The sequence below is a fragment of the Coenobita brevimanus genome, chromosome 39 (assembly GCF_032717465.1).
Source record: "Coenobita brevimanus isolate Jiangsu-jjx chromosome 39, ASM3271746v2, whole genome shotgun sequence".
In the NCBI taxonomy this organism is placed as follows: domain Eukaryota; kingdom Metazoa; phylum Arthropoda; class Malacostraca; order Decapoda; family Coenobitidae; genus Coenobita; species Coenobita brevimanus.
Genome location: NC_136992.1, coordinates 15,651,294 through 15,723,382, shown reverse-complemented (window position 1 = coordinate 15,723,382; position 72,089 = coordinate 15,651,294). Strand labels below are relative to the sequence as shown.

Here is a 72,089-nt window from a genome sequence, read left to right as displayed (position 1 = left end):
TTGTTTGTCTGCTTGTCTGTCTGTCTGTCTGTCTGTCTGTCTGTCTGTCTGTCTGTCTCTTAACAACATTACGCGAAAACTACGGATGCGATTTTGACGAAAATTACAGGGATGATGGGCTATGACCTTCTGATCATCTGATTAAATTCTGAGTCAAACTGGGCCAAGGCCTAGGCTGTAGGCCCAAAGAATGTTTTTTAAAAACCATTTTTACGCCATACCTCCTTTCAAATTCGTCATATCAACATGAAACCAAAACCTTAAGGTCTATCTATCTATCTATAGCCCGACGCCCTTATCCCGCAAAGGGTGGCCGCAGACAAAACGCCTCCAAGTCGCTCTGTCACCCTCCATTTGACAACCCTCCCCCCAACTCACCCCCCCCTCTCTCATATACCTCTCAACTCCATCCCTCCACATCATCCTCGGTCTGCCCCTCCCTCTCCCTCCCTCCACCTCACATACATACACCCTCTTAGTCAGTCTTTCATTCTCCATTCTCTCCATATGTCCGAACCACCTCAGTGTATTTCTCCTAATCTTCTCAACTACATCCACATCCACCCCACAACGTTCCTTCACTTCTTCATTCGTCAACCTAAAGGTGCACCTTTCAAATGTACATCCTATATCATGTCTCATTACATCACGGGCGTCACCCTCTAATTAGCGGTATAGCGGTATTGGGGGTCAGTGTCAGGTGGGTCGGGCCTAAAATTTCAGTTGGGCATAAAATCGTCAATCGTCACCCGATTTACTCCAGATTTGATATGTGACATCTTCGACTAGATATCCTGTTGTGTTTATACGTCAGCACTAAAATGACTGCTGGGGACAGGTTTGCTGTGCCTTGGCACCGCTTCTTCTTCAGATTAATATGACTTTCGAAATGGAATGGTAGGATACAGCCTTAACTAACCCCTTCAGTAGCAGTTGCCTGTCCTAAGCTGAGTAAATCATCTGCTGTTGGCATGAGTAAGCTACAAAAAAAAAAAATCCCACATTCGAGTAGTTAACCAATGGTCGTAGTGGAAGGAATGATTCTTTATCCGTAAGGATAAGACCGCACTCGCTCGAAACATGTAATCGACAGAACGAAACGAAGCATCGGTTTAAAACTGCTGCAATTCTATACTCATTTTACTCCAACCTGGCCTAGATCTGCCATCTCTCCATCTTGAATGGTGAGTTATAACAATAGATTAGCGCTAGAATATGATGCTAATCACGGAGACCTGCTAAGGAAAGAATGTAGGGCAGTAATATTGTCTTATTCTCTCACTGGTCTACATGGAATAAGCTGCAAAAACAAGAAATTGTGGGTCAAGTTAAGGTGAAGAGAATACAGTCTGAACTTTGGTCGGATCCTTGAGCCTCGTTTTCTCTTGTCGATCACATGTTTCGAGCAAAAGTGGCCGCAAGGTTTTGCCCCGAACCCCTACGCTCCTGATCAGTAAATGACGGACTGGACGAGTGGCTGAGAGTGGCGATAGATGAGGCAATGAAGTGTTGGACGAGAGATAGATGAGACAATGCTGGACTGGAAGGGACGTAGATAACGCAATACAGGAGAGAGAGAGAGAGAGAGAGAGAGAGAGAGAGAGAGAGATGCAATTAAGGGCTGGAAGGCACATAGATAAACCCATACAGGACAGGATGAGAGATGTGAGGCACTGTAGGATTGGACGAGAGATAGATAGAGCAATACAGGACTAGAGATGTAGAGATAGATGAGGCAATACGGGACAGGACGAGAGAGGCCAATGGTCGATAGCTAAAACAAATAGAGGAGAGAAAGATATAGAAAGAATTCACTCCGGGGAGGGTCAAAGACGGGGCATAACTACAGTATTTCATTCTCACACACAATTGTTATCCGTTCCATCCGATGTTGTACAGTGTTGCTAGTTACAGACAATATTATTAAGCCTTGGAGAAACTTTCCTATCTTGGGACATGAGGTATATTTTCATTTACCACTATACTGCAAGAGTTTTACCCAAAGGTGAAAATTATGGATTGTAAATAGAATGAATAAATAAATAAAAAGTTTCATCTAATTGAAGACGTTAATATATGACTGTAATTAACCCATTTAAACGGTTCAGACAAACGTGATATAAAGTCTAATTTTCTCACATGTTTTTCTTAATATATAAAAGTAATAACTATCGAGTACAAGGAATGAATACTTGTGTCCTTCGCCATAGACTGGGCATGTATTGAACAAAGCGATGTAGCCAGATTAGGCGTGTGTGTGTGTGTGTGTGTGTGTGTGTGTGTGGTAGGGATTCCCACGGGCAAATGACACTCAGATATTTTATAAGAAGAACAAACAGGAGGAGGAGGAGGAGGAGGAAGGGGATAAGATTTATACCAAGTGACTGCACGATGGTCGCCGAAGCAGACATTTAATTTTTGCCAAGTCCCCATTTGTACTGTTGGGTGAACAAGGACAAGGGAAAAACAAACTGTGTCCAAAAGTCTGACCAGCCTGAAGAAGAGGAATTTATTTGGTGTTACGGGAGATATCTTAATGGCGTCACTCTCCTCGGACTGACTTTGCGAAGAAACACACAGTAGCGAGAGTACACAAGAGCCGGGATTTACAAACATAATGCTTTTCGTAAATGTGATGTGCTTCTACAGGGAAGAGTCGTGTGGAATCTTGTCTTGGCTCTGGTTCTTTCTGAAACATTTAAACTTGGTTACGCAAGGTACAATTTCTTAATCATTTTTTTTTTTTTTTTTTTTTTTGCCGCACCAACAGGGACGGCTAAATACAGTTACGTACTGCGTAACACTACCCTTTTGAAGAAGGCGGTCCAAGTGTTATGGGGAGGAGAGTATTTTATCTAAGAAAACAAAATTTAGACAATGGAAGACATCCTCCTGGACCAGGTCTTGGAAAGGGTGGGACTTCCGAGAGCTCCTGCCCAATGTCGTTTTGTCCGGCCAGAGCTTTATTATTATTATTATTTTTGTTATTATGATTATAATTATTATTATTATAATAATAATAATAATAATTATTATTATTATTATTATTATTATTATTATTATTATTATCATCATCATTATTATTATTATCACCTAGGATCATAAAAATTTTTGCAAAGTGAGAAGACCGCCACCTGGACCAGAAATTAGGCAGGCTGAGACTTCTCCACTCGCCATGAAGGGACCAGTCTGGTGGGGATGGAGGACATGACAGTTTTTACTCCAGGGGTCCCAGACAGTACCGGTGTGCATGGCAAATTCTTTTACCTAAAAGAAAGGGAATTTTGCACAGGGCAGGCCATCACTTTGAGTCCTTGACCAAGTTTTAAGAAGGGTGGGTTTCCCAAAAGCCATCCAACAACGAAGGGTGATGGCTTTCTGGGGTCCTAGGTAATGTCGATATGCATGACCATAATTCTTTTTTTTTTTTTCTTGGAAAAAAGATACTTGCACAGAGGTGGTAGACCTCCACCCAGACCAAGTGTTAGGTATGGTGGGACTCTACTGCCTTGAACAGGAGGCAATATATTGCAAAGTGATTGACCCCCACCTGAACCAGGTTTTAGACTGGGTGAGACCCACAAGGACCACCCCGCTCGAGGATAAGTGTCTGGGATCCTGGGCAATGCTGCTATGCATGATCATAGTATTCTCTTCTAGGTAATTGAAATTTTTGGCAGAGGTGACCAGGATTTAGACAGGATGAAAGCAGCAGGGGAAGCACCCCAAATGGAAGGAGGAGTTCATGAACAACATCGGTATGCATGGCCAGTTTCTTTTTCTTTGTACAGTGGTACACCTCACCCGGTCCATGTTTTGGCCAGAGTGGGACCCCGGGGGTCGCCCTCTCCCGTAAATAATTTCTTCACCCCCCCTCCCCAAGAGTAGGATTACTGCAGTGGTGGGTTAAAGCTATCATAGGTATCTTTTCTTTCAAGAACAACAAGGAAAGGAATATACAGATAATTCCCATGTCTCTTGTTTTTCCATATGTTTATTTGTGAATCCGGACCCAGTACCGTTGGCTACGTGTGTGTGGCTGGGATTCCCGGTGGGTCAAACGGTACACACGCATTTCCCAAACGTCATTCCCCAACATACTTCCGTGTTGTATACCACTTCACCACCACACGATAAGGCTTCTCTTCTCAGAATGTGTGCGTTTACTTTATTTAACTCTAACCTAACTAATTCCAAATTTACTTAACTTAGCCTTACCCTAATCGATCAACCTAGCCTAACCTAATCTAACCTCGGCCTTCTCTCTGTGCCTTTATCTCTAACTTTCTAGTCTCTCTACAGCTGCTGTTATAGATGACCACTGTTCTTGTTCTAAAGATATCAGTAGTGGTGTTTCTCGGGTTCTGTCCCCTCTTCAGCTCACTTCCTCCTCTTTTTCATAATCTTCTAAACTACACCTCTAGTCCTATCCACTCATACGCTACTGTACATGGTTCCATTCTTCCCCTTCCCACATCCTTGTCACAGGGTCCATCACAGCAGTTATTTCAACAGTTATGAAAACACTGCCGCACCTACCTGCCTATCACGTCTGACTAGGGTTAAAAAAAAAATAATAATAATAAAATAAGATTTAATGCATCCAACTCTCAATTCTTACACTTGTCATCCCAGCAAAACCTTCCACAAGATTACCGTTTGATAGTGAACGGTGCACAACTCATTGCTTTATAATTTTTCAATATCCTTGGGACAGTTCTCATGAGACCCACCTGTATCATGGAAAAAACATCTTACTTCCCTTGTACAACATGCGTCTTAGAGACTAGGTGTACTAAACAGACTCTGTATGGTCCTTGCCCCTATGCAGTTGCTGGCTTTGAATAGGCATCTTATTCGTCCCAGCGTGAAGTACTGCTCGCATTTATTGGATGCCTCACCACATACAACTCTTCTAAACAGAGTGGAACAGAGATTTTGTCTCGTCACCTCCTATTTTCCCACTGACTCCCTTTAACCTTTTCCTCATCGCCACATTGTTACATCTCTTTCCCTCTACTATCTCTTTTTCAGTGGTCACTGCACTTCTGAAATGTCGGCTTGTACCCATCCCCAGTAATTGCAGGTGCACAGCATCCGTGTGACAACAAAGTCTCACTCTATTTTTTCCAATTCTCCATTGCAATTGCTACCCAACGCTCTCAGTCCTTCTCGTACGCAACTGGTAAACTCTCAAACTTTATGTATTACCTCTACCTGTGACCTCCAGCCTTTTAAATGTAATAAATTCAGATATCTTGAAGGTGAACTAATTGTGGTTTTGGATCTCTTTTGTTCAGTTTTTGCTGGAAAGAGTATTTTATTAGGCCTCCACCTCTTATTTTTATCATTTTTTTTCAAGAAGTATTATTTTGGGGGATTAATTAACAAGGTATAAATATTGAGCTTCGAAGTCGTGTCCAATTTAACGCATAGTGACGCCGATAAGCAGCCCTTGTGGACTTGTGTTAATATTCAGTTAGTCAGCTACACCCTCCTGTGACCACACCTACGTTCTGAATTCCAGAATAAGTTTTTGGCACTAGTGTGATGAGAAACGACAATACAAGTTAATTTACACCAGACACTTGTCCAGTTTTATCAGTAAAGTTAACAGTGTTTATTATTAGAGTCATTTTCATTACAGCATGTTAGCAGAACAATTTTATCATGGCTGATCTAATTACGTGACATTTTCAAGCATTTTGCCGTATATTTTAGTGTTTCAAGTAAAGTAAGGTTAATAATTGTTAAGTTTCGGAATGCAGACGGAATATGAGTACACAACTGAAGAGGCTTGACGTAAAGAGGTACACGACAAGAAAGTGGTAGGTAGAGAGTTAACGTATTATATAATTCAACTCGGTTTTAAAAGGTATTTTTTGGCCTGGAGAGGTTAGATACATCCTTCATTTGTCCTCCCAGAAGCTAAATGAAATCGCCGGGAGATTGCAAAAATCATCTACAAATATACGTTATCGGAATGAATGAGTGAAGGACTATGAGTATGGGCCATATACCTTACCTCTTTAATACTGTCTATGGTACGCTGATTTGTATGTTATTTACGTGAAGTGCGATACTTGAAACACACACACACACACACACACACACACACACACACACACACACGCACACAGGCAACATATACAAGAATATGCACGTGACAGGCAGTGACAAAAAGAAATGTTAGAAAGAGCCCATTCTTGTAATCTACAGGACCAGAAAGCAGTCAAATCTATCCTAACTTAACCTCGGCTCACCTAACCTAACCTAACCCAGCCTAGCCTTAAAGAAAACATTTAAGAGTACAATGATCGTGATAAGAAGCATTTCGGTCATTTTGAACATAATCTTGCGACAAAAATTTTCGATAAAAACCTCTCTTGAACTTTTGTCTAGATATCATGGCGCTTTTTGTTGTCCCATAAAGCCATAGTCGTGTCTGACTTATAAATCTGTTCTCTCGTAATTATCTTCTTGCTTCAGTTATCAGTCATCAGCTGTGGGTTGTCCGGTCAGGCAAAAACTTACCTAATCGCTTTGACGAGTATAATCCAACGGAGATCTGACCCGTTTACAGGGATTACTCACTTGATACGGCTCTCAACACACAGGAAACAGAATACTATACTCCCTCCACATTAACTGGGTATATGATTGCCACATATCTATGTTGAATGTTCATCTGCAATAAGAGATCAACAGCAGAGCATAAAACTAAGCACGAAGAAGTGCCATGGAAAAGATGTGGTGCCAAAGTGCTGTCTTACACTGCCAATGCGCTACAGGAAATTAGCGGCAAAAAAAAAATTAAATCTTGGCCAGATTAAGATGGACGAAAACGTCAGTCGTATAGCAGTAAACAGTATTACTACAAGACGTCCATCTTAACACTTTACGACGACTGTCTGAGTGGCAAAACTAAAATATTAATGGCTGACCATACTAAGGTACATTTTTGGATCTTTTATTAATGATACCCACAAAATCAGTCTCACAAGCTACAAAACTTAACAAAAGAAAAATTATATTAAAAGACATTAGACATTTTTTATGTACTTTTATGAATATTAGGCAATCACACACTGACTAGACAACATACTGGCATGCAGTTTGTTTCTTTGAAAAGGATAGTATCTGAGAGCTGTTCTGTTACTTCTATTTTTTTTAAGCTAATTATTAAAGTTTTCACAAGGAAGAGGAAAATACATAGTACATACAAGAATTCATCTTCTTAAAACGAGATCTGTATAGACACTGGATGAAAACTACAGATAAATTCAAGCACCAAATTATCATAAACTGCATGAAGAAAAATATACCAAGATCATTAAAACTGGACAATGTAGCACAGATTCCGTTAAAAGCTTCATAATTAGTAATAAAAAAAAAAAAGTTGAAAATTAGCATGATGCCGCATTCAAATAAGTATCTTGACTTGTGACCTTGATATTCGGTCGATCTGCACAAAAATTCAATTACAAAATCCCATCCCCTAGCCTGATTCGGACAGGATTATTCATGCCATAACCTCAGACCCCGATGCTTTTACCCTGAATTTTGACCTTAACCATGACCTTAACTTAATGATCATTCTCTTCCAATATCAAATATATCCAGACCGATAAATAATGCACACACAACATTTAATTCAAATCGGATAAGGCGTTCGTGAGAGAGCTGATGTTACGTCATGATTCTGCATCCTGTAATATGGTCTGGAACTGTGACCTGGACTTTTGATCGATCTGAAGCAAAATCGGATATTTGTTTTTTTAAGGACCACTACACAGTACATGAGCCAAGTTTGATCAAAACAGGATCAGGTATTCGTGAGATAATTTGACATGATATATGGAAAAGTCGATCACCTAAGTTACTCCCCTTCCAAAGGGGGAAAATGGAAATATAGAACAAAAATTTGACATGCAGAAATTTATCCTACTATCCATCCATCCATCAACCAATTCTTCTTTCGTTCCATAAGAAGTTAGGGGCCCGGAGCTAGGATATTCATTCCCGATATTTCAGGCGAGGGTGACCGGCCTCGCTCTTCCCTTAGTGGCATTATGTGAGCAATAGACCCCAACCACTCCTCGAATGGAAGCTCTTAAAAGGTCCGATCAGTCTGGAGCGCCTTAACCCACTAACCACGAAGTCCGTTCGGTGATATACCCATCACCCAGCACAGTAAATGGTTTCCAGGTTTAATGGAAAACATTAATTTGGGCTTCCAGCACAAAGAAGTCACCTGAAAGTTGTATTATATCAAATGAGTGGATGATAGGTGCCTCCAGCTACCACAGACACATTCACATAAACTCATACGTGAAAAATGATATGCAATTACATTTTAATATTAACACCTCAGGGATACACATCTTCAGTGAACACAGAGTTACAGAGACTGAGCACTGATAAGAACTTTGTTATGAGCTAAGACAACAGAGTGTTTTATACTGATAACCCAGACACCCCGACCCGCTGCCTTGTCGGTTCAGGAGGCTTACCAGCACCTCTTCCTTACTAGTATATTTCTGCATTTCTCACTTTAATCTTCTAGTGACTGTTATTATTAAAACCAATTTCAGTATTTTTACATTAATAACATACGGGGAAAGAATAAGGTAAAGTATGCAGAATAATGGTTAAGGAAATGGCACTAGAAAGCTTTAACCCCACAAGAATATCAAGGCTGCTCTGCAGGTGTGAGTGTGAACAGATTAAGGACTTCCCAGCACATGAAGTAGGTTGGGTTGAACATTACCTTGTAGGCGGTGTGAACCAACGAATCTAGTGCAGTGTTACATGTTTGCACATTGAGACTGTTCAATAATTGTGTCCAGCAAGAGTATATTTTAACTATTATGCTTTAAATGATGCATAGCTTTTTATATGCATACTAGCAATGCTGTAACCATGCACTTAACATATCATCAGCCACACACATTATATCATCATACCTACCAAGCACTTAACCTAATCTCTTCTACATAACACACACACACACACACACACACACACACACACACACACACACACACACACACACACACACACACACACACACACACACACACACACACACACACACACACACACACACACACACACACACACACACACACACACACACACACACACACACACACACACACACACACACACACACACACACACACATTCGACGTTCTAGAGTTTTCCTCCTTCATTTGTCAGTAACTTTCTATGTGTAACAGCAAGAAATCTATTGTTATTATGGGGATTTTTTCAAAGTTTTGGGAAAAATTTAGGGAGTTGTACTTTTACGAACATGAAAATTACTTGAGGATCAAAATTCTCATCTCGCTGTTGAAAAACCAAAATACATCATTAAATCTTTAAGCAACATCTCATGAAAAAACAACTTTGGATATTTTTGCCTTATCGGTTTATCCACTCCCCCCTCCCAAACTCCAAATTTCCCGCAAGAGGGGATTCCCCCCACCCCCACCCCCACCCCTTTGGAGCCCCTAATCTAAGCAACTTCACATACACTACATTCCCTAAACATAATGTCTTTTGAAGACTCTGGTGCGAGTTCACTTTAATAAATGTGGCGATAACAAAAGCACAAGATATATCTATTTATCTATATATCTATCTATAGCCTGACACCATAATCCCTTAAGGGGTGGCCGTTTGTCTTAGAGTTAGTTGTTTTATGGAAATCATATATAGTAAAAATAGACTTGCTGCAGACTATGAGAAATGTCGCCGATCTTATTATTTTATCTAATTATAACTTTAAATGTAACTGGAAAGCCTCACAAAGCGTATACCCCCGCCAGTGCCAACATTTAATCAATTCTTTCTCGTCCCATGGCCCACCCTTCTACAAAATGTCATTGAAATTCATCGAGAACTTATACTCGTATTGTGTGGGATACACAGGATCCTGATCCGGGTCCGCCCCAAAATTTAAACAGTTCTTTCTTGGCCCATGGCTCACCCTTCCAAAAAATTTCATTTAAAATCATTTAGAACTTTTGGAGATATCGTGTGGACAAACAGACAGACAAAAAGAGTTGCATATATAATCTCCTCCAATTCTGCTAGCGGAGGTAATAAGATAATTACGCTCAAAGTTCATAGATGTAGTGTAACTCTAATATGACTAAGCCTATGGAAATAACTGAGTACAATACAGATTTCACTGTGTAAGATTTTCTGAAGTGATGAGCAGCATGGCTTACATGTAACACTTCCCCATATGTTTATGTTTGGGGTTTCATTTATCTCCATTTGTTTTTCCTTCACATTTGCTACAAGGAGTAAATCATAACTTCACTTGGCATAATGTGTGCAAGTTGCTTGGCGAGTGGTCGAGGCATTGGTTCCGGCTGGACCTCCCATTTCGCCTGATCTGCAAGTTCAGAGTTAAAAGTTAGCTCTATCAGGCTGCTGTGACTTATCTTTCAGCTGAGTAAAATCGTCAAGCGTCAGCTGAAATAAATACTAGCGTCATCCTACCAAGGGAGGGTTTATTAGTGTCCAGACCGTACAATCGAAATGTTGCACGTCATGTTTATTAGCAATATAGTACTCGTTTTATCTTAACACGGATGAGTTTTTTTTTTTTTTTTTTTTTTTCAGCTTACGGCACGTAGCTCATTGTCCAAAAAAGAAAACACTGTAGCTCAACACCCTCTCCACAGCACTTCTTCATGACTAGCACCATATTCTAGCGTTTATATCTTGCTACAACCCAGAAATCAAGGAGAAATGGTATTTTTAGGCCAAGTTAGATTAAAAGGGGTAAGTAACAGGAAGTGTATAAATATTACGTAAACAGCATAATCAGTGGCTGATCCATCACTTAAAAAGGGGAACGATTTTTTTTTTTTTTACCCACTGACATCATGCATTAATAATTTACAGTAATGATATATCATTTGTATAAAATAACACACGTGTTTTACAACCACATTTCACCGTTTCGTTTCCAGGACCAGGTATGAAAATCAATTAGTCCATCCATCCATCCATCATCCAATCCTATGTCCCCCTAAGAGAAGCGTAGGAACCTGGGGCTAGGCAAGTTGGTCCTGACATTTTAGACGAGATTGACCAGCCTCACTCATCCCTGAGTGGCATTACGTGAGCAATAAACCCCAACCACCTCTCGGATATAAACCTAAACAGGCTCAATCCGATTGGAGCACCTTAATTACCCACTAACCACCAGGCGCCATAATTTGGTTATATGGTTACCACTCAGCGTAGTAAATGGTTTCCTGGTGTACAGGAAACCATTTGACTTGTCACTCAATGCAGAGTTACCCATAGGTATAGGGAAGAGGAAAGAATGAAGGAAAGAAAGACAGAAGAGGAAGTCACCCGTAGGCAAAAGAAAGAGAAAGGAGTGAAGAAGAAGAGGAAGGATGGAAGAGAGGAAAAGACAGACACCCAAAGCAGCAGTACATCAAGTGAGTGGATGGTGAGCGCCCCCACTTACCAACATCAGTTAGTCAATATGCAAATTAATAATAACGTAAAAAATGCATCATCAATGGGGTCAAATTCCCATGATAAAGAATATTCAAACATTAAAGATTTTTAGTCAAGAATTCTGTATATTTTATCATCATCATCATCATCGTCATTATCATAATCATCATCAACATCATCATCATCTACAAAACATATTTTTCCAACCTAAGGGTAGAGTGACACAGGGTCGAGCAAACGTGGAAAGAAATGGCACGATAGAGGGAGGACCATCGACAATATGTCCAGTGAAATGGAACAAGAACAGAAACTGAACAGTAGCCATAACTACACCAGCCAGGGCACTGCTGACTGGTTTTGAGTTTTTGTGTGTGTGTTTTTTTTTATTCTTCTTTGAAACTTTTCGTGTGAGATAACCTATGCATGAATTATTTATTATTTTGCAAATGTTGATGCTGTTGATAGGTCTACTTTGTACTCATTTTCCTTGTTACTGGATCCTACCTCATCCCCTCTTTAGATGATGAAGATGATGACGATGATGATTATGAGTTCACATAGTCACTGTAGTTACGCAATGGTTTTTATTTCCTTTCAGTAGGATTATACGAGTCTCTTTTTTGTACCATAAATCACTGTATAAGATTCACCAGTGGATGTATTCAGTGTACCACATACTGTATCATTGTCATGTGGTTGAAGGATCCAAGAAATTCGGGGCGAACTTAGGTGTGAGATGGTTGGTTGCAGGTGCGGGTGTTGGTGTGTATACGAGCGCAGGCAATGATATGTTCAACCATGAGGGTGATGGAGGCGATGGCGTGGCCCAGCAGCAGCAGGTAGAAGGCCCCCTGCAGGTGCTCCACACCAAGCACCTCAGGACCATCACCACCCTGCCCAAACACATAACAAGAAAAATAATGAATTAACAAATGGGACAGTTATTATACCCAAACCTTACCTTTCATATTATCTCCATCAACCCTAATCTTGTAACTCAGTGGAAAGGACAGCACCTGCATCACTAGGTAGCTAATTCCACTCATCCACTACTCCGTTACCAAATCAGATCCTTGTTATCTCCGCAGTAAATTGGAATTTATGAAACCATTAGATCGAGTGTTGTCCTGTCTGTTCAGTTTCAAGACCGTGCTAATATCTCTCATATTTACTCCCTTCATCAGTGTAAACACCTGAATTAAAAGTTCCCTTACTCTACGCCCTTCTAATGAATGCATCATTTGTTTAATCTTTTCAGTCTGTCTTCATATGACAGGTAAGAATTAGGATCAGGGGCGCACACAGGGGTGGGGGCTAAGGGGGCCCCCCGAAATTTCCTTCCTTGTAAGAAACGAAGTAAATAAAAGTGACTTGCATTGGATTTTTTTTTCCTAGCCACAATTTTCATTTTTATGACCCCCTCCCCGAAAAATATTCCTGGGTGCGCCCCTGATTAGGATGGCGCCAGAGCCTTTTGAATGCACTTCCTTGTTGTGGATAGTATTAATATATACATGATTATATCAAGACTTTTTGGCATTATTCAGAAAATTAAAAGAATGGAAAGCATGCTTCCATCCCGAGAGGATAACTTCCACAATGCGCTCAGTACACTCAGATGGTTCTCGGTCATGGAGGCAGTATTCCATGGTAAGTTTTTTTTTTTTTTTTATGAAGGAACCAAGCCTGAAAGCCTGTAATACTGTTCCTTCCAAGAAAAAAATATATATATTACAGCCAAATTGAAGATCCGTTTATTTCGAGATGCCTTGATACAGTGTGTCTGAAAGACTGGAGATCGTAGACAACAAGAAACACAGACAGAGGAAGACAGTTCCACAGTTGACTTGTTACATACTTGAAGGACTGTGAGTATCGTTTAACTCTTGCATCAGAAAGTACGACAGGAAAGGGATGAGAGTACTGTCTGTGGTCCTCCCAATCCACAGCACCACAACCCCACTGACGTTGCACCGTGAGAAGGTCCATTTCAAACAAATGTTGAAAATGCACAACAGGTGGAGAATTTTACCTAGCTTGGAAGCGTGCTGACACATAAACATAACACTGATGCAGAAGTCCTTGCATGAATCAACCAAGCCTCAGTCTCTTCTAGATGTCTCAGATCCAGAGTCTTTGAATACACCAACTTGAAACTGAGACGATGGCATCAGTATATACAGCTGTATGCCTCTCCACCCTCTTTTATGGTGCTGAATCCTGGACGTCCTACCAGCATCACATCAAACAGCTTGAGTTGTTTCACATCCGATGCTTACATCGCATCCTAGGACATAGGACAGTCCCTCACTCACATATTCTCCAGTGACCAAAGTCAGCCTGCATAGAAACCATGCTGGCTAAAAAGCATGTGAGATAGGTTGGACACGTGTTCCGCATGCCAGACCACCCCCTTCCTGTCAGGGTCTGCAGAACGCCACAACCCAGGGGGACAGAAGAAGAGATTCAAAGATCATATAAGGGCAAGTCTGAAGAAATGCAACATCATTTCAAACGATCTTGAAACCAATGCCTCAGATTGAAAATAATGGTGAACTCTCTGCAGCGAAGGAACCACTCACCTCGTAGAACTCCGAACCTGGTCAGAGAAGAATGTAGACAACAAAGGCACAACCAAAAGTGAGTTTTTCCAGCAAAGGCGGACTTGACATGCCGACTGTATGGCAAAGTTTGTGAATCCAGGATTGGTCTGCACAGTCACACACGTTGGCAGAAAGACATCTTTAAGTGTGTGTGTGTGTGTGTGTGTGTGTGTGTGTGTGTGTGTGTGTGTGTGTGTGTGTGTGTGTGTGTGTGTGTGTGTGTGTGTGTGTGCTTGCTCGGTATGTCAAGTGAACATAGATATCTGAGGATTCTGTATCAGTAGTCTGTTTAATCTCCCTTCAGGAATTTCCGTGCCACCACACGTGGCCACTTTAGTCCCGTGATGGACTGGTCGAGGCCCTTTAGAGTAATTTTAGAGAACTGGGTGAATGAAGTCAGGGTGAATGGAGTGAATGCATCGTTAATGAAATTCATAAATGTAGCTATGGTCTTATTCATTGGTTTCAAACAGAGACCTTGCACAGTTTGAAGTGCATCTTCATAGGGAATACAGTTAAATCTGGGCATATGCAGTAGGAGACACATACATGGTGATGGTTCCTCATCAACAAACTGTTGGCCAACAGAAATAATGTATTCGTTAGAAGTACAGTACAGGCCCAGTGTGTCCACTGATTGGTATTATCATGTAGGCCTTGAGATTGACTGGGGTGCAAATGCTTTTCCATAATTTGCTCAGAATTATGAGTACACTAAAAGGATATGCACTAAAAACTAGAGGGTAGACTTAGAATTAAATGTACAACGTGTGCTTTGGCAGCGTTACTGAACAAAACATTGATATAAGGTGAGAAAACAGTGACACACCGGAGCTGACTAATCCCCATGTTTTGGTAGATGTTCAAGGTAATATTCAGAACTGAAGGAGGAATGTTACGTTGTGTTTACTCAGCAGATCCGTCGACTATGGGTGAGCAACTGCCCATATAGGGCTGTCCCACTGTTTCTCGAAGCCGTTTATGTTGTGTCTGTATCTTAATGTGGCATGTGCAATGTTGTGCTCCATTATGTGAGTCTAATCTTCATGCACATAACGTGTCACCTGTGATTCCAACCAATTGGAATCTTAGCTGGTAACTAAGGAGGGCTGGGTGTTGCCCTAGCTAGATGAACTCTGTCATTTCTATTTAGGAACACTTCCGACAGGGACGCTCCACTGGAGATCTTCTCACCTACCTTTCAGACTCCTGGTCATCCTCCTTTCGGGACTTTGGCGAAAGCTTTACCATTGCACTTGACATCTCAAAGGCTTTCGATCGAGTCTGGCATAAATCTTTAATTTCCAAACTGCCCTCTTACGGTTTCTATCCTTCTATCTGTGCCTTCATCTCTAGCTTCCTTTCTGGTCGTTCCATAGCCGCTGTTGTAGACGGCCATCGTTCTTCTCCTAGATCTATTAACAGTGGTGTTCCTCAGGGCTCTGTCCTATCACCAGCTCTCTTCCTTTTATTCATCAATGACCTTCTAAGCTTTACATCTGACCCTATCCACTCATACGCTGATGACTCCACCCATCACCTTTCCATTCGTTTCCCACAACGTCCATCTCAGCAGTTACTTCAACAAACAAGGGATCTGGCTATGGCACACCTAATGTCTGACTTGGCTCGTATCTCTGACTGGGGTAAAAATAATCTGGTTATTTTTAATGCATCAAAGACTCAGTTTTTGCACCTATCAACCCGATAAAATCTTCAACAGGTATACCCACTAGTGTTTAATAATATTCAGCTTAATCCTGCATCATCGTTGAACATGCTTTGGGTTTCATTTACTCGGGACTTATCTTGGAAAGATCATATTACATCTCTTGTAAAATCTGCTTCCAAGACATTAAGTGTGCTAAGCCGACTCCGTTCCTTCTTTACCCCTGCACAATTGTTGACTCTATACAGGGGTCTTATCCGCAATGCGTGGAGTACAACTCTCATGTGTGGGAAGGCTCCCCACATACAGCTCTTCTCACTAGGGTGGAGTCAAAGGCTTTTCGTCTCATTAACTCTCCCCCTCTTACTGACTCCCTTCAACCTCTGTCTCTTCGCCGCACTGTTGCATCTTTATCTCATTTCTATCGCTACTTCAATGGTCACTGTTCTTTTGAACTGTCTGCATGCATTCCTCCACCTCTACGACGGGCCCGTAGCACCCGTCTAGCAGCAAACTCTCATCCCTTTTCTGTCCAACTCTCTAATCCAAGAGTTAACCGTTACTCCCAGTCCTTCATTTATGCAGCAGGTCAACTCTGGAACTGTCTCCCTCTGTCTGTATTTCATGCTTCCTATGATCTCCAGTCTTCCAAACGCAGTGTCCAGGCATCTCGAAATGAATTGATCTTGAATTTGGCTCTCTCTTGTATTTTGTTTTTCTCTTGGAAGGAACAGTTTTGCGGGCTCGTTGCCTTTGGTTCCTTCTTCCTCACATTAAAAAAAAAAAAAGGGAAAGAACAGAGCTCTGTGAAACTCCGTTTGGGAAATGAAATGTTGAAATATATTACGACACAGGATATATACATAAAACAATATCACCACAAACACTAAATGCCCTGGCCAGGCCTGAAAATGCTGACATGACCTTTAAGAATAAAAGCAACCACCTGAAGTAACCTGAATCGACCACTGCCCTAATATGTTCCTGGTTAGGTTATGCAGAGAAACTGAAACCTATCTGTGTTATCATTAATTTTGTCAGAAGGTTATGCCAGGTAACGTATTTACTGGGTGACGGTTTGCAGGCTTACGGTTTGCTGACCAATGGTTATGCCAGCAGACAGTTGGCATCTAACGATTATGCCAGCTAATGGTTTGCTAGTGGAATGCCTTTACTATTCAGGGTCACGATCGACGACGGGCTCTACTGGTTACTCAGAGTTACCAGACATACCAAAACTTGTCGAAAAGCATTGGTAGGTCCAAGCTCATCGAACATATGGGTAGCGACAAGTCTTCTGAAGATTGTGTAAGAGGGTAGATGTGGCAGATGTGTATGGGTGTGTGTTTTTACCAAGAGATTGTATTTACTGTGTGTGTGTGTGAGGGGGGGGGTAGGTATTTGACAATGATGAGTGTTTGATGTGTTGGGTGCCTGTGTTGTGTGTGACTGTGGTAACTTTTGAGTTCCCAGAGATGGTGGTGGTTGTGGAACTTGTGGTTGACGTGCTTGGCGGTTGTGGTGTGTATGGCGGTGGTAGGTGCATGAGTTAATTGTCTCGTTGGTTGCAGTGGTGGTTGTGGTAGTGGTGATGGTGATGGTTGCGGTTGAAGTGCTTGGTGGAAGTAGTGTGTGTTGTTGTAGAAGGTGTATTGGTTACCTGTGTTAAGGTAGGTATTAATTATTCATGATGTTTGTGGCTAGTATGTATAGTGTTATGGTGTCCGCGGTTGTAGTGGGTGTATGGTTTACCTGTGGTGGTAATGGTGATGGTTGTCACGGGTATGTGTGTTGGTTATGGTGTGCGGGGTTGTGGTAGGTCTAATGATTATCTGTAGTGATGATGGTGGTAGGTATTTGGTAATGGTTGCGGTGGTGGTGGTTCTGTATGGAGCGTAAGGTATGCGTGGTTGTGCTAGGTGCATGGGTTATCTATGTTGATGGTACTGTGTATTGATGGTGGTTCTGGTAGATGTATATGGTGATTACAGTGTTTATAGTTGTGACAGGTGTATGGGTACCCGGTGGTGGTGGTGGTGGTGGTGGCAGGTGTATGGGTTACCTGTGGTGGTGGTGGTGGTGGCGGCGTGTGGTGGTGAGGCTGAAGTTTCTTGCGTAGTTCCTTCACGTGTGCGTTGGTTGCCTGCTTCTGCCAGTACTCCACCAGTCCAGCCTCAATTAGTCTCCTCTTCCAGCGTGTCATGATAGCCAGAAACGGTGAGCCCTTCCTGAAATTAACAGATATTCATTTTTTATATTCCGTAAAATATTATTAGACGTGTATGTCAAGTGTATCTGTGATGAAGAAGTACGGAAGCATAAGATGAGGAAGCTTCATAGCATTATGGATAATGCCGGTGGTGCTGTGTGCAAGGGTGATTTTGTGCGGTGTGGTATGTGAGGGTGGTAGTGTGTGTCGTTAGTGAGGAACAGTGGACAGAGCAGCTCCTAGATATGCTTCCGCAACTGTACATACATACCTGTGTGTGTGTGTGTATATATATATATATATATATATATATATATATATATATATATATATATATATATATATATATATATATTGGGGATGAAGTACTTGAAAGGGTACAGCAGGGAGGGAAGGTTGTTGGTTCACTGAAAGCGGTGATGAGAAATAGAGAGATGAGTATGGAAGTTAAGAAGTCGCTGCATGATAGTATTGTGATCCCTACCCTGACGAATGGAAGAGAGGCGTGGACCTTGCTAGAGGGGAACAAGTCAAGACTGAGAGCAGTGGAAATGAGTTACCTGAGAGGAGCATGTGGAGTGACATGGAGGGACAGGTTGGCGAATGAAGAAGTGAAAGAACGTTGTGGGATGGATGTGGATGTGAGTGAGAAAATTAGCAGAAATACACTGAGGTGGTTTGGACAAGTGGAGAGAATGGAGAATGAAAGACTGACTAAGAGGGTGTATGTAAGTGAAGTGGAGGGAGGGAGAGGGTGGGGGAGACCTAGGATGAGGTGGAGTGATGGAGTTGAGAGGTATATGAGGGAGGGGGGAGTGAGTTGGGGGAGGGTAGTCAAATGGTGGGTGCCATTGCGATTTGGAGGCGTTTAGTCTGCGGTCACCCTTTGCGGGATTAGGGCGTCGGGCTCTCTCTCTCTCTCTCTCTCTCTCTCTCTCTCTCTCTGTACATACAGTATATATATGGAACCTCTGTGGTACAGTGGTAGAGTGTGAGTTTCGCACGCTGGTGGACGCGGGTTCGCCTCCCGCCAAAGTTGTAAAAACTTTGGGAAGCGTTCACTGAGCCACTTGCTATTTGGCGGACATAAGGGGTGCTGTGGTTGAACCAGTGTCGCATACTAGTATGCTTGCACCCAATCGGCGTAAAGGGGGCCGATTACACTTGGTTCACAGACTACACACACATCCAAAGCCTCTACAACACTACAATTATACTTACAAGCACTTCTCACCCAACAAACAGTCTCTGCCAGACAGCCTAAGCCACTGGGTAGAGATACATTGGCTGTATCGTCCTTGCTTCAGTAGGGATAGGCCGGTCCTGCAGTAGACCTCAATGCCTGATGATGATGATGATGATTATATATAATATATATATATATATATATATATATATATATATATATATATATATATATATATATATATATATATATATATATATATATATATATATATACTGTATATGTATATTGTATAAGTATATATAATATACAATTGATACCTATATATTATATACTGTATATCTATATATAATAGACAATTCATACAGATCTATATTATATACATAATTTATATAATCTATATATACTATATACAGTATAGTCTTTTTCTTCTCCTTCCGCAGCTTTGCCCATGTTTATGTGGGGTCGCTGTTTCTGACTCGTCGTCTCCATTCTCCATTATGTCCAAATGCATCCCCTGCTATATTCTTTTCCCTCATATCTCGCTGTATACAGTCCATCCACCGTCTCCTCGACCGACCCCTTCTCCGTCTACCCTCTACTTCCATGCCCATCACTCTTCTACCGACACAGTCCTCATTCCTTCTCATTACATGTCCGTTACATTGTAGTCGCCTCTACTGCATTTTCTTTGAGATTTCCACAACCTTAATCGTTCCCCTAATTCTCTCCTTCCTGATCTTATCCAATCTCGTGACCCCGCTCATCCATCTCTGCATCCGCATCTCTGCCACCTCCAGCTTTCTCTCTTGAGACTTCTTTATGGGCCAAGTTTCCGAACCGTATATCATTGCAGGGCTTATCAACGTTTTACTGACTATTCCTTTCACTCCTGCACTGATTTTTCTATTACATAACACTCCTGACATATCCCTCCAGTTTCCCCATCCTGCCTGTATCCTACGATTAATTTTTGCATCCAGTCCGCCGTCAGCTCTTATATTCGAGCCCAAATACCTCAATGTCCCAGCTCTTTTCAACTTTTCTCCTAGCAAACTCATATTTCCCCAATCTTCTTCTCCATTAAAGCATAGATATTCCGTCTTTCTCCTGGTAATTTTAAGTCATCTATTCTCCACTTTCATTCTCCACTCCTCCAACTTCCGTTCTACTCCCTCCCTGGTGGTGACTATCAGCACAATATCATCTGCAAACAACATAACCCATGGAGCCTCTTCAGTGATGCCTCTTCCCAAAAATCCATTAACAAATCAAAGATACAGGGACTCAACGAAGATTCCTGATGTAGCCCAACTATTAGTGGAAACTTCTCTTTCACATCAACACTACTTCTGACCCGAGCTCTCACCCTGTCATACACATCTTTAACCAGTCGCGGATACTTTTCTGAAACGCCCTTCTCCCCCATACATCCCCATACTTCCTACCTTGGCACAGTATCATAAACGCTTTCCAAGTCGACAAATAATCATTTGCACCTTTCTCTGTTTCTCTCGAAATTTTTCCTGGATTTGACGCACTGCAAAGACTGCATCTTTTGTTCCTTTTCCTGGCGTGAATCCGAACTGTTGTTCATCAATCTCCCTTTCCTCTCTTAACCTTTCCTCTGTTATTCTCTCCCATGTTTTCATTGCGTGTGGCATCAGCTTTATACCCCGATAGTTCCCACAATCCTCAGTGTCACCTTTTTCTTATACACTGTAAATATGTACATATGTACTGTGAAGAGAGAGAGGGGGAGAGAGAGAGAGTGAGGGAGAGAGAGAGAGAGAGAGAGAGAGAGATGTCCGAAGGGTCGGAGGTTTGAATCCACCCAAGGGTCACTGGTAGACACCAGGAAGGGCATCGAGTCACAAAGTGCTACGCGCTCCAAAAAACAAGTCCTCTACCCCGGGGGCAAAGCTTTAGCCCTTATCGAAAAAGGGGACACGGCGTAAAACTCCAAGATATATGTGTGTACTTACCTACTTATGATTTACAGGAAATGAGCTACGCTCGTGGGGACCTGTCTCTATTTCTCAGTAAGTCAAATTTTGCTTTGAACTCATTTAAGATTTTAGACTGGACGATCTCTTTGTCCAGGCTATTCTACAGGTATATACATCTGTATGGAAAACTATATTTCTTGATATCCTTCAAGCAACTTGGCTTTTTCAGTTTCATTCCGTGTCCTCATGTTACTCTCCCATCCCATACAAACAGATCTTTTCTGTCACTTTTATCTACTCCCATCATGGCCCTGAACACTGCAATCATGTCGCCCTTCTCTCTCCTTTCTGCTAAGGAAGGCAGATCCAGCTTTTCCGGCCTCTCTCTGTACGATAGATCTGCCAGGCTAGGGACCATCTTGATTGCTGTTCTTTGTATTCTCTCGATCTTGTTTATATCTTTCTTTTTGTGTGGGGATCACACTACTGCCGAATGTTCCAACTTGGTGCGGATCATAGTCACTGTCAATTTTCTCATCATCTTACCCACGTAATGAAATGCTTCTCTTATGTTAGTCAACAGATTATACGTCTCTGTAACTGTCTTGTTAATGTGTTTTTCAGGTGACAAACTATCCTGGACCAGCACTCCCAAATCTTTCTCTTCTCTCGCTTTTGTGATTTGTTCATTACCCATCAAGTAATTCAGTGATGGCCTTTTGGTATTTTTACCCATTTCCAATATTTAACATTTTTTTGCGTTGAATTTCATTTCCCACATCCGGCTCCAATCATGAATCCTGTCCAGGTCCTCCTGCAGCATTTTACAGTTTTCCTCAACTTCTACTTCCCTCAAGATCTTCGCATCATCAGCAAACAGACTTGCATAACTATTCATTCTATCTACCATATCGTTTACGTAAATCAGGAACATTACTGGCCCTGTGGGACTCCACTTGTTACTTTCCTCCATCCAGATATCCTGTCCTTTATTACTGTCCTTATTTGTCTGTCTCTCAAGAAATCTCTCATCCACTCCAGGAGGTTTCCCTTCAGTCCTCCTATGTGCTCCAATTCCCACATTAGTTGCTTGTGGGGTACCCTTGTCACAGGCTTTATCCAAATCTAAATACACACAATCCACCCAACTGTCTCTTTCCTATAGCACGTCAATCGCTCTTGAGCAAAAGCTCAACAAGTTGGAAACACACGACCTTCCACTTCTGAATCCAATCTGACTTTCAGCTAAAATGTTCATCTCCTCCACGTATTTTATCCATCTATCTTTCAGGATTCTCTCGCACAATTTTGCGACCATGCTGGTCTGGGATACTGGTCTATGATTCGGGGGTTCTTCCTTGTTTCCTCCCTTATAAATTGGTACCACAATGGCCCTCTTCCACTCCCGAGGCACTTTCCTTTCTTCCAGAGAACACACAATTAAACCGTGAATCTTATCCGCCAGTTGTTCTCTGCATTCCTTCAGTACCGAATTAGAGATTCCGTCCGGTCCTGGGGCTTTCCTTACATCTTGAGTTTCCAGTAATTTATTCACTTTCTGTGCCTCCATTTTTATATCTTTTATAACTGCATTTCTAGTCACTCCCTCCCCTTCCACAAAATCCCTTTCTTTAGTGAAAACTGATTGGAAACATTTGTTCATTATTTCAGTTTGCATTGCCGCATCTTTATAGACATTTCCTACTACTTTCAGTCTGGTGGTTCCTTCCTTTTTTTTTCGATTTGCCTTTTACGGATCTATAAAGCAAGTTGGGTTCCTTCCTTTTTTTTTTCGATTTGCCATTTACGGATCTATAAAATAATTTGGGTTCTTCCTTACATTTGTCAATTATACCTTTTTCAAAGCTCCTTTCTTCCTCTCTAAGTATTCCTGTATATTCATTTCTAGTTCTTCTATATTCTTCCTGTGTGTGTCTGTGTTCTTACCTAATTGTTCTTACCTAATTTATCTTTACAGGAATGAGTCAAGCTGGTACTGTCCCGTGCATTAAACCATTTTTATCATGCATATCCTTAAATTTATGAATTCTTTTGGCACACACTACTTCATTCGGTAGTGCATTCCACTGATCAATTGCCCTATTTGGGAAACTGAATTTCTTTACGTCTTTATCACCTCTCTTTTTATGCAGTTTTTTGCAATGTCCTCTTGCTGATGCTTCACCATATGATATATATTCATTTATGTTTATTTTCTCCTTCCCTGATATGCATTTATATAGCATAATCATGTCTCTCCTTCTCCTTCTATCCTGTAATGTTACCAGATTCAGTCTTTCCAGTCTTTCTCCATAGCTTAGATCCCTTACGCTTGGTACCCATCTTGTGGCTGCCCTTTGTACTTTTTTCAATCTTATCTATGTGTTCTTTGAGATGAGGATTCCAGACTACTGATGCATACTCCAGGGTTGGTCTGATGAATGATGTTATTATCTTTCTCAGCATATCTTCATTTATATATGTGAATGCTATTCTCATATTAGCAAGCAATTTACACATGTTACGTACCTTCTCACTGATGTAGTCATCTGGAACTGGTCTGTTATTGATAATTACTCCTAGGTCCTTCTCCCTTTCTGATATGTGTAGGGTTGATCTTCCTAACGTATAATCCCAAACTGGTCTTTTCTCACTTCATAACACTTATCCACATTAAATTCAATTGCCATTTATTGCTCCATTCAATTCCTCTTGCAGCTCTTTGCAAGAAATTGTGTTAGTAATTTTCCTTTGAATTTTTGCATCATCCGGAAACATATTTAGATAGCTTCCATTTCCAATGTTACTGTCTATGTCATTTATATATACTAAAAACATAATTGGTGCCAGCACCGAGTCCTGTGGCACTCCACTGGTCACTTCCCTCCATGATGAGTAATTTCCCCTTAATATTCTTCTCATTCCCATTTTCCTGAGAAAATCCTGCATCCAACAGTGAAGATTGCCTTGGATTCCTCCTTGATGGTACAGTTTCCATGAAAGTCTTTGGTGCGGTACTCTGTCAAATGCTTCCTTAAAATCTAAATAGAGTTGTCCACCCATCCTTCTCTTTTCTGTAATGATTCTGTAACTCTATCACAGTAGCTTAACAGATTAGTAACACATGATTTTCCGTTCCTAAAACCGAACTGCCTCTCTGTTATCATACAGTGTCCTTCTAGATGTTTTACCCAAACTCCCCTTATCAGCTTTTCTAGTATCTTACTTACAACACCGGTCAGTGATACTGGTCGGTAGTTGAGAGGCTCCTGTCTATTTCCTTTCTTGAATAGGAACAATGTTTGCTTTCTTCCAAATGTCAGGTAGTTTACCTTGCCCTAAGGATTCCTTAAATAATAAATACAATGGTCTGCTTAGCTCTTCTGCACATTCATGTAGCACCCAACCTGGATTTCCGTCAAGACCATTTGCTTTTCCTTTGTCCAATTTACGTACCTCTTCCTGTACTTCTTTTTCTGATATTTGTATATCTGGTAATACATGTGGGCATGCATATTCCATATCATCTCTCTCAAAATTTGTTTGTTTTTTTTTGTAAAAACTGACTGAAAGTTTTTATTTAGTGCTTCACAAACATCTTTCTCTTGTGTATAAATGATCCCCTCATCCGTAATGGACTGTATTTTATCTTTTACTTTGGTTTTACTTCGGATGTAGCTGTAAAAAAGCTTAGGCTGATCACTACTTTTATTTACAATGTCCTCCTCAAACTGTCTCTGAGCCTCCCTCCTTATCTTTGTATAATCATTTCTTGCCTGTTTATAGTTGTTATATGCTCTCTCACTATTGTGTCCTCTGTACCCATCCCACAGGAAGTTTCTTTTTTCTTTTGCTTTTTTACATTCTGTATTAAACCATTTCTCTATTTTCATTTCTGTTGCTTTGTGTTGTGGGATGTAATTTTGGACTCCTGTTTCATAAAGATCACAGAATTTTCTATACATAATATTTAAATCTTGTCCTCTAAATTCCTTTTCCCAATCTATTTCTAAGAAGTACTTCTTCAGGTCATGATAACTGCCCTTTTTGTAATTTAGACTCTTTTTGTAACTCTCATTGTTGGTAACGTCATATGCAATCCAGAAGGCACAATTTAATACTACAAGGTCGCTTTTGCAGAATGGGGTGTGATTTATTGTCAATTTCATTTTCCTGCCTGGTAAATATAAGATCTAGTACGAATGGATCATTAAATCCTTTTTCTGGTGTTTTTCTTTACATGCTGTGTTAGGAAGAACTGCACAAGATCTAAGAGCTTTTGATCCCAACTGATTTCATGGCTTTTTACATAAAGCCTATTCCAATTTATATCTGAATTGAAGTTTCCAGTTAGTACAAAATTTTCAAATTTCTCTTCCATTCTATGTAATAATGTTCTTAAACTCTGAATTGTACTTTCTGCCAGGCCCTCATATTCGCCTCTTTCCCAGATGCTTGTTTTAGGTGGCATGTATAAACTTACCACAATTAAGTTCCCTTCATCTGTGTTAATTTCCAATGCAATCAGTTCTGCTTGTGAGGGTATATCTAGTTTTATTTCTTTGACTTGCAGATTTTTCTTTGTTACGATTATAGTTCCTCCTCCTTTTCTTAAAATTCTGTCTCTTCTCCATATATTGTATTCCTCTAAGTTTAGGGTATCGTTTGATATATTTGGGGTTAATTTTGTTTTAGTTAGGCAGATAATGTGTGATTCCTTTTCTTTGATATAGTCTTCTATCTCTAATTTAGACACCATTCCATCTACATTTGAGTGTGTGTGTGTGTGTGTGTGTGTGGTACTGTGTCAAAAGCTTTCTTGAAATCTAAATAGATACTGTCCACCCATCCTTCCCTTTCCTGTATTGTGTTTGTTACTTTGTCATAGTAGCTCAACAGATTAGTAACACATGATTTTCCTTTTCTGAAACCAAACTGTCTTTCTGTTATCATACTGTGTTCTTCTAGATGATTTACCCATGCTTTTCTAATAAGTTTAACTAATACCTTGCTTACAACACTGGTCAGTGATACTGGTCGGTAGTTGAGAGGATTTTGTCTATTTTCTTTCTTGAATAAGAAAGTTTCCCTTGACTCAAGGATTTCTTGAAAATTAAAAATAATGGTTTACTTAACTCCTTTGCACATTCTTGTAACACCCAACATGAAATTTCATCAGGACCACTTGCTTTTCCTCTGTCTAATCTTCTTAACTCCTCCTGTATTACTTTTTCTGCTATTTGTATATCTGGTAGTATGTGTGGACATGCATGTCCACATAGTCCCTCTCAAAATTTGTTTCTTCTGTAAAAACTAATTGGAAATTCTTATTTAGTGCTTCGCAAATATCTTTCTCTTGTGTATAAGTGATTCCCTCGTCCGTAATGGATTGTATTATATCTTTTACTTTGGTTTTGCTTCTGATATAGCTGTAAAACAGCTTTGGTTGATCACTACTTTTATTTATTATATCCTCCTCAAACTGTTTTGGGGCTTCTCTCCTTATTCTTGTATAGTCGTTTCTTGCCTGCTTGTAATTATTATACGCCCTTTCACTATTGTGTCATCTGTATCTATTCCACAACAAATCTCTTCTTTCTTTTGATTTTTTTACATTCTGTATTGAACCATTTCTGTATTTTCTTATCTGCTTCTTTGTGCTGTGGGATGTACTTCTGGACGCCTATTTCATAAAATTCACAAAATTTTTTATATACAGCATTTAAATCTTGTCCTCTAAGCTCATTTTCCCAATCAACTTCTAAGAAATACTTCTTTAGGTCTTGATAATTTCCCTTTTTATAGTTTTGGCTCTTTTTGTAACTGTCATTGCTGTTTACTGTGTCATATGCTATCCTGAAGTTATAATTTAGTACTGCATGATCGCCTTTGCCGAGTGGAGGGTGATATATTAAACTGTCAATGTCATTTTCTTGCCTAGTAAATATTAGATCTAGCACTGAAGGTACATCAAGTCCTCTTTTTCTAGTGGTTTCCCTCACATGTTGCATTAAGAAAAACTCTTGTACGAGATCCAGGAGCTTTTGGTCCCAACAGCTTTCTTGGCTATTTATATCTAGAGTATTCCAATTTATATTTGTATTGAAGTCCCCAGTTAGTATAATTCTTTCCGATTTCTATTCCATTTTATGTAGCAAGTTTCTTATACTCTGAATTATACTCTCTGCCAGGTCCTCATATTCGTCTCTTTCCCATGTGTTTGATCTGGGTGGCATGTACAAATTGGCTACAATTACTTTACCTTCAGATGTGTCGATCTCTACTGCAATCAGTTCTACTTGTGATGGTATATCTAGGTTTATTTCCTTGACTTTTAGATTTTTCTTAGTTAATATTATAATTCCTCCTTTTTTTAAATTTCTGTCTCTTCTCCATATATTGTATTCCTCTAAGTTTAGTATGTCATTGGATATCCTTGGTGTTAATTTTGTCTCAGTTAGGCATATTATTTGTGGTTCATTTTCTCTGACATAATCATTCATCTCTAGTAATTTCGATACCATTCCATCCACATTTGAGTACATCAACTTTATCATCTTGTTTATATACTTGTCATGACATGGTTCTACTAACTTCCTCCTTTTTCTTCCATCCTGTTTGTGTACCACTTTCGTACCTGCAATCCTATTACTTTGTAAAAAAATTTCTTCTTCTCCTCTTCTGATCTTCCCTCATTTTTTATTTTTGCTTCCTCCCTTTTCTCTTTCAGTAATTCCAGTTCCTCTTGTGTTAGGCATCTTTTTATCCATACATTTTTGAACTCCTCTTTTTCCATAAGATTCTTTGCATTTTTTAGTATCTCTTCCACGGTGTTTACACTCTGTAAAGTCACCTTTAGAGGTCTTGTCTTGCTTTTCTCGTATTTCCCTAACCTCTTGTGTTCCTCTATGTCTTTACTACAGATTTCCTCTGATACTTCTTTCAGTAAGCTCATTACATTTGCCATCTCCTTTTTGTCTCTAGTGATCTTGTTTTTAATTTCTTCCTCTTCTGTACCAGTGATTACTATTGATTGATTTATTTCTACTGAATCTCTGACTAACTTTGGATTGTTTTGGATTATTCTTTTCACTTCCTTTTTAATGCTTTTTTCCTCCACCCTTGTTTCTAAGTCTTTCTTTACTTTCACCATTTCAGCATACGTGGTTTCTACATCATTTTTGTAGCTTTGCACAGCTTCATTCACCTGTGTTATCTTCTCCTCAATATCACTGCTCTGGTCCATAAGACTGCTTGCTTGTCTAATTGTCTCTGTGTCATTTTTTAACTCTTCCATAACACTCTCGTGATTGACTACTGTACTTCCCATTTCACTCACTTTCTTCCTAAGCGTACTCAATTCCACTGTTAGTTCACTGATGGTTGTGTCTTTCTTATTGGCCTCCCTTCCTAGTTTTTCTATCTCTTCCTTTTGCAAGTGCATTTGCTTCTTTATTTCATCCATTTCATTTTTGAAAGCCATTTCTAGTTTGTGTACACGTTCAACCAGTCTATTGTGAGTCTCCACTTCAACCAGTTCTTGGTAGAAATCATCATTTTGCTTTTTACTTTTATCCCTTTTCTTTTCCAAATTTGTTTTGCTGAAGTATGTATCCATTTTGTAATACTAAATGAACAGAGTATGTACTTACAGATAATGCACAGTTTCCCCGTGTTGCTGTAGTATAAACAAACCCAGCTGACTCAATGCATCGTGGTTCTATGTTCTGTTTGAACCAGTCTTATTTAAACTTATTATTTCTTTTCCTTTTAATAATGACAAATCATTTAGTCTAACCTGGTACAGAGCTTGACTCATTCAAAGATACTTATTTAGGTAATGCCTCTGGCCGTGTTGGTCTGGTATGGAGCGCCGGTAGCGGACGTCTACCTCCGACGATACCCTGTGTGTGTGTGTGTGTGTGTGTATTTTGGAGCCAGGATTCCGGAGGCCTAAAACATGTGTAGATGACTGTGTGCCTCATTTAACTGGGAATACTGTTGAAAATGTTCTCATTTTGTTCATTCTCTTTCATGGTTGCTGGATCCTCACTTACCGCGACGATGATGAGTACTGTGTTATGTATATAATCCAAATAATGAGAAAGTGAGACACTATTGAACAAAGAAGAAGGATTCATCTGTCTTGCAGAAGGTAAGCGACAGTGACGATGAATTTGTCTAGCTAATAGATGGAGGAATCGAGTTTTGTGGTATTTAAAGCATCAAGTTTTCTTTTGCCTCAGTTAGAAGTAAAAGGAAAAGTAAACAGTCGGACGTACCAACGGGTTTTGCCGTGTTTGTTGTTGTAGCTGTTGTGATGGACGCAGTGAGAAAAGGGTGGTGAAGTGAAGATGCATCAGTGTATGTGTGGATAAGGCTTGATGTACAGGTTAGAAGGTCGATGGCGAACAGGAGGAAAAGAGTTGGTAAATGTACAGAACCTTGAGGAATAATAGTATAGGTAGCTTTAATAGAGGATTAACCATCTACAACCGCAGCATAAATTAATGGAAACAAAACCACCTAAATGTACCCGCATTACAATTCCAACACTGCTTTCACCAAGCTACTCTTCTCAGCCTATGTGATCCCTACCTCAGATTACCTAAGCTTACCTAGACCTACCCAACCCTGTCTGAACCTACTCAATCCTACCTGAGCCCACCCATCCCTTCTGTGTGTAACTGGGTAGGTTTAAGTAAGATTGAACAGGTTCAGATAGGGTTAGGTATATCTAGGTAAACTTAGGTAGTTTCAGGTGGGGATCCCAACTTAACCTATCCAACCCTATCCATACCTACGCAATCCTAGCTATATGTACTCCAACGCAGCTACTACTACCTGAATATTGTACAGTACCTACCTGAACCGAGCTTATTTGACCTTACCTGAACCTATTTACACCTGCCTGAACCTTGGACATACCTGAAGCCTCAAGTGATGCCAGTATGAATCTGATACTTGGAAGTTCTGCTCCATCATAAACTTCTGAGTCACCTCCCTGTGCCCACATGGGCCTAACTGAGCCTAACAGGCCTTACCTCAACATTCCAGAATATCATAATCTACTTGAACTACCAGATCTAACCAACACTGCCAAAACCTGTCTGACCTTATCTACCTACATTTGAACGAACCTTGAACCCACCTGAAGCCCCAAGCGTTGCCTCCCTGGATCTGATACTTGGTGGCGCTGACGTGGAAAGGCCAGGTGGCAGAGTCGCCGTACTGGGTCGCCAACGTAATCTCCAGCCTTGTAGATACCGCAATGTAGGAAAATCCACCTTGTAGTACTCGCCTCATACCTGATTCAACGTCTTGCTGCTGTGGGTAGGAAAGGAAAATTATTCTGTACTGTACACTGTCCACATTAACTTGGTCTACAATTGCTACCTCTCCATTTTTAATACTAAGCCATAATAAGAGGTTGATACCTTAGCAGCCTAAAACTGCCACGTTTTCATCAGGATTATTAAACTGTAACAAGAGGCTGACATTTAGATATGGTACTCGTCATAAATACGTGCTATAGAAAGGATGTAAAGCTGTAGCATAATCTTATTCTACCACTGAGCTTCAAGAAATATGCTACCAAAGGACGAAAATCTCTGCCAAGGTACCCCTCTCATAAAATATTAACTGCAATAGACTGGATGGCCCGTACTGGGTAGCTCCTACAAGTGATCAGAATACTACAATAAGTCAAGAATAAGAATGAAGAAGGCTCTTCTGCATTTACCAAACTATCCAGCCGCAACTGTCAGGAAAGAGTGAGAAAGAACACCACACAGTACAGAAAAGCTGACGTGAAAGTTTTAGAAGAAAGACTTAAAGGAAAGCAGATTATTGTAAAACCTTAAAAAAAGGAAAAAAAAAAAAGAGTAATGAAATATTAGCTAGAACCATTTTTTCATCCAACCGTTACCAGGCATATGCCTTCCACTTTCGACTTCAAACTTTAAATGAAAGGGTCACCAGTTACAATCATGGGTATTCCACTCATCCACTGCTCTATCAGACCTCAGCCTACTTTTCTCCTCACTAAATCAGAATTTATCTAGTCTGAAAAAATTAGATCAGCTTCTCTCCTGCCCACTTACTTGAAAATCCTTGCTGATATCTCCCTTATTATTCCCTTTATCCACTTTATCTATCTATTGCCAGATGCCTCAATCTTAAACACCTCTCATTAAATCTCCCCTAACGCTATGCAGATTTAATCTTTTCATCCTTGATATGAATTATTCCGAATATCGAACAGAATTTTTACCAAATATCAAGTAGATTTTTTTGCCATACTTCTTTACGCTCCATAAATTGAATCTGAACCAACCCATATAAAGACAAGAACTGCTTGGCATAATTTAAAAGTGGCCTTATTAATGCTAGATAAGACTATGGCATTACTTAAAATATATTGTTACTCTACTTTTTAGAAATAATTCCTAGAACCCTACTTTGTTTGATTTATATCTTGCACTAAGACACTTGTCTTGGAGTTTGGTTCTCGCTAACCATGAATTCAAGATCGCATTCACAAAAAATTCTATTACTTAACTTGTATCTGGTATCTCCAATAGGTTTACCCACATTAAGTATTTTACATTTGTTTACGTTATATTTCATTTGCCAGTCCTCTAGCTATTTACACAATATATCAAGACCCCTTTCAAGGCTATCACTGTCATTTGTTGAGTGTATGACACATACTACTTTTGTCATCGTCAAATTTACTAATAATTCTGGTGATTCTTGAGTCTAGATCATTAATTTATATATAACAGAAAGAGAGAGAGAGAGAGAGAGAGAGAGAGAGAGAGAGAGAGAGAGAGAGAGGGCTAAACAGATGTAAATACAGATACAAACAAGCTTTACAGTCCTATCGAGCCGCTCAGTGCTTGCATAACCCAATAGCAGCTACATACTTCATACGATGGAACAGGGCAGTACTCCCGAGGTGGATGATAGGGAGAGCTGGAGCTCCCGTTTCACCAGCCTTCAGGACTTGATCCGAACCATCTCCCTTTGCTGAACATTTTCAGTGCATTCATTTACACAGAGAGTGGGCCAGCATGCTCTCAAAATACCTCTACCTTCGACAGTCTACACCACACTAAACGCGCATAAAATATCACACCTTCTATTCACTCTCTTTAGCAATGGCCGCTGCAATGTTACTATCAAATAAGGTGGTCCAGTTGACAGCAGAAGTTCGTCCCTCTCAGCGTGCGTGATACGAGCCTATAGATCTGGGAACACTGTATGAGATAGAGTTGACAGGTACGGTTTAAATGACTAATATTAAAGAAATGTGTTCAGAGATATGAACACATTCCCTAATGATAATATTAATTTGCAGCAGGTGGGATAATAACGTTATTGTGAAAAGTATGACATTGGTGTGTGAAGATTCTTCGTTACGGACACAGACGCATAGGTATATATGGACTGGACTGATGTTGCCAGCAAGTATTATATGAAATATTATAGAACGATTGCAGTCCTAAAGATGAGGTTGCAAGAAACACTAATTACGATGTCAGTTACACACAAAAAACACAGAAACTGACAGTTCGTGTTTCGCGAGTATACAGTTTTGTTTTACAAGTTAAATCACTTCCCTTCCTGATCTCTCCCCACCCGACTCTTCTCTTCCAAGTCATGCTCTGCCATCATTCACATTTTATCGTTAATGCTGAAAATCGTATGTCTGTAGGTAAAAGTGTGGGAGACAATATAAAAGTGTCAAATGAGCATCTTTTCCTCCTCCATCGCTTGAAGTGTTATCCATGACTTGAATATAAATGTTAGTAACATGAATAAATCGTCACTGTGGTGGTTAGGAGACATTACTCGTCACCATTTATATAACATTTATATAACCATCGTTAATACAGTGCTCCAAATACACTCCCTCTCCACCTCCTCGCCGTCTTCTCCCCTCCCCCTTCCACGGTCTCCATCATTCCTCCCCCCTCCTTTCCCTCCTCTACCAGTACCCCTTGTTTCTCTCCCTCAACACCCCCAACCCTTCCCCACGGCTTCATTTAACTGACCCTGCTTCTTTTTACCTCCGTAACTAGATCGGTTATTCATAACTTGAATACAGTTATTCTCATTTATAGGAATTTGAGTCGTAACTGTAGTGACATGAACACAATACTCGTGCACGTTATATTGCCAACTGTATTACACACAAGTAACCAAATTACTCACATAACAATATGTCCATGGTAACCATCAGTGTTCAATACCATCCCCACCTTGTGGATTCCTTCCCTCCTCGCCTCCTTCCACCATTCTGTATCCCTCACTCCTCCCTTCACCTTATAACATATTTATCTGTATCCCAGCTTGTAATATATGTAATCCCTTCCCTCACCCAGAGTATTCCTGCTTCCATATTCCCCCCCCCCCACACACACACACACACATTGTGTTCTCCACTAGAGTGAGACCTATAAGATAATGTCTACTTATTTTATGATTTAAAACAATATGCCATCGAAATACTTTGATATGAACTCCCTCAACGCATGATCTTACAAGGTCAGAGAATGTAGGCAGCAAGGGTATCCATATCATTCCATCCTCACATCTGCATAACATGGTTAGTACAAAAGGTAACGGCTGTCCGTCAGCGCCCTGAACATCTGTTCTGCAACTACTACCGATATTATCGATACAGGAGTGACAAGGACTCGGATGGAAAGGAAGTGAACCTTTACCATAACTAACCCTTACACCGCGACAATCGGATACTTCCACTTACATCTGCCTGCTGTCCGGGCTCATGACAAGCATATTCCGATAAGGGCTTAATCTACTCATCCAGAAGGGTATAATCCCCCTTCATCCTATATTACGATGATTATGGTCGCCAAATGTATGAGGATACAGCTTTTGTGACTATCATCTATTTCCTGTATTTAACCGTAACTAAAGAACTACAAATTATCACCAAGAATACTGACAGTACTTTTTCAGAAAATATTTTCTGGATGCATGTAGATCATACAACACACGCTATGATTATTATTCATTTTTTTTATACTTTCTTTTGGGAAAAGAAGGACGTTTGTGCTTCGTAGTTTATGTATGTTGGGATTTATAAAATAAGTGTAAGCAAGATATTAATGGCTAGGGAGAAGGAGAAATAAAAATGATGATTAAACTGAAGCACTGACTGTCATCCCTTGAACAGTTAATGCCTCTTGACCGCCAGTATTAAAGAATACACTCCAAAACATGACCCAAACGTCGTTATGTTGTTCGATTCCCGAGACAAAAATGAAGAAGGGAGAGAACACAGACATTTGAAATGACATGGGAGAGAAGTTGGGCAGGGTCAATACAATAACACTGTGGGGAGGGGTTCGGAGTGTTGCAGACTAGAAACAAGGGTTACTGGAAAAGGGGGCGGAGGGAGGAGGGAGAAGTGATGGAGACAGTGGAAGGGGGAGGGGAGAAGACGTCGAGGAGGTGGAGAGGGGGTGTATTTGGAGCATTGTAAGAACGATAGTTAGATAAGTGTTACATAAATGATGACGAGTAATGTCTCCTAACCACCACAGTGACGATTTATTCATGTTACTAACATTTATATTCAAGTCATGGATAACACTTCAAGCGATGGAGGAGGAAAAGATGCTCATTTGACACTTTTATATTGTCTCCCACACTTTTACCTACAGACATACGATTTTCAGCATTAACGATAAAATGTGAATGATGGCAGAGCATGACTTGGAAGAGAAGAGTCGGGTGGGGAGAGATCAGGAAGGGAAGTGATTTAACTTGTAAAACAAAACTGTATACTCGCGAAACACGAACTGTCAGTTTCTGTGTTTTTTGTGTGTAACTGACATCGTAATTAGTGTTTCTTGCAACCTCATCTTTAGGACTGCAATCGTTCTATAATATTTCATATAATACTTGCTGGCAACATCAGTCCAGTCCATATATACCTATGCGTCTGTGTCCGTAACGAAGAATCTTCACACACCAATGTCATACTTTTCACAATAACGTTATTATCCCACCTGCTGCAAATTAATATTATCATTAGGGAATGTGTTCATATCTCTGAACACATTTCTTTAATATTAGTCATTTAAACCGTACCTGTCAACTCTATCTCATACAGTGTTCCCAGATCTATAGGCTCCTATCACTCACGCTGAGAGGGACGAACTTCTGCTGTCAACTGTACCTCGGATTGCCACCACCGGCAAGGTAGGGCTGGCGGCACAGGGTCCTCCCGGTCGCCATCAAGCGACTGTGCCGGCAGCGACTCTTGCAATATCCAATGATGCTCGTCAGTGGAGAAGTGAAAGTGGGGCCTAATTCTTCACCAACATCCGCGGCCTTAGCACAGATTTAAACTCAGTTCATTTTTTCCTTCAATCCATATCCCCTCTGGCCATTATGGCCTGTGGACCCTCCAAAGAAATGGCGGCTCTGACGCTGAAGCTGCTGATTGGAGGCCCTCAGGCGGTACTTCTTTTATTTTCCCGGGAATGATTAATGCTTCCAGGGCCAAGAGCCATACAAGTGTGCCCCACACATAACAGAGGTTGTTTTCTCAGGCATGGAAGCATACATTCCTTTCTCATATCCTATGACTAATGCAAATAACCTTGGTTTTATCATGTTTCTCCTAATGCTGTTCACAGCAAGGAGGGGCCCTTCAAATGGTACCAGAGTAAACCCACCCTCAAATACATCTCTTTTATGTTTCTGCCCAGAATCATCCTAAGTCTGTCCTTCACTCCACTACAATAATTTCATTCATACTAAGTGCTCTAAATGCTCCACCTCAAATTCTTTCCACTCCTATTGGCACCTTGCCCAAAACCTTCCTAATAACCTTATTTCACCATCCTTCCTTCCTCTTTTCCACTCTGATGACTCTTTGGCTGTTTCTTCTACTGAAAGAACAGAACTTTCTCCTCCAATTCCATTCTTCCCGCTCCTACTGGCACCTTGCCAAAACCCTCTCTAACTATTTTACTTTATCATTCTTCGCTTCTTTTTTTTTTCACTCTGATGACTCTGTAGCTGTTTCTTCTATTGAAAAAAAAAAAAAAACTTTCTCTTCCAATTCCACCTTAGATGACTCCAATGCTGTTCCTCCATCACTCTCCCACCCTGACTTCCTCCTGGCTGACATTAAAATTCCTTCAGTTGATGTGTTTTCTGTCATCACTGGCCTCAATACTAACAATATGGACCTGATGGGGTCGTTTTTGTTGACCTTAAGAAATGTGCTTCGTGCTTACACCCTGCCTCAGTAAATTCTTTCGCCTTTATCTATCAACTTGTACCTTTTCTCCTTGTTGGAAACTTGCTCTCATTCAGCCTGTCCCAAAGAAGGGTGATCATTCCCAGCCCTCCGACTTGCCCAATTGCTTTAATATCCTGTATTTCAAAAGTTTTTAATAATAATCATATTCTTAAAAATTTTTAAAGCACCTCTCTTATTATAACCTTTTTTCTGATCATCAGTAATGGTTCTGCCAGGGATGCTCCACCTGCAGTCATCCCAACTTTCTTTCAGGCTCCTTGTCATCCTCCTTTCGTGACTTTGCCAAAAGCTTTGCCATTGCACTTTACATCTCAAAGGATTTCGACCGAGTTTGGCATAAATCTTTAATTTTTAAACTACCTTTTTACGGTTTCTATCCTATCTGTGCCTTCATCCTTAACTTCCTTTCTTGTCTTTCTATAGCTGCTGTTATTGGCTGCTGCCGTTCTTCTCCTAGGGCTATCAATTGTGGTATTCCTCAGGGTTCTGTCCTATCACCAACCCTCTTCCTTCTGTTCATCAATGACCTAATCTGTACATCTAACTCTCTTCACTGATGCCTCCCCCATTCACCTTTCCATCCATTTTCTGTGCGTCCATCTTAACAGTTACATCAACCAACAAGGGATAGGGCTATGGCATACTTAATGTCTGACTTGCCTCATATCTCTGATTGGGGTAAAATTAATCTTGGTATTAATGCATCAATACCTCTTTTCTTACATCTTTCAACCCGCCAAAATTTACCACAAGAATATTCTCTAGTTTTTGGCGATAGCCAACTCAATCCTGCATCATCTTTGAACATACTTAGGGTTTCATTCTCTCGGGATTTGTTTTGGAAGGACCATGTTATCTTTCATGTAAAACCTGCATGCAAGAGATTAGGTGTACTAAGCTGACTCAGTACCATCTTTACCCCTGCACCGTTGTTGACCTGATACACAGATTTTATTTGCCCCCGTGTAGAGTACAACTGACATGAATGTGGGGAGGCTTCCCACATACAACTCTTCTCAGCAAGGTGAAGTCAGAGGCTTTTCGTCTCATCTACTCTCCTCCTGTTACTAGCTCCCTTCAACCTCTACCTCTTCATTGTCCTGTTGCTGTAGTCCTACATAATAGATAGATAGATAAATAGATAGATAGAGAGACAGATAGAAGCAGGGAGTCAGATGATGAGAAGGTGTTGTGTCTGCGAGAATTGAGCAGTGCTAAACATGCTTACACACTCTTAACACTGAGGAAAGCTGACGACAGCGGCCAGTAAGGAGATGATGCAGTTAGCTGTCAGCAGTCCTCTCGTGAACAAAGATCTGGTAACCATGAGGAACACACGTGACACACCCCTGCTACACCAGATTTTAGGAAAGAGAGTTTAGAAGGAGACAAGTGACCCTAGAGAGAGGTCGAGACGGAGATTAGCCTTAGAACAGAGAGAGAGAGAGATAGCGAGACAGGGAGGTAGCTACCCGGGACTTATACTCGTTCCGCTGCCACCAAATGTCATAAAGGACTTTGTATTTACTTGTAGAGAAGTATATTTTAGACTTGTGGTCGAGCGGCTTTTATATCTTGTAGTAGCTTCCCCACCAAATGTCATGTAGTGACAGGAGAGGTAAAGAATAGTATGGGACTATTTTTATTTGTCTTGGAAATATTAAACACGGAACGAGTGTAAGTCCCGGGTAGCTACCTCCCTGTCTCGCTATCTCTCTCTCTCTCTGTTCTAAGGCTAATCTCCGTCTCGACCTCTCTCTAGGGTCGCTTGTCTCCTTCTAAACTCTCTTTCCTAAAATCTGGTGTAGCAGGGGTGTGTCACGTGTGTTCCTCATGGTTACCAGATCTTTGTTCACGAGAGGACTGCTGACAGCTAACTGCATCATCTCCTTACTGGCCGCTGTCGTCAGCTTTCCTCAGTGTTAAGAGTGTGTAAGCATGTTTAGCACTGCTCGATTCTCGCAGACACAACACCTTCTCATCATCTGACTCCCTGCTTCTATCTGTCTCTCTATCTATCTATTTATCTATCTATCTATTATGTAGTCCTACATTGCATCTTTATCTTTTCTCTATCACGGCTTCAATGGTCACTGCTCCTTCGAACTGTTTGCTTGCATCCCTCCATCATTATGGGGGGGCACATAGCACCCATCGGGCAGGAAACTCTCATCCTTTTCCTGTCCATCTCTCTGATGCAGGAGTTACCCATTACTCTCAGACCTTCATGTATGCAACAGATCAACACTGGAATTGCCTTCCTCTGTCTGTATTTCCTACTGCCTGTGATCGCCAGTATTTTAAATGTAGTATGTCCATGCATACCCCCTGGGGGTAGGGGGGGTTTTCAAGAATACTCCCCCAGTATCCCTGCTTGTCGTAAAAGGCGACTAAAAGGGTTGGCGGAGGGTTAGTGCTCCTCCCCGGAAAACAACTAACTAAAAAAACAAACAATAAGCCTCAGACAAGGACTGACCAAACAATGACGACCCAGGACCGGACAAAGGACTTGATAATGGCTACGTGGAATGTAAGGGGAGCGAATGATGAGGTGAAAGAGAGAGAGATTGTCCAGGTGCTTGAGGGTGCGAAAGTGGATGTATGTGGAATAACTGAAACAAAATGGAGAGGAGAAAGTGTGAGAGAATGGGAGTATGGATGGGGTATATGTGCAGGAGGAGGTGAGAATGAGAGGGCAAAGGAAGGAGTATGTATAGTTGTGAGTAAAAGATGGAAGAATAGCATAAGACAGTATGAATCAGTTGGGTCAAGGATTGTGTGGGTAAAGTTGAAAGTTGGAATACAAATGTGGGCGATTGTGTGTGTGTATGCGCCAATGCAAGATCATGCTAGAAGAGTGAGAGAAGAGTTCTGGACAAATGTAGAAGTGTGCATGGAAAAGTTTGGAAGGAATGAGAGAGTGTTTTTGATCGGTGATATGAATGGTAAAGTTGGGAATGTGAAGGTGGATGGAATAGTTGGTGAGTGGGGTGTGCCTGCTGAGATAGATGAGAATGGGAGTGCGTTAGTGGACAGTTGTGCTGGGAGGGGGTTGGTGATAGCCAATACCCTCTTCAGGCATAAAATGATCCACAGGTATACATGGCGAGTGATGAGAAGGGTGGGTGGTGAACTGAATGAAAGGAAGGCAATGATTGATTATGTGTGTGTGGATGAAAGGATGCGAAGATGTGTAATGGATGCAAGAGTTTATAGAGGTTGGGGGAGTGGACTTTCTGACCACTACTTGGTGGTGGCCAAAATTAGAATTCAAGTAAGATGGAGGAATAGAAGAAGGGAAAGACGAGAGGAAGGAGTAGTTGCAAGGAGAGTGGAAAGGTTACAAGAGGATGAGAAAAAGGCAGAGTATAAGAGAGAAGTGGAGGAACGATTGGGCAAATATGAATTGGAGCAGATGGGAGACGAGGAAGGTGTCTGTAGGATATTTACAGAAGAAATATGTGCAGTGTGTGATGTGGTGTGTGGAAGGAAGAGAAGACGGAGGGGGGTGCAAGGAACAGCGTGGTGGACTGAAGAGGTGAGACAGGTTGTGGCACAAAAGAAGAAAGCATACAATGAATGGATGAGAAATAGGGCCGTGGAAGAAGTTGAGAGGCGGAAGAGAGAGTTATATGTAGAAAGAAAGAGGTGAAAAGACTAGTAAGAGAGAGTAAGAAGAGAGTGGATGAGGAATTTGGAAGGAATTTGAGTGTAAAGTGGAGGGACTGTAAGAAAATGTTCTGGAAAGAGGTGAAAAGAGTAAGACAGGGTGGAAGTGAAGTTAGCAGGGGAGTGAAAGATAAAAATGGTAGATTACTAGTGGAGAAGGGAGAAAAAGTGAGCAGATGGAGAGAACACTTTAAGGAATTGTTGAACATAGAGGATGGAAGTAATGCGAGTATAAGTGGCTGGGGAATGGCTGGGAGAAGGAGGGAGGTGAGAAGGCAGGAAGAAATCAGTAGGCTAGAAGTTGTGGAAGCAATGAAGAAAGTTAAATCGGAGAAAGCCCCAGGAATTGATGGAGTGTGTGGTGAAATGCTGAAGCATGGGGGAGAGATAGTAGTAGAATGGATGTGGAAGATGTGCAGATTGGCCTGGGAGGAAGGTAGAGTCCCAGAGGATTGGAAGTCAGGTATAATTATTCCCTTATACAAAGGACAAGGGGAAAAAGAAGTGTGTGGTAATCATAGGGGCATTTGTCTTCTTAGTATAATAGGAAAAGTGTATGGTAGGACACTTATTGACAGAGTTAGAAAAAGAACAGAGAAATTAGTTGGAGAAGAACAGGGAGGCTTTAGGAAGGGAAGAGGTTGTGTAGATCAGATATTCATTCTTAGATCTTTAGTGCAAAAGTTTCTAGAGAAGGGAAAGAAGTTGTATGCAGCTTTCATGGATTTGGAGAAAGCATATGACAGGGTGGATAGACAAGGATTGTGGAAAGTGTTAAGAATATATGGAGTAGATGGGAAGTTGTTGAATGCTGTGAAGAGTATGTACGATGATGCAAAGGCTGCAGTGAGTGTGGATGGTGATCTAAGTGAATTTTTCTCTTTGAAGGTTGAGTTGAAACAGGGATGTGTCATGTCTCCATGGTTGTTCAATCTGTACATGGATGGGGTAATAAAAGAGGTACAAGGTAGGGTAGTGGATGTTGGAGTGGCCCTTGTGAGAGAGGATAGTGTTTGGAAACTCCCTGTACTGTTGTTTGCAGATGATGTTGTGTTGTCGAGCGAAGACGAAGGGGAGCTGCAAGGCATGGTGGATGAGTTTGGGAGAGTGTGTAAGAAACGGAATCTAAAGATGAATGTAGGGAAGAGTAAAGTGATGGTCTTTGAGAGAGGTGAAGTCAGTGAATGGACAGCAAGGTTGGATGGTGAGGAATTGGAAAATGTGAGTACGTTTAAGTAATTAGGTAGTGTGATGAGTAATGATGGAGGTTTGGAGGGTGAAGTGCTTGAAAGGGTACAGCTGGGAAGAAAGGTTGCTGGTTCTTTGAAAGCAGTGATAAGAAACAGGGAAGTGAGCATGGAAGTGAAAAAGTTACTATATGACAGTATTGTGATACCAACTCTAACATATGGAAGTGAAGCTTGGACGTTGTTGGAAGGACACAAGTCAAGAGTGAGAGCAGTGGAAATGAGTTATTTAAGAGGAGCCTGTGGAGTCACATGGAGAGACAGGCTGACGAATGAGGATATAAAGGAGCGTTGTGGTGTGGATGTGGATGTGATAGGAAGCGTTATGAGGAACACACTGAGGTGGTTTGGCCATGTGGAGAGGATGGAGGGTGAAAGACTGACGAAGAGAGTGTATGTGAGTGAGGTGGATGGGGGAAGAGGGAGGGGGAGGCCGAGGATGAGATGGAGGGATGGGGTGGAGAGGTATATGAGAGAGAGGGGTGTGAGTTGGAAGCAGGGCAGTGAAATGGCGGGGGACAGGGCGACTTGGAGGCGATTTGTTTGTGGCCACCCCAAACGGGATTGAGGCGTCTGGCAATAAATAGATAGATAGATGTCCATGCATCTTGAACGGATCTTGAATTTGGCTCTATTATCTTGTTTTTTTTTTTCTTGGAGGGAAATATTTGCAGGCTTCTAGCCTTTAGTTCCTTCTTCCTTGTATGAAAAAAAAAAAAAAAAAAAGTTAATGCCAAAATACTTTATTCAACTAAGAGTGAGTCATTAAAGCCTGAGTGCTTACATTGTCATCTTTTTAACTGTCATGTGTGGGGCAACTAGTATTCTATTCCAGCTAATTTCAGATTCTTAACCCGTTATGTCTCGACCGATTTTTCACCACTGACTCCACCCCCTCAATCCCAGCAGATTTTTGAAGTAATTTTTTGGATAAAACCTCTGCTTTTTATAAGAAATATTGGAAAATGCCCAAAAAAGTGCTCACCTGAGCTTAGAAGTGGTCTAAACAGGTGACCCTTTAAACACCTGATACCGTGTTCTCTGGATGTGCGTTGTGGGTGTCGTGTTTTCTGTGTACCGGCAACCATTGCAAACCACTCAGCATAGGCAGATATTTGTTCATTTTGTGCGATTTTATATGTAGTACAAGAATATATTGGTTTTCACACAATAATATAGGCGAAATAAGCGTTGTTTCACTCACTGAACACATCAACATACTGCATCTTCCTTGGCAACATTACCTCATCATCACTTCTGCTCGTTTCTTCCTCAGGCGCCACTTAATCTTTGTCCTCCACATTGTCATCGATTGGGGAATCATTCTCACCTTGAATTTCATACTGTGGCACGACACGTTCTTACTGGCCAGGTCACTGGTAACAGGTGAGTTGCCGAGACAATGGCGTGCAGGGGAGGAGGTCATGCGGGGTAAGGCAGTGTCACTGCCTGGCAGTGGGTAGAGGAAGGTGTCCCGCATATACATATTAAATATCATGTGAGAAATTTGAAAAATGTGCACATGATGGACCCCGCAATTGCAAAACATATGGTTATGTCAACGGGAGTCACCATGACGAAACATTGTGACGTACCCATACGTGAACGGGATGCCTCGGGTTAAACATGGGTGAATCATCTATACAATCAGGGTGTCACGTGAATACTGAGACTGAGTTTTCTGTGTGGGTGGGTGGCTTCTGGAGGACAAGCCAAGAGATGGGCTTGCTACACTGGGTGAGTGGGTAGGTATATGGGTGGGATGATAGGTGGGTGTGTAAATCGATGAGCAAAAATAGATCCACTTTTTTATAAGTCCAGACTCTGATGTAAATAGGTCAATGGTTGAAATAGGTCCATTAGAGAAAATAGTCCATGAGGGATACAGCCTTGGGTGAAATGGGTCCAAGCAAAAACATACGCCCAGTGAGTAAAATAAAAAGAAGATCAATGGAGTTAATAGGGCCATGTGGAAAAATAGGCTTGTGTGAGGATTTGGTGTATCTCAAGGGGGAAAAAATAGGTCCATGGAGGGAAAATAGGTTCGCAGTGGAAAATAAGTCTAATGCAGGAAACTGGTCTGTGGAGGATCTATCTATATTCTATATACCTAGGCTGCTTCCCCCAAGAAAAGGGAGGTAGCCGAGACAGGACGACACACTCCCCATTTACTCATCCATTCAAACACATTCATTCGCATCTTAGCCCCAAAGGGGAGAAGAGACAGATCCTCACCACACCACACCATACAAGGGTCAACTGCATAGTGCGATCAGCGACATCCGCAGCAGGACCCGATAGCAGAGCTGGTTTACCCCTGCCACATCATAATAGACCCATCCCCTTACCTGCACATGACCTGACTAGCTGATCAGACCAAAATGCGGGAAAATATGCCCTCAGGGCTGCATCATCCTTTATTCATTCACAATTTCTCTCCATTTGTTTCTGTCATGCACAGCCACTCTTCCTCGCTCAACAGACATCCCCCTCACATCCAGCGCTCTCTTCACGCTGTCCATTCATCCTATTCGTGGTCTCCCTCTCAGCCTTGCATCTCTCACATCAGATCTAGTTATCTTTTTCACCAGTCGCTCATTATCCATTCTCTCCATATGCCCAAACCATCGCAACACCCTCTGCTCAACTCTATCAGCCATCTCCCGAACAACTCCAGTTCTCCTTCGCACTCGATCCATACACATCACTCCACACATACTCCTCAGACACCTCATCTCCATTACATTCAAACTTCTCTCTGCTACACCCACATTCCACGTTTCAGCCCCATATAACGCAGTCGGTACCACAACACCCTCATGCAGCCTTCTCTTTACATCTGTTCTAAGCGAACGACATCTACGCATCTTTTTCATTCCTCCCAGCACCTTTCCTACTTCATTCATTCTAAACTTCACTTCTGCATCTATTCTTCCATCCACAGCTACATGTGACCCTAAATATTTAAAACACTCTACCTCCTCAAGCAACTCACAATTCAAAACTATATTCATCCCCCTACCATCTACCAACCTCGTACACTTCATCACTTTACTCTTATTCTCATTTACTTTCAATTTCCTCCTTTCACACACCCTTCCAAACTCCTCTACCAACTGTCTCAATCTCTCCTCTGAATCAGCCACCAGTGCAGTATTAACTGCAAACAGCAGCTGCTTCAGATTCCACTCTCCACCATCAACATTCACCAGACGCAGACCTTCACCTAAAACTCTTGCATTCACCTCCCTTACAACACCATCCATATAAATATTAAACAACCAAGGCAACATCACACATCCCTGTCGCAGCCCCACTCTCACAGGAAACCAATCACTCACAGCATTTCGCACTCTTACACACGCTTTAATATTTACATAAAAACTTTTCATCCCTTATAGTAACCTACCATCAAGTCCATACAATCTTAAAACAGTCCACAAAGCCTCCTATCAATTCTATCATACGCTTTCTATAAATCCATGAATGCCCAAAACACATCCTTGCCTTTCGCTAAATACTTTTCACACACTTGTCTCACAGCAAACACCTGGTCCACGCATCCTATCCCTCTCCTAAAGCCACACTGTTCATCACCAATCACTCCCTCTGTACCCTCTCTAACTCTCATAATTAACACTCTACCATACTCCTTACCTACAACACTCAAGAGACTTATACCCCTAAAGCTAGTGCATTCATACTTATCACCCTTGCCTTTATACAACGGGACAACACAAGCACTTGCCCCGTCAATTGGCACCATACCTTTCACAAAGCACACATTCAACAATCTTACTAACCAGTCAACGATAGTCAATCCACCATCCTTCAGGCATTCCACAGCACACCCATCCATACCTGCAGCTTTCCCTGTTTTCATCTCCTTTACTGCGTTGTCCACTTCTTCGTGATCAAAGAATTATTCAACTCTCCCAACACATTTATTCCTTGCACCATTCCATCCACCACAATCTCAGCCACCCTTTCCTCCTCTATATTTAACAATCTTTCAAAATACTCTGCCCATCTCTTCCTTACTGCATCCATCTCAATTAACATCCTTCCATCCTGTGCTTTTACTTGCCCTTCCTTCCCAGACTCTCTCTTTTGCACCCTTTTCATCTCCTTCCAGAACATTTTCTTATTCTGTTGAAAATTCTCAGTCAGCCCCCTACCCCACCTCTCATCTGCTGCCACTTTAGCATCACGCACAGCCCTTCTCGCCCTATTCCTCTTTTCCTTATACCTCTCATATGACACCTCATCCTTCCTCTGCAGCCACACTTCATATGCACGTCTCTTCTCAGCCACAGCCATACTTACTTTCACACACCACCATTCACTTCCTTTTCATACACCACCACCCACACGTCTCACACCACGCACCCCTTCTGCATGCCCCACCACAGCACTCTTGAACAACTGCCATTCCTCCTCCACACTGCCATTTCCTGGTCTTTCACTGCGTTCCACTCATCTTTCAATTTCTCCTGATACTCTATCATTTTCTCTCTTTTATCCAACTCACTCACTTTCAAAACCTCCCTGCCACACCTAACCCTCCTAGCTCTCACCCATCTCTTACCTACTCTTAACTTTCCCTCCACCAGGTAGTGGTCAGACATACCTCCACCCTCCCCTCTCAGAACTCTCACATCCAGCAATCTTCCTATTACATTCCTGGACACAACCACATAGTCCATCAAAGCTCTATCAACAACCCTTCCACCCTCCTGTCTCACCCATGTATACTTATAAATATCTCTCTTCTCAAACAGGGTATTTCCAATCACCATCTCTCGCTCAACGCGCATCACTATCATTCGTTCCCCATTTTCATTTCTTCCAGGCACACCATGCATACCAACTGCATCTTCAACTGCTACATTTCCCACTCTAGCATTCAGATCTCCCATCATTACCACATTCACATTCGCTCCAAAACTTTGCAGACACTTATCAACATCATTCCAGAAAGACTCCCTCTCTTCCTCATCCCTTTCACTACCAGGTCAATATGCACTCACAAACACCCACAGCTCACGTTCAAATTTCGCTTTCACCCACATCAGTCTCGATGACACCTCCTTCCATTCAATCACACACTGCTGTACTTCCGGACTCACTACCAAGGCCACACTTTCTCTTGCCCTTCCTCTATCAACACCTGACAATCTTCCATTCACACTTCCAAACATAGACTCACCCTTCCCTTTCATCTTCGTGTCACTCAAAGCTAATACATCCAACTTTCTTCTCACAAACATTCTCCCAATCTCCTCCCTTTTAGCCTCAATTGTACTACGTCCACGCACATTCATAGACCCAGTCTTCAGGGTACGGGGATAACTCAATCCCCCATCCCTTTCTCTGGCCTGTTTCTTTTTAGGAACTAAAAAACAGAGGAGGGGGTCCCTAGTCCCCTCACCCCGCCCCTTTTAGTCGCCTTTTACGACACGCATTCTTCCTGGGTTAAAAGAAAGGGTATGTGAGAGAGCATAGGTTCATAAGAAAAAGTCAGTCGTCTGGGGAAAATAGGTCCATGATGGAAAATAGGTTCAGTGAGGAAATAGATCCATGGAGGATGATGGATTCATTGGGAAAAATAGGCCATGGAGGAAAGGTAATCAATGAGATGAAAATAGGTCCGTTGTGGAAAATAGGTAGGTAAGAACATGACCCCTAAGAGGTGTAGCCGGATATGGGCTTATGCTAGTTTTATATGACAAATATATATATATATATATATATATATATATATATATATATATATATATATATATATATATATATATATATATATATATATATATATGTATATATATATATATATATATATATATATATATATATATATATATATATATATATATATATATATATATATATATATATATATATATTATCGGAGGTGAAACACCTTTCTTCATACATCTGTAACCTCCATATTTACGGAATCATAACATGTTGCTTTGTTTCACCGTGTTCCCCATGATACTTCCTTTCCATCGGCAGGCGTTTCATATACTTAACCTCAGTACCTGGCGGGTAAAGCCAACAAGATAATTGGGAAAAAAAAATCACCTCACAGCATCGAACGCCTTAGCTACCACGGAGCTGCAATGTAGAAAAATGAGTAGCTTCGTTAATATGTACGATATACACATTCAGTTTGCTTTATTGTCTTTCCAAAAGGTAGTAGTTGCCAGATCCCCCCAGGGGTTGGCCTTTACGCTGCCTTATCTCTTAGTCATTCAAATGAATTCCGTTCGTTCTAACTTGCGGTCATCACCCCCTTGCTTCACGGTACATGTTAACTATGTCACATAACATACACTTAAAAAAAGAAGTAAATAAACACTAAAAAATGTGACTGGTTTTTTACCTTTCAGACCTGCGGCATCCAGTAGCAGGCCACGCATCTCTCTCTCTCTCTCTCTCTCTCTCTCTCTCTCTCTCTCTCCCTCTCTCTCTCTCTCTCTCAATGGGATTTTAGATGCGAGTGGAGAGACATTAACCGCTCCTCTTCTTCCCTCTCTCCTTAAATTAGCTCTACCTAATTACTGCTATGCATCTTTATGACGTATATTTCTTTGTAGTTAATTCATGCCTTATGGAGAGTCTGCCAAGTACAGTGAACACTGTTTAGTTTACGAATCAATCACAAAAACTGCAACTTTTCAACACTGTTAAAAAAAAAAAAAAAATCGAATAATAATTAGCTCTGCTGAAATCTCTCCATCTCTAGTTTTACTGTATTACGATATTTTGGTTTTCTTCACCGTCGCCCTTGTGTGTATGAGTTTTTTTTTTTTTTACTCTTGCAGGTTTTATTGTGGTATTATCATTATCATCATTACCAACTACACAATGCTGACAAGAAAACAGACATCCATTTTTGCTTCATCCTACCCTGGGGGTACGGGGGATTCAAGAATACTCCCTCAGTATCCCTGCTTGTCGTACGAGGCGACTAAAAGGGTTGGTGGTGGGTTAGTGCCCCACCCCGTAAAAAGAACTAACTAAACAAGTGAATAAAGCACCCCGGACCAGGACGGACCATATGTTGAAGACTAAGGAATGGACAAAGGACATTCTGAGGGTGGGAACGTGGAATGTGAGAGGAATGAATGATGAAGTGAAAGAGAGAGATTGTTCAGGTGCTTCAGGATGCAAAAGTGGATATATGTTGATTGACTGAAACCAAATGGCAAGGTGAAAGGGTGAGAGAATGGGAATATGGTTTAGGTATATGTGCGGGAGTTAATGAGAATGAGAGGGCAAGAGAGGGAGTATGTCTGATGATAAGCAAGAAGTGGAAGGAGAATATAAGAGAGTATGGAACAGTGGGTGCAAGGATTGTATGGGTGAGGATGAAAGTAGGTATACAAGCGTGGGCGATTGTATGTGTGTATGCTCCGACTGAGGACCGAGTGGCAAGAGTGAAAGATAAGTTTTGGGAGAGAGTAGAAGCATGTATGGACAAATCTGAGAGGAGCGAGAGAGTGCTTTTGATTGGAGACATGAATGGTAAAGTTGGGAATGTACGAGTGGATGGAGTGGTTGGTCAGTGGGGTGTGCCAGCTGAAGTAGATGGGAATGGTAGTGCTTTGGTGGACATCTGTGCTGGTAAAGGGTTGGCAATAGCCAACACCTACTTTAGGCATAAGATGATCCACTGGTATACATGGAGAGTCATGAGGACGATGGATGGTGAACTTGTTGAACGAAAGGTAATGATAGACTACGTGTGTGTGGATGAGCGAATGAGAAGACAAGTGTTGGATGCAAGAGTGTGGAGAGGGTGGGGGAATGGAGTCTCGGACCATCACTTAGTGATGGCCAAGATAAAGCTGCAAAGAAAATGGTTGAGGAGATGAAGGGGAAGACAGGAGGAAACAGCTCCTGTGAGAAGAGTGGAGAAATTACAAGATAGTGAGAAAATGACAGAGTATAAGAGTATAGTGGAAGAAAGATTGGGAAGGTATGAGCTAGAGCAGATGGACGGGGTGGAAGACGTATGTAAGATATTCACGGAAGAGATAGGTGCAGCGTGTGTGGAGTGAGGAGGAGATGCAAGGGTGTGCAAGGGACAGCATGGTGGAATGATGAGGTGAAACGAGCTGTGGAACAAAAGAAGAAGGCATATAGTGAATGGTTAGCAAGTAGAGGTAGGGGAGAAGATGAGAGAGAGAAGAGAGAGTTATATGTGAGCAGGAGAAGGGAGGTGAAGAGACTGGTGAAGGAGAGTAAGAAGAAAGTGGATGAAGAGTTTGGGAGGAATCTGAGTGTGAAATGGAGGGAGAGTAAGAAATTGTTTTGGAAGGAGGTAAAGAAAGTAAGGCAGTGTGAAAGGGGAAATAGTAGGGGAGTGAAAGATAGGAATAATAGATTATTGGTGGAGAAGAGAGAGAAATTGAGGAGGAGGAAGGAGCACTTTGAGGATTTATTGAATGTAGAGAGTGAGAGCAGTGCGAGTACAAGTGGTTGGGGAATGGCTGGGAGAAAAAGAGATGAGAGGAGGGAGGAAGAGATCAGTAGGGCGGAAGTAGCAGAAGCAATGAAGAAGATTAAGTTAGGAAAGGCCCCAGGAATTGATGGAGTGTGTGGTGAAATGCTGAGGTATGGGGGTGAGAATGTTGTGGAGTGGATATGGAAGTTGTGTAGATTGGCTTGGGAAGAGGGAAGGGTTCCAGAGGACTGGAAATCAGGTATAATATTTCCTTTATACAAAGGAAAAGGGGAGAGAGAACTATATGGTAACCATAGGGGTATTTGCCTTCTTAGTGTGACTGGTAAAATATATGGTAGAATACTCATTGATAGGGTTAGGCATATGACAGAGGAGCTAGATGGAGAAGAACAAGGGGGATTTTGGAAGGGAAAAGGGTGTGTAGATCAGATGTTTGTTCTAAGATGTTTAGTGAAGAAGTATCTAGAGAAGGGAAAGAAAGTGTATGCTGCCTTCATGGACTTGGAGAAAGCTTATGACAGAATAGATAGGCAAGGTATGTGGAAGGTATTAAGAATATATGGAGTGGAGGGGAAATTGTTGAGTGCTGTGAAGAGTATGTACGAAGGAGCTAGGGCTACGGTGCGAGTGGATGGTGAGCTGAGTGAGTTCTTTGATCTCAGTGTGGGACTGAAACAGGGTTATGTGATGTCTCCATGGCTATTTAATGTATACATGGATGGGGTTGTAAAGGAGGTGTAAGGTAGGGCAGTGGATGTGGGGGTGGCTCTAATGAATGAAGGTGAGATTTGGAAGATTCCGGTGTTGCTGTTTGCTGATGATACAGTATTGTTGAGTGAAGATGAATGGGAATTGCAAGGTTTGGTGAATGAATTTGGGACAGTGTGTAGGAGGAGGAATCTGAAAGTTAATGTAAACAAAAGTAAAGTTATGGTGTTTGAGAGGAATGAAGTCACAGAGTGTGCAGTGAGGTTGGATGGTGAGGATATGGAGAATGTGAGTGCATTCAAGTACTTGGGTGGTGTGATGAGTAAGGATGGAACTTTGGGAGATGAAGTGCTTGAAAGGGTACAGCAGGGAAGGGAGGTTGTTAGTTCACTGAAAGCAGTGATGAGAAATAGGGAGGTGAGTATGGAAGTTAAGAAGTCACTGCATGATAGTATTGTGATCCCTACCCTGACGTATGGAAGCGAGGCGTGGACCTTGCAAGAGGGGAACAAGTTAAGAGTGAGAGCAGTGGAAATGAGTTACTTGAGAGGAGCATGTGGAGTGACGTGGAGGGACAGCTTGACGAATGAAGAAGTGAAGGAACGTTGTGGGGTAGATGTGGATGTGGTTGAGAAGATTAGGGGAAATAAACTGAGGAGGTTTGGACATGTGCAGAGAATGGAGAATGAAAGACTGACTAAGAGGGTGTATGTAGGTGAGGTGAAGGGAGGGAGAGGGACGGGTAGACCGAGGATGAGGTGGAGGAAGGGAGAGGGAAGGGTAGACCGAGGATGAGGTGGAGGGATGGAGTTGAGAGGTATATGAGGGAGGGGGGGTGAGTTGGGGGGAGGGTAGTCAAATGGTGGGTGACAGAACGACTTGGAGGCGTTTTGTCTGTGGCCACCCTTTGCCGGATTAGGGTGTCGGGCTATAGATAGATAGATAGATTCTCCAGTGTTATATAATCACTCAATTTGAATAAAGCCCTTTCTAAAGGACGTGAACAGGTCATCTATCCTTAAATATATTGGATACTTTTTGGATTATGATAACCGAACCTCGAGCCCCTGCACCTCGAAGAGGTTAAATGAGGTTGACTATTACAGTCACTTTAAAAAAATGAATTGGAAATTTTTGACTGTGACGATACCTTTATTTTCTCATACAGTTCCTTTAGCACAGGGTCGTTTGTTTCGCTAAAGTAGAGAAGGGCTGTACCCTTTAGTGGAAAGGAACCCCAGGACCATCCCGGGCGATCCAGCAGGTCCTGGAAGGAGTTGATGGACGGGGATGTGGAGTGGACGGTGAGGTGGGCCACGAGAGAGGAGCGGTAGGCTGTATCCATCACCAGGGCCGCCAGTAGCCAAGTGCCCGCCACCAGCTGCATTGATAACAATACACTCTTTTGACTTCAGCACACTAACACGGTATTATATATTTTATTCCATGATCTTAACATACGCAGATAGAGAGATAGATTCATATCTGACTGCACGACACCACCACCCAAGTAATATACCATGACTTCATGGTGTCGCCTCAGCCACCCTCTGTGATAACACTACCCATTAACGACTTCATACCATCGTCTCGCTGATAGATATTTAACGTCATACCACAATGTTGATATATATTTGACTCAGACACCACAAGACCTGCCAGCAACCATGTACACGCCACCACCTGCAACACCAACAACGCCAATTCCGATTCCATACCACCACCACAACTGCTCCTCAACACAGCTTCACATAGTCACCATCACTATCATCTTTAAGAACAATAACACTCACTGTTAATTCTAAACAGCCTTCATGCACCATCACACTAGCTTATACACCTTTACACTTACTCATGCACCCTGACACTAACTCATACACCCTCACACTAACTCATACATCCTCACAGTAACTTATACACTCTCCCACTAACTCATTCACCCTCACACCCAACTCATACCTTCACACTAACTCGTGCACCCTCACACTAATTAACTTATACACTCTCAGACTAACACATGCACTCTCACACCAATTCATACACCTTCACACTAATTCATACACCTTCATACTAACTTATACCCTCATACTAACTCATACACCCTCATACTAACTTATACACCCTCATACAAACTCAAACACTCTCATACTAACTCATGCACCCTAACACGAACTCAGCTCATGCAAGCATACTAACTTATACATCCACATACTACCTTATGCACCCTCGCACTAACTTATACACCCTTACACTAACTCATTCACCCTCATACTAACTCAGACTCATCCATCCACACACAAACTCAAGCACCCTCACTCCAACTCAAGCACCCTCACTCTAACTCAAGCACCCTCACGCTAAATCAGACACCCTCACACTAACTCATACACCCTCACACTAACTCATACACCCTCACACTAACTCATACACCCTCACACTAACTCATACACCCTCACACTAACTCATACACTCTCACACTAACTTACAGATCACACTAACACATCCACCCTCATATTAACATTAACTCATTCACCCTCACACTAACTCATGCACCCTCACACTAACTCATACACCCTAACACTGACTCATACACCCTAACACTGACTCATACATCCTAACACTAAGTCATACACCTTCACACTAACTTATACACCCTCACACTAACTCATACACTTTCATACTAACATATACACCCTCATACTAACTCATGCACCCTCACACTAACTCATGCACCCTCACACTATCTCATGCACCTTCACACTAACTCATGCACCCTCATACTAACTCATGCACCCTCACACTATTTCAATCACCCTCACACTAACTCATACACCCTCATACTAACTCATGCACGCTCATACTAACTCATGCACCCTCACACTAACTCATGCACCCTCACACTAACTCATGCACCCTCACACTAACTCATACACTTTCATACTAACATATACACCCTCACACTAACACATATACCCTCACACTAACTCATGCACCCTCACACTAACTCATACACCCACACACTAACTCATGCACCCTCACACTAACTCATGCACCCTCACACTAACTCATGCACCCTCACACTATCCCCACCCCTATCCCTGACCGCCTTGGAGAGAGTTCCAACATACTTGACCTTTTCTTTACAACTAATCCTTCTGCTTACGCTGTAAATTTTTCCTTTCCTTTTGGCTCCTCCGACCAAAACCTCATCACCTTAACCTGTCCTATTGCTCCAGTACGGCCTGTGGACCCTCCAAAGAAACGTCGTCTGTGGCACTTTGGAGCTGCTGATTGAGAGGCCCTCAGGCAGTGCTTCTTTGATTTTCCCTGTAATCATTGGTGCTTCCACGGCCAGGAGACATCTGAGTGTACTTCGCAAATTATGAATGTTATTCTCTCTGGCATGGAAGCATACATTCCTTTCTCATATCCCTTGACTAATGCAAGAAAGCCTTGGTTTAATCATGCTTATTCTAATGCTGTCCACAACAAGGAGAGGGCCTATTAAAAATACCGGAGCCAACCCACCCCTGAATCACATCTTTTTTATGTTTCTGCCCGGAATCGTGCCAAGTCTGTTCTTCACGCTACTAAAAATAATTTCATCCTTACTGAATGCTCTGAACTCTTCAACTCGAATTCTTCCCTCTCCTTCTGGCCCCTTGCCAAAAACCTTTCTAACAACTTTACCTCATCATTCTTCCCTCCTCTTTTCTACTCTGACGGCACTGTAGCTAATCCTTCTACAGATAAAGCAGATCCCTTCACTCTGACTTTCTCCTCCAAATCCGGTGCTGTTCCTCCATCACTTCCCCCACTCTGACTTCTTCATAGCTGACATTAAAATTTCTTCAACTGATGTATTTGCTGCCATCACTGGCCTCAGTACTAACAAGACATATGGTCCTGATGGGGTCCCTCCTGTTGTCCTCAAGAACTGTGCTTCAGTGCTAACACCCTGCATAGGTAAACTCTTTCGCCTTTGTCTATCAACTTGTACCTTTCCTTTTTGCTGGAAGTTTGCTTTCATTCAGCCTGTCCCAAAGAAGAGTGACCATTCTCAACCCTTTAAGTACCGCTCAATTGCTTTAACATCCTTTGTCTCAAAAGTTTTCAAGTCTATTGTCAGCAGAAAAATTTTAAAGCATCTTTCCTATCACAACCTTCTTTCTGTTCGTCACTGTGGGTTCCGTCAGGGACGCTCCACTGGCGATCTTCTCACCTACGTTTCAGACTCCTGGTCATCCTCCTTTCGAGACTTTGGCGAAAGCTTTGCCATTGCACTTGACATCTCAAAGGCTTTCAGTCGAGTCTGGCATAAATCTTTAATTTACAATCTTCCCTCTTACTGTTTCGATCCTTCTATTCGTGCCTTCATCTATAGCTTCCTTTCTGGTTGTTCTATAGCTGTTGTTGTAGACAACCATCGTTCTTCTCCTAGATATATCAACAGCGGTGTTCCTCAGGGCTCTGTCCTATCACCAACTCTCTTCCTTTTATTCATCAATGACCATCTAAGCTGGACATCTAACTCTGTCCACTCATACACTGATGATTCCACCCTTCACCTTTCCATTCGGTTCCTACAGCGTCCATCTCAGCAGTTACTTCAACAAACAAGGGATGAGGCTATGGCACACCTAATGTCTGACTTTACTCGTATCTCTGACTGGGGTAAAAGTAATCTTGCTGTTTTTAATACATCAAAGACCCAGTTCTAACACCTGTCAACCCGACAAAGTCTTCCACAGGAGTAACCCCTAATGTTTAATAATATCCAGCTCAATCCATCATCCATAAACATACTTGGGGTTTCATTCTTTTGGGATTTATCTTTGAAAGATCACTTTCCATCTCTTGTAAAACCTGCTTCCAAGAGAATGTGTGATAAGCCGACTTCGTACCCTCTTTGCCCCTTCACAGTTGTTGATTTTATACACGGGCTTCATTCGCCCCTGTGTAGAGTACAACTCTCATGTGTGGGGAGGCTCCCCACATACAGCTCTTCTCAACAAGGTGGAGTCAAAGACTTATCTTCTCAATAACTCTCCTCCTCTTACTGGCTTCCTTCAACCTCTGTCTCTTTGCCGCATTGTTGCATCTTTATCTCTTTTCTATCGCTACTTCAATGGTCATTGTCTAGCAACAAACTCTCATCTCTTTTCTGTCCAACTCTCTAATGCAAGAGTTAACCGTTACTCCCAGTCCTTCATTTACGCAACAGGTCAATTTTGAAAATGTCTCCCTCCGTCTGTATTTCCTACTTCCTATGATCTCCAGACTTTTAAAAGCAGTGTATCTAGGCATCTTGAAATGAACAGATCTTGAATTTGGCTCTCTGTTGTATTGTTTTTGTTTTCTTCTTGGAAAGAACGGTTTGTGGGCTCCTGGCCTTTGGTTCCTTCTTCCTTGCATATAAAAAAACACATTAACTCATACACTTTCATACTAAATCATACACCGTCACACTAACTCGTACGTCCTCATACTTACTCATAAGCCCGAAAACAAACACATACATTCTCATACACCTGTAGACTGATTTATCTGTGGAAGAGACACCCACTTATATCCAGTTTGATGTGCACAGTGACCCTCTTGACACCCTCCCCTCACAGAGGCCCAAGCTGTGCACAGTGAACCCCGGCATCGGTGTTTGCAGCTATATTTCTTATTATATTTATTACATAGAAAATGCAGAACTTATTTATACCCCACAAATGTTGATATGAAGCATGCCTCCAGCTGGCTTCTGCTACGTCTCAGATTTGTCGTGTTTACATAATTGTTGTTTTGATAATATCTTCATTTTCTGTAGCATAAATTTAATGAGAATTAAGACCTTTTGTTTGTCGTGCGGTACAATAAAATCATAGGTTGAGGGGGAAAATAAAGTCCAGCAGCACTGTGCCCTACATACGAGTAGTGCAAGACTCGGTTTACAAGACCTCCATAGTCACACTGTAGCCGCCATTAACCTCTTCACTACTGTAGACCTTTCTTAAACAAAATCATTTGATGATAGCAGGACTAAATGGAAAATACGTCACCAGACTGGAGGAGTTGACTATTGACTACTATCACATTATCCAACTCATCTTAGAAGTGTATTCTGGTTCTCGATTCGCGTGGGTAGGTCGAGTCAAATCACTTTGGCTGGGAGTGCAAGTAGGCGTTAACTTTGCGACCTAACTTGTGACTACTTTCAGACTGTTTAACCTGGCACGGAGGTGTGTTCATGTCAAGTAAGTGGTAGAGTAGGTTCAGATTAATCACCTTGGCTGATAGTTCGGGCAGGCGTGCTGGAGGAGGATTCATGAGGAGGACACCCCATATGTAAGTGAAGATTGGGCCAGCACCAAGACGGCGGCCTCCATCCACCCAGTACCACGCCTTCTGCTGCAGCCACACTGCCACGCCCACCACCACCGTTGCCACCACCGTTGCCATCCAAACCTCCTCTGTAAATATAGTGCACGAAATTTACGTGTAACGAAAGGTTTCGTGGACCATGCTGGCATATAGGTTTTCACCTGATGGGAGTTCTATGTACGTCACAGTCTTGAGCTATTACCCTTCTAAACCCCAATCCCGAAAGTCACCGTGCAGGACCCTCCACACACACTTTTTTGGTCTGCTCTGGGCATCTTTTTCTCCACATTCATGTCGTGACCTTCCCCAACCAGTCACCTTCCACTCTCCTGTCCACATGTCCACACCATCTTAACACTCCCATTCACATCACTCTCTTAATATCTCTTAGACCGAATTTCTCTCCTAGCCCACTACTCTCAGTTCTGTCATTCAGTCTCGCCCAATTCACCCCTCTCAACATTTCTGTTTTAGTGTGTGGTGTCCTGAAGTTAGCAGCCAGAATGAAAGGTACAGCTTGATGGGATGAAGGGATTGAAAGAGCAATGGAGGAAAGCGGAAGAAGTGGCTGGAGTGGATGCAGGGAAGGGTTCATATGAAAGAGGAGAATATAATACACTGTGAGTAAGAAGCTTGCAAAGAGACGAGTAAAGAAGAAAAATAAGAGGTATATGATGATCTTGGAAGAAAAATGAATGCAAATTATTCTTAAAAAAAAAAAAAAAGGAAACAGTTTTGAAAACAGGTGCAAAAATGTACAAGTGATAATGGAAAGAACTGTGACTCTGTGAGGGCTGTAAGTGGAAGAATACTAACCAATGGATGTGAAGTAGAAAGCATATAGGAAGAATATTTTGCAAGGCTGTTGAATGGGGCTGGTGAGAACAGGGAGGATGCAAACATGATTGGTGTGAAGGAGTGCAGTGCCAGGAAACATGACAGTAGCAGAAATGAAGAATGCTGTGATGCTGCTGAAGAACGGGGAGACAGGTGTTGAAGTGTATGCAGAAATAATTAAGCGTAGTGGTGAGAAGGGGGGTTAAGTGTTTGTTAGAGATACCGTATGTAAGAAGGCTAAGATGAGTGAAACTGTACCAACAAAGTGGAAAAGGCTGTGAGTGTTCCCTTGTACAAGAATAAAAGCCAGCTGAGTGAGTGCAAAAATTATTATGGCATGAATCGGTTGAGTGATGTAGGAAAGGTATATGGAAGAAATATCATAAATAAAGAACGTGGTATGTCAGAAGGCATGGTGAGTGACGGACAGGGTGTCTTTGAGAGTGGCAGAGGACGTGTGAATCAGAGAGAATGCTTGTGAGAAGGAGTGTAAGGTATTTATGGTATGGTATGGCATACGAAAAGGTAAACAGATAGGGACTGTGGAAGATTTTGCGTATGAATGGTTTTAGGCGGTAAGATATTGAATGTCATTAAGAGTATTTGAAGCATGCATAAACGTAAGTGGGCTTCTTGTTGGCGTGAGGCAAAGTTGTGTGATGTCCCCGTGACTTTTCTTTATGTGTTGCTTGCTTATAGCTAACATGAGCTTGGTGGAGTAGTCCAGTGTTTTTGTACGTCTGCAATCGTTGTGCTTTGAAATTAAATGTAGATATAAGTGAAGTGATGGTTGTTGTGAGAGAAGGTGACTCATGGTGTAGTGATAAAGTGAATGAAGAAAGACGTGAAATGGTGAAATAGTTCAAGTACCTGAGCGCAGTGTTAGAAAAGGGATGTAAATATGCAAAAGAAGTAGAAAGTTGAGTGACACAGGGAAGGAAAGTGGCTGATACTGTGAAGAACTTGATAAGAAGCAGGACTTGATAAGAAGCAGAGGTATGCATGTGGCGGCTACAAAATGCGTGCATGAAGAAGTTTTAGTGTCTATTCTAGCATACGGATATAAGACTATGGTGTGGCTTGCAAATAAAAGGTCCAGTGTAAGAGCACTGGGAATGGAATTGTTTAGATATCTGTACAGAGAATGGTTAAGATAAGGAATAATGTAATTCATGAAAAGATGCAGAGTAAGGAAGTCTGTAGACACCAGCGTCGAAAAGAGTGTGTTTTGATGGCATGGTAATGTGGAGAGAATGAATATGAATAGGGTGGTGAAAAGGTCATCTAGACCACAGGTTTGAAGGTAGGGGTCGGTGTGATAAGCTAAGAAGAAGGCGGATAGATATGGTAAAAGAGTAGGGGAAAATGAGAGGTATGAACAAGATAAGGCTAGTGAACTGACAAGGAATGGAGCTGACTGGCTGAATTTTTTTCAAAGGAGCGTATGACAGGGGTTTGGCGCCCATTTCTAACTTGACAGCCATTAGATTGACTCTGACTGATCGGTAAATATGAAACTACATGTATACATGTGCTATCTGCCAGGTGGAGCAAGGATTCCGGGAACTTGAATGGTGAATAAATGCGTGTGTGACCCATTTAACTGGGGATGCTGTTTATTAGTTCTCCCTCTATCGTATTCTTTCCGTTTTCAGGCTTTCTGTAACCTATCTCACACCACATGCAGGTGGCAAAGAAGAGGTGGGATGATGATGATAATGATGATAATGATGATGATGATGATAATAAAAATAATCCTTTGGCCTTTTTATGTTATATTCTTGCTATTTTTAGACAACTTTATTGAGTTTGGAAAGCACATCAAGGGGTGAAGGGGTTAATGGAAACTATTTCTGATCCTTACGCACAAATATTCTCTATAAAACGTAATACTTTCATCTATAGTGACGAAAATAGAATAAATATTTCATCTGACTGAGGGGTTCAGCCTGCGGCAGGGTACCTGATAAAGGACGGATCAAACCCAGGAGTTTGGGCAGAGGCCGTGGCTTGGGTGAGATGATAAGGAATGGATCGTCAGAATAAATAGCTGAGAAATCAATAACTTTCTTTCTGTCGTAATGCGGGGTGAGGTTGAGTGAGAAGTCTGCCTGCTCCTGCTGTAGAGTCCCCACGATCCCATTCCAGCTGCCGTTGGCCCCAGGAATGCCCCACTCACAGTCGGCGGGCTCGAACACCTCGTACCTGCAAGTACAGCGCAGCTGAGGATAATAATTAAATGTTCTTTTGCACAGTCTCCAAACTATTAAGACTTGATGCATCATCAGCATCATCATCATCATCAGCAGCAGCAGCATTACTGGAATTTCCCACTCCAATTTTCTTTTTCTTGTAACCTCTGCCAAGGAGATTATGTTTTTGCTGGCGTTGGTTTGTTTGTCTATTTGTCTATTGGCAGAATTATTCAAAAACTTATGAATGGATTTTTCTTTTTTTTTTCTTCTTTTTTTTTTTTTAGGGGTTGGGTATGGCCCAAGGAACAATCCATTAAAGGATTTTTACCACTGTGGGATAGTGGTAATTTCAACATTTTTGCCTCTGACTCGATAAATAATGCCTACAGTGCTGGCAGATTACAAGATAACATCATAAGATCTACCATATGTGTCTTATACAGTATGGCTCCTGCTACATAAGAAAACAAAAAAAATAGGGGGAATCTTTTGCACTGGTGTTGACAAAAGGGGGATTGCTCAGCCTTGGCGGAGGTTTTTAGTCTCGGATTGCACTTGTATTTTAATAAATAAATCTTCAAATGTTGACACAAAAATGTTAAAAGACCTAGGATGTTTCTAGCAGAGTTATGATAGTCCTTTACTGCCGCCAAAATATTCAGCGTTTAAGATCAAGGATGATTACTTAGGCCTGTACTCTAACTGGACCTGAATATTTCATAGTCTTAACAGAAACACTCACGTGATTCTGTAGTAATCAGGTTTATTCTTTGGTTACCCCAGATTCATTTTTTGTGTGATTTCATGGTTAAATAGCTACGTTAGGCTAAGTTGTGTGTAAGTGGAGTCGGTGCTTTTGTCGGTGATTTTCATTTCAGTACAGTTCTGTAAATAAAAATAATTTTCGTAATTAACAAAGTAACTGCTTGGTTTTGCTTGTGCTTGCTTCGTAATTTGTATCTCAGTTAATCGGTAGTATTGCTTAATCTTTCGCACCTTGAAGCTTTATTCCATTTCATTAAATTTGTTTCACCTAGACAAATTAGCTCATTTCGCAGTCTACTTATACCTGCGTTGTGTTTTTCAACTGTATCATGGAGAAATAATAATACCGGTAATTATTGGGCTATATGAGATCAGTTCTTCCCTGACTGGAATGGGGTTTCCTCTCTCGAGGCCATTACAACTTTTCATTTTTTGTTGCTTTTCGTGAGAAATTCCTTGAGTATTTACCACTCTGGTGCACGGAATAAGGGAGTTAGATCTCATACCATGCCATAAGGACACCTCAGTATGCGCATGCATGTTACTGATCCAAACTCTGTCGATATGAAAACGAAACAACTAACAACAGACAGTGTTATGATATACTAATTCAAAATAAAAGGGTAAGAGAGATGTACTTCAAAGTCTATTAGGCCATCAAGAACACAGCTTTTATTGTTGTCACCCCTTCCAACAGTTCCAGAAATGCCTCTCTAAAAGATAAAAATACATTTACAGGAAAATCATGCAAAGATGTGACACAAAATAAATGAGATGTTACAGTTGCAAGTCAGGTATTTTTAAGTAGTTTCTGTTTATATCTCACTAATTGCTTACGCTATTCTTTTATGATATATCCATTACACATTAATTTCTACCTCTTTTGTCGTCATCGATCTCTCTGAGGAGTCATTAATCCTCTTAAGGGTCGTACGTGCCAGAAGTATCGTAAAGCGATAGCAGTTCACTCACCCACTCGCTCACTTGGTGCAAACGCCGTAGGGCGCATAGGTTCGCTCACTCTTCAGCTCCACATGAGAATCATTTCTTGCAAGCATCCAGGCAACTATTCTTCCCCTTTCTAGTATCTCCAAGCAGGAATGATTGACTTGCACCAGTCATGAGGTCTGGTGCCTTCTCCTTGGTCTCATACATCCCGAGTTGGCTCTTTCAGATATTACCTTAAGAGTAGGATCAACCTCAGGGAAACGAGCCATATGCCCATATAGTTGAAGCTGACGTTCTAGTATTGCGTGGGTAAAAGCCTCCAGTCAGACTCACAGTATGATTGTTCATTACACGTTTCGTTGTGCCAGCGATATCCCATGACCCTCCAAAAGCACTTTGTGCCATAGGGGTCACTTTGCCACGCACTGCTTATTACCTACGCCAGTTTAGTTGGATGAGGTTATGTATTCATCCCCTGTTTGTTTCTTTCTTTGTCCACAAGATATCCCAAAAACTTAACGAACGGATTTTAGTGAAAATTTGTGGACATGAGGGTCGTGGCCCAAGGAAGAGTTGATGAAATTTTGGAAGTGATATGAGTTCGAGTCCCGGTTCAGGACTGTTTTTTATCTGTTTGTCGAAAAAGTTATGGATGGACTTCAATGGAATTTCGTGGATATGTGGATCATGGGCAAGGAAGAGTTGAGTAACCTACAATTTGGTCGTGATCTGAGTAGTCTGGTATTGGCGTTGGTGGAGGTATGCGCTCTCTGAGTGCACCTAACTTGTTTTCCATATTTCACAGGCATAAAGTAAAACTGGGAGCACCAGCATCCAGAAGAAACACATTTTCGTGCTTCTACTTAAATGTTGACAACACTAAGTAGGCTTACTCGAAGTGATGGAATCCACATCATATGGTAGACCTGTGTTTCGAGAGATCTCATAGTCAGACTTATTGTTGTTATGGCTCACACTACCAAAATAAGTGAATCTTTCCAAGACTTCTATGTCCTAACCACATGCCTGAACAGACTGTACTGCTTCATCCAACAAGCAACCAATTGTCTGGACCTTAGTCTTGGCCCAGGAGACCTTTAGTCCTAGTGGCTCCACATTCTCAATGAATGCCTCATGAGCACTCAGGAATGTTTTCTGTGACCCTACAAGTATAACTGTATCAGCAAAGTCAAGGTCAGTAACTTTAGAATTGCCAGTTGATGCCCCACAGTGACTCTGACTCAACAGTCCAATCCAGTACCCAGTCCATGCATGTACTGAACTGTGATGGGGCAAGGACACATTCCTGTCTCTATTCAGAACTTACTGGGAAAAAATCGGACATTCCCTCCTCCCAGTTGACAGCACTCTCAGTGCCTGAATACAAGCAAAATATCTGTCAGATAATCTCTGCAGATATCCCACTTAGTTGCAGGAGTTCTAACAGTGCCTCCCAGTTCACTGAGTCAAACTCCTTTTTAAGATCAACATAAGATTCAAGCAGACCTTGCAAAACTCAAGATGGTGTTCCACAATAACTCAAAATGCAAGAAACCATTCAACCGTAGACTTCTTGGGTGTGAATCCAGATTGTTCCAGCCTCTGAAACTCTAATGAATGGCCCTAGATACCCATTAAGAGCTTGACTTATGATTCATTGATATTTATTTACAGAAAAAGAAACATTTTCTGCTGGTCCATCAGTGTAGTTTGTGATGCAAGGTAAACGGAGGTATATAGCTACCCCTCCTCACATCAGTTGCATAGGCATGTGCTCATACAATTATGCACTTATACCTAGTGTGTTTCAGAAATATAGCGTATAGTTAAGACATCAATATACATTATTAGTTATACACTACACACTATATACATATAATAAACCTATGCTAATTTAATTATGCACTTATACCTAAGGTTGTTTTATATATATAACTTGTACACAGATACAGTACACACAGGGTGTTCATGCATACAGCATAACATCACTGTACATTATTAGTTGTACAGTATCCACTGTACTCATACACAAACATACCTGTACATATACATAGATACATATACACATATATAAGGTTACACATAGATACATATCTAGGTTCAATGTAGTACTGTGTACTATCTTGGTTGGTGGTGCTGCCATTCTCAGCACCTCCAGCAATAAGGGGATGTTTTCCTGTAGTCACCGGACCAGGAGAGCAGCATGGGTTTCTTCATCCTGCCTACCGTCGTCTGCTGGTAATATATGATGTTGCCTTAGTTGTGCTGAGGCTGGGCAGGCCAGGAGGTAATGTGGGAGCGGTTTTAGGACGTGTTGATGGCGGTATTGGCATTTCTGGCCAACAAAGTTGCTGTACTGTTGTTTCCAGGTGAAATATCCCAATCAAAGCCGCCTCAGCATCACTTTGTCCTGCCTTGTTTCCTGCTGGGGTGTCTCCAGAAGTTGATAGGAGGTGGCTTGGCGTACCAAGCAGCTTGGTCATGGACCCTCTCAAGGCCCAGTGTAGTCAGTTGGTTTCCAGAACTGTGGCCTGTTTCGCCAAGACCTTGACTTGCTACAGGCTGAGACAGATGTCACTGGTGGCCATGGGCAGCCTGGTAACTAAACTTGCTGCCTCATCTGCTGCCTCGTTTCCTTTCAGACAGGCGTGGCTGGGGACCCAGTTGAGCTTTATGGTCCTATTCTGGTCAGCCAAGCTCTGCAGCTGCCCCAGGATGGTGGTGACCAGAGCCACATCGTCCGTGGCGCGGGTGTGGTGGAGGGCCTGTAGTCCGGACATGGAGTCCGCGTGGATGACCACTGTCATCTCTTTGCTGTGCTTGGCTTGTTCCAGGGTGTGGTGGATTGCCACATGCTCCATTTGGAGGGTAGAACAGTGGTCAGATGTCCTCCACATCATCACCTCCTTCCCAGTGATGACTACTGCACCCGTTGTTCCTCTGGCAGGACGAACTGATCCATCAGTCACTTGGCCTCCCTCACCTTCCAGGATATCCTCGTGCCTCTCACATCATCTCCCTCAGTAGGACCAAGTAATCATCAGTTGGGTAATGTCGGTACAGCTTGCCTTAGGTGTTGACTCAGTGGTTCTGTCCCTGGATTTCTTCACCAGTTCTTATAGTGACGGTGACCTGGGGTTCTCCTGGGGATGGAGGATTCTGCTGCCCTGTCTATGGCTGCTGTTAGGTCCTGTTCCCTTTGGTTGGGGCCTGCTGCTGGTTCATAGGTTGATCACCATCTGTCAATGGCAGCCTCGAAGGCACCTCAGTCGACTCTCCTGATATCCCATTGAGTTGGAGGAAGGGATATTGGTGGTAAAGGGACGTCGAGCTCCGTAAAGACTGCATAGTGATCGCTGGTCAGGGTGGGCACCAGGAAAGAGATCTCTGGAGACTAGGGTCAGATCCAGCCTGCCACCCCCGACATGGGTTGGCTCACCAGAGCTGAGGAGGGTTATGTTCTGTATCTCAGTCAGTATCTCAGTCAGGTGGCGGCCTGCCTGGTTGGTTGGAGAGGGGGATTGCAGCAGAGGGTGGTGTGTGTTGAAGTTCCCCGCCACATGCATACTGTCACCACTGGTCAGGGCCAACAGCTCCCCAGTTTCAAGTTCACCTCTGTGGCTCTTGTAGATGTTGTACACCAGCAGGGAGAGGTGTGAGAGTTGGAGCTGCACCGCCATGACCTCCACACTATCACCACAGTGCACAGGGTTTGTGATCCTGTGGTGGGGGAGGTTGTTCCTAACCATTACCATGTAGCCCTGCTCCCCACCCTTGGTGCAGGGGAGGGAATATGTGCTGTACCCTCCATCCTTAGGTCACAGTCCTCTGGTGCCAGTGTCTCCTGTAGGAGGACCACATCGATCTCCTCCCTGATGACAGCCTCAGTTAGCTCTGGCCTCTTGCCTCTGACTCCCTGAACGTTCTACTGCAGGACCCTGAGCCTGCTGGGGCTGGAGGCTGAGGACCCAAAGGCCATGTATGCTTGTGTCACTGCCATGATGCTGGCTTGTCACTGATGTCACCAATACTGTTACCATATCTGTAATCAACACTGATATCAACACTAACAGCCATCAACACTGACTGCTGCTGCTACTCCTGAGCATGCCTCACCTGGCAGGCTACTCAGTTCATCAGCCACCGACATGGCATTGATGTCTGGGTCGGTGTCCTGGGCGGTTCCTGCACCAACCGTCAGGCGCATCACCAGCCCAACAATGCGTACCAACAAGGCATGGAGCTGGTCAGCTGTGAGCAGCTCTGGCTGGGAGGTCTTGTGCAGGGCAGGTGTTACTCTTGTCAGTCTGGTAGGGGAGGTCTTTATTGTTATCAGGACAGTGGCAGTAGTCTATGCCACAGCTGAGGCAGGGGTGGTGGTCTGCTGAGGGTGATTCGTGGTCTCTTGGCTTTGATGGTGTCACCTTTTGCACTGTGGTTTTGGGGGCCTTTGAGGCTGAGATTGTTGTTGCTGCTGGTTTGCACCACTGGTCCCTGTGGCGGTGGGTGCAGTGGCACTGTTTTGAAGTGGCTGTGGTGATGGGTCCTGCCCCAGGCTGGACGAGTAGGGGGAGGGGTGGGCACCCAATGATGAGGTCCAATGGTCCTGCACTGGTGTGGAGAGTACAGGGCACCTCCCATGCCAGCGTGGTGGTGAGCACCACAGTTGGGGTACCTGGCAGTGGTGCTTCCCGCTCTCTTGTGCTCTTGCAGGCACTCCTATGTCATACGGGCACCACTGCATACCCGACACTTGGTGGCATAGGTGCAATGCCTCATATAGTGGTTGAACTGCTGGCACACGAGAGCAAGAACCTTGTCTGGTACACTGAGCACTATACACTACAACACCACAGTAATTATTGCAAACACATTGGTCTCCTTCCTCTTTTAAGACAGGGATGAGCAATCATTAGTCTAGTCATGCATAATGATGCCACTGCACCAAATGGTTTCTATGACTGTGCAGTCCCTCGATCATGGCTCATCTCCAGATATGATCAGTTCTACACGGATGTCAGAAGCACCAGCTGCCCTACCACTTCTCAGCCTAGCTATTGCGTTGTTGACTTCGTCTACTGAAGGCATAACATCCTGGTTTCACACAAGCCAATCGAAGTTCCCCACTGGAGAGTTCTGCCATTTACAGTTGCTCAATGTACTCTGTCCAACAAGCCCTGTACCCACCCTCCCATGACACTAGCCATCCAGTTGTCTGAACAGAGCTAACATAAAAGGTGTGTCTGGAGTGGAGCTTCTTCAGGGCTTGAAAAGAATGTCGAAGGTCATTTGCATGAAAGCTGACTTCTACCTCCTCAATGATTTCTCTGACAATTCTCATTGTCCCTTCTCAGCAAAATTCTTGGCTGACAAGAAACAAGTCTGTGCTGCTTCCAATTCCCAGCCAATCTGACATCGCAACTTTTATTAAACGCAGCCAGCATCCTGAGCGTGACAGATTGCCTCCTTGATCTTAGCCGCTCCCCAACATAATTGTCAGTTACTGCGAAAGGAAAATGCTCAAAGGTATACCATCATTCAACAGGGTCCCCAGTACCACTGAGCACCACAATCAAACCAATTTGAGGCTGCCATTGCATACTGACAAGCACATTCCTGATGCCTGAGATCCTCAAGATGGAAACTATTAGGTGGCACCTTGGAATTTCCTCAGTTTTGCTTTGTAGCCATAGAGTAAGAAAAAGTCTAGGATCAGTAGCAGAGACCTCAACACTCCTGAAAACCCTGCACTGAGTACTTAAAAGAAAGTGGTCAGTCTCCTATGCAACCCCTCCAGCACTGGATTACTAAGTTCACTGATGAAGATCAGGCTGCTGGAACCAGGATCCAGTAATTCTGGATTTTTCCAAAATCCAGAAGGTAAGAGCTATTGGAATTACTGGTTCTAGAGCCATGGGGAACTATAAATTCCTTGAGGCCTTCCCTGATAGCCCCAGTAGCTGCACTGAGGTCACTCAGGCTCAACAGTGCATCCCACAAGAGACACTGTTCCACAACTGTCGAATTTGGCATGGAAAAGCTCTCTTTAAGATCACTCACTCATATCTTAGTAAGAATGTACACCGCAGTGCGAGAAATGAAGCCCAGAGTGTTTCAATCTCTCTAACATTATACACTCATGAAGTAGAGTAACTCTGTTGACAGACGAGGAGAAACGAGCAGAAATCTCCGCAGTATCACCTTTAATATGGGCATCATTTTCATAGCCAGAACAGCAGTATGTATAACTATCACTATTGATCTCACCATGGCCAGACCTCCCAACCTCAGAATGCAGCTATGCCAACCCTCAGTCATGCTCTAGCTCTCATGACAACAAAGTCAGTCGACTGTCCATTGAAAGGCTTATACCGTTCTGAAGCCCCCACCTCAAGGTTTAAACCCACATGTAGAACTTCAAGCTCTTGTATCCTCTGCACCCTTGCAACATCCCTTAACAATAGGAGAGGGGCTAAGGGGCCCCTCTTCCTACTTCATCTGGCTGCTCGGGTCCCGAATGCTTTGCACAGCAGCCATCACGATAGGTGCCCAGCAAGCCTAGGTCCCGGCAAGCCTAGGCCAGGGCCAGCCAAAACCAGCTTACCAATCCCATCTCTTAATTTTATTTTTTTGTGTGTGTGACTTTCATTTTTTACAAAGAGGGGATGTAATCCCTCCTCAATCTCGCAAGTCAGAAGAGGGTTTGCCTTTCACCTATGGACAAGGGCATGGAATCCCTGTGCACTAGTCCCAGCTATCCATGTTTGGTATTAGAGTTTTCATCCTCCTAGCCAACAACTGCCAACGAGTTCCACCCACCCAGTTAGATGACCATTGGCTATAAGCTCATCTGTCATTTGACAAGTCTTGTTTTTTTCGTCCAGCTGGTTTTCTGGCCACCCTCTTCGCTGGGCAAAACCAGTGGGGTTGACGGCTTAGTCAGCAACGATCCAACCAAGAAACAGGTAGTACTGGATTACATGATACCAGTAATAGATCAATACCTGGCCTGACCTGACCTTTGCAATTGGTGAGATATATAGCAGGTCTCAAAATACCTGAACTGCAGTTGTGGCTTTTGCCAAATATTATTCTAATAGGTCATTGTGTATGCGTGTGTGTGTGTGTGTGTGTGTGTGTGTGTGTGTGTGTGTGTGTGTGTGTGTGTGTGTGTGTGTGTGTGTGTGTGTGTGTGTGTGTGTGTTTTGCTTGTCTGTGTGTAGAGTGTCAAGGCGCGGTACAGTCGAGGGCAAGAGTTCGCCTGACATTTTACCTCTGCTACTTCTCACTTTCTTCTGCTGGCTGATGTTTTAAACTAAGAGATGCTTTGTATATGTCTTTATCCACTGATTATTCTCTCTGATGCAACGTGTCAAAGAGAAAAGTGACAAACGTGCCACAGAGGCAAAGTAGGTGCACTTGAATGGCAGACGAACTTTATTTCCCGAGTGTAGATGCCAGAGTGTAATATACCAGAGTGTGTTACCCACGTGAAGTTGAGTGATGCAGCGAGGGCGTCCAGGATGTAGTGGTCAACTGAGTGACCCAGGTGCAGGCGGCCACCCTGGCAGTCTTCATTCCCCACCTTTTTGATGAATGGCAGGTAGTTGATCGCCACAACCCTCATCATGTGCCCGTTCAGTCTTCGTTCCTGCCCTGTCACCGGTACCAGCTCTCTCACACACTGTTTGCTATCACACTGTCTCTCAGAACAGCTCAATGATACTCATGCACAACTAAATAGTGACTTATTTCTTTCATGGTTCCAGCTCTGAGCATAACTTCGAAAATCCTTTCTCTTACAGTATGCTCTGCAGATCTCCTAAACATGCCACATGCCTTCATTTATTACCTCTTCGGCACTAATACCCACTGTACATATTAAATACATTGTAAAGCCCAGTTTCCACCTTCACGATTTTGGCAACGGAATGCAATGGAACGCGAAATCGTGGTGAATCATGAGTCACCATAGACCTTTCTGGGGTGTTCCATTGCATTCCATAATGAACTGTAGCAGTTCGTGACGAGTCGTGACGGTTCTTAGTCGGTTCAGAACCACCACGACTCGTCACGAACTGCTACGGTTCATTACAGAACGCTATGGAATGCCCTGGAAAGGCCTACGGTGTCTCACGATTTTTCACGATTTCACCTTCCATAGCGTTCCATAGCCAAAATCGTGAAGGTGGGAACTGGGCTTAAGTCTTTCTGGTTCAGGACTGATGCACTGGCATTAGCAGGGTTGTTCTTATGACATGTCAGTAGGTCTTGTGGAAGATCAGTACAGTAAACTCTATTGTAACGAAATTCGGCTCATTTAATTGTTCTCTGCCTCAGCCAGGATTTGAACTTGCACTATTTCAGACAAGAGATCACCCCTCTAACCACTCGTCCACCACCACCTTGTGCAATATCATGTGCAACAGCCTGGCACTTGTGAACATGTATAATAATTGTAAACAGGCTTATCAAAACTTTCGGTACCTCCTGCTGACCACTGGAATACTTGTAACCTTTACTGACATAATTCTTTCATGTACTGTGATTTGACACTTTTGTCATTCTCTAAAGTGTACATACAGTGTAATTAAATTATTACCAAGAAAACGAGTTTTCATATTACCTGCATCAAACATGCTTTCTTCATGAGGATAATTGCGAAAAACTTTTTCAGAAAGCAAGACGTCAATAATATTAGCATCCACCTCGGCTAATTGAGTCTTGAGAAAAGTGCAAGTGTCAACAGCAAAGCTGGGAGATCACATGGATGGACATTTGTTCATGACAAAGCAACAACCTTTGGTGAGAAAATTGTGCTAAAAAAAAAAATAAGGAAGAAGCCTCACGACTTCTTCATAGAAGAGTGAATGCACTGTAGAGATAAACTGATAACAGTAAAGGAAGTTTCCATCTGAGGATGCAGATGCTGTGCAGAATGTATTAGATATAATGTCATATATCAGTTTTAACAGCGCACTTCTTTACCCCTCTCACATTAGGTATTAGTTCTGATTCTTGGTAAATTTAACCCTCCCCATCCCAGAGACGTGAATTCACGTCCTCACATGATGTGCACTCATATCCCAGAGACATAAATTAACGCAGCAACATTGCAAGGTCCCTAATTTGCACAATTTTCAATTTTCGCGAGTGATTTTTGGCACGTATACACGGGACACCTTCTTCTACAAGATGCCAGGCAGGGACAATGCCTTACCCAGTATGACCTCCTCCCCCTCCTTGCATGACCTTTTCTCAGCAATTCACCTGTTATCAGTGACCTGGCCAGTAAAGCCATGTCATGCCACGGTACGAAATTCAGGGCCAGAGTGATTCCCCAATCAATGACAATGTGGAGGACAAACATTAGAGGAAGAAACAGTCAGAAATGATGATCAGGTAATGTGGCAAAACAAGGTCAGGAATGGTGATGAGTAAGTGAGTGAAACAATGCTTATAATGCCTATATTACCGTTTGAAAACCAATATACTCTCGTACTACATATAAATTCATACCAAATAAATAAATAAATACCGTTTATGAGTGGTGTAGAATAGTTATCCTCCCACAGAACTCGTTTTCTTTACAGCCAGCCTGATAGAAAACCCTGTAAGGTAAGGAGGTACTCCTACCTGGATCGAGTATTTTAAACCTCAGGTGAGCGATTTCTCTATGAATTTTCGATGTTTCTCACCAAAAGCAGATGTTTGAACCAAAAATAAAAAGGTCCAAAAATGTCAGGACTGGGGCGTACCACTGCCCAGAAAACGTTGGGATGGGGCAGGTTAAAGTGAAGCATCATAGTGAGGTACAGTACTAAGGAAGTGAATTATCTAGTGTCATATCTTGTGAAGTGAATTATTAGATACCCTGGAAAGAATCTGGAAGAAATGTATAAAATCCAGTGATATATGTTGGAAGTGAAATGGGTAATGAAATACTCAGGAAGAGAAGACTACAATATAGCGACACACCTGGGAGATTGGTTGTGATGGTGGTGGTGGTGGTGGGTGAGTACAGTGATCGGATGGCTGGGTTGCCGCTCTTACAGTACAAACACCGCCACAGCACCTTGACTCGGCTGCCACCCACAACTGCACCAACTGGAAATCAGACTTGTAACTCTTGTGCAGAGAGTATTAAACACAGAACAACATTACGAAGCAGATGCTTGTGGATGACAGACATCGTAAGGGCATTCCCCTATGCACTGCAATTTTTATTGAACTTAATGTGTTGTTATACTGTAGACTTATGAGTCATCTGGGATCCTCACCAGTCTCTGCCAAGCTATCCTTCAGTCTGAGATACAGCATGTGTCGCCCAAGCTCTTGTTGTTGTTGTTGTTGTTGTTGTTGCTGTGTGGGGATATAGAGTGGTGCTCGTGTGTTGCGGAGGACGGGATGGAGCAGGACAGTATGTGCTGCGTCCCTCTCCCCTACCACCACA

General features: G+C 42.2%; 2 protein-coding genes across 2 annotated transcripts; both read right to left on the bottom strand.

Annotated features, from left to right (window-relative positions):
• Positions 1-12,218: 12,218 nt before the first annotated feature.
• Positions 12,219-69,263, bottom strand: LOC145396797 (glutamate receptor ionotropic, delta-1-like). The gene is made up of 7 exons (XM_080270088.1): positions 69,127-69,263; positions 59,692-59,933; positions 56,796-56,980; positions 51,670-51,900; positions 30,261-30,436; positions 30,038-30,113; positions 12,219-12,386 (listed from the first exon to the last, which is right to left on the bottom strand). Exons 1-7 carry the CDS (start codon positions 69,261-69,263, stop codon positions 12,219-12,221), a joined length of 1,215 nt encoding a protein of 404 aa, XP_080126214.1.
• LOC145396700 (uncharacterized) lies at positions 64,192-64,533 on the bottom strand. Its single transcript, XM_080269987.1, has one exon. The coding sequence runs from the start codon at positions 64,531-64,533 to the stop codon at positions 64,192-64,194; it is 342 nt and encodes a 113-aa protein (XP_080126113.1).
• Positions 69,264-72,089: the final 2,826 nt, after the last annotated feature.

What these genes read in the sequence shown, in the direction of transcription:
- LOC145396700 (XM_080269987.1), bottom strand. Translation starts at nt 64,533, where the DNA reads ATGTGGAGGACATCTGACCACTGTTCTACCCTCCAAATGGAGCATGTG.
- LOC145396797 (XM_080270088.1), bottom strand. Translation starts at nt 69,263, where the DNA reads ATGAGGGTTGTGGCGATCAACTACCTGCCATTCATCAAAAAGGTGGGG. An exon ending in TGCCCGAACTATCAGCCAAG is followed by an intron (nt 51,901 to 56,795) that starts GTGATTAATCTG and finishes TTATCAATGCAG; the next exon opens with CTGGTGGCGGGCACTTGGCT. An exon ending in AACTGTATGAGAAAATAAAG is followed by an intron (nt 30,437 to 51,669) that starts GTATCGTCACAG and finishes TCCTACCCACAG; the next exon opens with CAGCAAGACGTTGAATCAGG.